Below are 72,089 nucleotides of genomic sequence, written 5' to 3'. Positions count from 1 at the left end.
GGACGGCAAAGAATCTTTGCCATGAGGGGGCAGACAGCAAAGTAAATGGGACGGCATATATTGCAACGTCCCCGTTAAGTGTTAACGGCAGGCCTCCTCTCTTTGCCGTCTGCCTTCCCCCCTTTGCCATGTGTTGGCAGACGGCAAAGAGGGGAGAGAGAGGGGGCAGATACCCTCTTTGCCGTCTGCCTTCACCCCTTTGCCATGTGTTGGCCGACGGCAAAGAGGGGAGAGAGAGGGGCAGATTCTCCCTTTGCCATGTGCCTTCCCCCCTTTGCCATGTGTTGGCAGACGGCAAAGAGGGGAGAGAGAGGGGGCAGATTCCCCCTTTGCCATGTGCCTTCCCCCCTTTGCCATGTGTTGGCAGACGGCAAAGAGGGGAGAGAGAGGGGGCAGATTCCCTCTTTGCCATGTGTCTTCCCCCCTTTGCCATGTGTTGGCAGACGGCAAAGAGGGGAGAGAGAGGGGGCAGATTCCCTCTTTGCCATGTGCCTTCCCCCCTTTGCCATGTGTTGGCAGACGGCAAAGAGGGGAGCCAGCCCCTTTTTTATTTATTTTTTGTTATATCCAGCATTTTTAACAATAATCAGGATATATATATATATATATATATATATATATATATATATATTTGACATAAATAAATTTCTTTCCGTACTCATAACCATATTAAAATAACTCTCATCCATAGTGCATACATATTATGCAAGTTACATCCGTACCAAACCATATATTACACCAGTTTCATCCACGTGCATACAAAGTTTCATATATTCATATACTACAATAGTTTCAATACAACCCATGGTACAAGAAATCATCTTCAAGCATTCCATCAACCAAGCTTCCCGTGAAGTGAAGGTAATCTGCAAAATGACAAATAAGAAAGTTAGAAAAATAATACTAGATGAAGTAGTGTATATATAGGTTATTTCGGAAAGAAATTAGCTAAGTATAGACCATTTAGGAGCTAACTAAGCTAATTATGTCATTTAGGTGGAACCCTAGCTAACTATAGGAGAAGAGAAAGAGAAGAAGAAGTAAAAGGAGGAGGAGGAGGACGAGGAGGAGGAGGAGGAGGAGAAGGAGAAGGAGAACCCGAGCCTCGTGCCGAAAGTTTTGAAGTAGGCGGCGACATTCGGTTTCGATAACCTTTGCCGCGTCGTCCTCGTATCCCTCCTCACACCTGTAGAAGGTCTGCAAACGAGACAACACCGATTAGTACAATAAATAGCTATGGTTAATTTATAATTGTGTGAAAGAGAAATTACCCAGAACTTTCGGATCACCATGTCCGCCCTCGTGTCACACAAAACACCGTCGATCTCCACCTCCGGCGGGGCCGGGGTACCCAAGTAGTGCTCCCAGGTCATTCCTACCTCTTGCTCCCGACCGGGCAACGTAACAAACCCTGGGAAGTTTTGACGGCAAAGAACACCAAGGACGCTGTTGGGCTTGCGGACACCCTTGGCAACAATCCAACCCCTACAGTATGACAAATTAAAGCCAAAACATTAGATCTTTGAGAAAACGCGAAGGCAAAAGGTTAAATAAGAGTAAATTAACTTACTTGTCCCCATTTGGCCTAATCGACCACCTCTGCTCGGGGGTCGCTGGCACGAGCGGGAGCCCCGAACTACCACGCTGGTAGACGGTATCCCCCTCACCCAGCTCCTCGTCGCTACCAGCATGGCCAGTTGGCTCAGGCCAGGTATCCCACTGGGTCTCTTGGGACGTACCCTCATCTCTGCTGTGCTCCGCAGTCGTCTGGAAGGAAGCCTCTGGGACACGAGTCTCGTGGGTCGAAGGCTCGTCGACCTGAGGCTCGTCGACCCGAGCCTCGTGAACCGGAGACCGTGTAGCCTCCACCTCTGACGAATCCACCCTAGAAATCCTCCTGTGCTCAGGTGAATCAGCTTGGGGTGCTGGCGGAGACCGTGTAGCCCTACCTCTCCCGCGGCCACGTGTACCTTTAGTACAACATAAATACCAACATGAGTAATAAAATGTATATAAATACCAATATGCATACAACATGAGTACAACATAAATACCAACATGAATACAACGTGTACCTTTAGTGCCTCTCGGCTTCGCGGGTGGTCGACCTCCTCTCACGGGGGGCACTCCTTGCATAGTAGAGAGCAACACTCTCCGAAGAGGCGAGGAAGGAATGGAAGTACCCATCCCATCACCCGCCGACGAAGAAGCAGCCGCGGCGTGCTTTCGACCCTTTCCCACCATCTTTCAACACCTGTCATGACAAAGAGTAAATGAAATTAGTACAACATAAATACCAACATGACTAATAAAAATTGAATGCCTAACATGAACTCAAAATTTATATATAGTATAATAGTTGAATACCTGACATGAACTAATAACAATCGTCCTCGTCTATATATGCTTCGGGGTCAATAAATGCATCATGATCATCACTATCATCAATAAATGCATCATCATCATCACTATCTAGAAGAACATGTGGAAGGCCACCATTATGTAATCGGTCAAGAAGTGACAGGTCATCCGCAGCAGTAACCTCTTCTTCTTCCAGCTCTTCCTGTTCGGGCTCAGGGGTTAAGACGGATTCACTGTCGCTGTCTACTCCAATGTTCCGGGGTGAAGTAGAGCGGTTCTTGAAACGTTTCTTGGACATACGTGTTTCTTGGAAGAATTCTCCTTCATATGTGTCTGGGTTAATGTGAGGTTCGTAATCCTCTTCATTGAGGGTAGGTGGTCTAAAATGTGGTGGCACTTCATAAACGACATCCCAACCTTTGAGATTTGGATTAGTTTGGCAGGCCCATGGTAGATAGAAAACTTGTGTCGCCTGTTGAGCCGTAATATAGACATCGGGAACATCTAAGTGGGTGTTCTGGTTGATTTCGACTAGTCCTATATGTTCATGAGTCCTTCTAGTCTCCCTCGGCTCAAACCAATAACATTTGAAGACTACGACGGTCGGTGGGTTTTCACCATAGAATAGAAGTTCATAAATTGCTTCAACTCTTCCATAATACTCGGTGTCTCCTTCGCCGATAGCAGAGACAGAACAATTTGTAGTCTTTAGGTCGGGCATAGATAGCTCTTTGCCAAAGGTACGAAAGTGGTACCCGTTGATGTTGTATTTGTCAAATGAACGGACCTTATAGTCAAAACCATTAGCGACTTGTCTCAACTCGGCGTCCATAGACTCTGCATCAGCCTACAAGTTTAATACGAAAGAATGGATGCATTAGCCGCAAATTAGACCAATAAATCAAATGGGCCCTTAATGGTAATTAATTACCCTTTGTTTGAACCAAGAGATGAAACTGGGATAGTCGCCTCCATGCTTTGCGATAAGCTCATACTCTTCGACGGAATCCTTTTTGATGACCACTCCAACCGAGAATTCGGCGACGTATCGACTATATCAAATATCCGGGAATAAGAGTAGTTCAAAGCAATTAGAAGTTGCGGAACAATAAATTACCGAGAACTTACTCGATGTACGGCCGCACTTCTGTTAGGTTGGTGAAGATATACAATGAAATGGTCCGCCATTCTTCGACATCCAACGATTTCCCTTTCGAAGCACCGGATGGTGCGAGCTTGCCTTTGAATAGGCTGAGGTTGGATCGAACTTTTTCTCGATCACCATCATTGTACCGAGGCTTCGGGTTATGCAAATGATGATTTTTGGCTTCGTAGTGTGCTGTCACGAAGTTTGCCGCCTCCTCAGTAATGAATGCCTCGGCCATCGATGCTTCAATTCTACGTTTATTTTTACACTTAGCTCGAAGCGTCTTCTGCATCCTCTCAGTTGAGAAGCACCATCGATTTTGAACGGGCCCCCCCATTCTTGCCTCGGTCGGGAGATGCAAAATCAAATGTTCCATTGGATTAAAGAAGCCCGGTGGAAAGATCTTTTCTAATTTGCAGATCAACTCCGGCGCCAACTCTTCCATTTCATCTAGCACGCCAGGCGATAGTTCTTTCGCACAAAGAGAACGGAAGAAATAGCTCAGCTCTGCCAGTACTAGCCATTCATCCTCAGGGATAAAGCCACGCAACATCACCGACATTACCCGCTCAATCCATATGTGCCAATCATGACTCTTTAGCCCAAATATTTTCAATTTCTCAAGACTCGCTCCCCTCTTTAGATTCGCAGCATACCCATCGGGGAACATCAACCGCATTTTCACCCACAATAGCATTTCCCTCATAGCTGGCCTTTCAAGATTGAACCATGCCTTTGGCTTCGCTATGCTTTGCTTTCCTTTCCGTTGTCGCAAGTTTTGCAACGGTCTATCACATAGAGCCTCCAGGTCGATTCTAGCCTTAGGATTATCTTTTGACTTCCCCTCTATGCCGAACAATGTACCAAAAACGGCCTTCGCAATATTCTTTTCAGTGTGCATCATGTCAATGTTGTGTGGGCAAAGGAGGTCTTTGAAGTAAGGGAGATCCCATAAGCATGACTTGTGAGTCCAGGCGTGTTCCGTATTATACCCTTTGAAGTATCCTGGACGCAAAGGATCAGGCTCGAGAGCATTTAACTGATCAAGGGTCTGTTGGCCTGTCAACGCAGCTGGTGCAGTGTTTTTGACAACTCTACCTTTGATGAAATTCTTCTTGTCTTTTCTGAACTTATGGTCAGGATCCAGGAATTGTCTATGCATGTCGAAGCAAGAATACTTGCGACCAGCCTGCAGCCAACGGAACTGAAGAGCTGCCTTGCATGTGGTGCACGGGAACCTTCCATGCACACACCAGCCAGCGAATAGTGCAAACGCCGGATAATCATGCGTCGAGTACATGTACCACACATGCATTTTGAAATTTGTTTTGGTAGCCGCGTCGTAGGTCTTGATCCCATTATCCCAGGCTTCTTGCAACTCATCCTTAAGCGGCTGCATGTACACATTCATATTCTTCCCCGGATAGTTGGGCCCTGGAATTATCAACGTCAGGAAAATGTTCTTTCTTTTCATAATCTCTCCGGCTGGCAAATTTAGTGGAATGACAAATACAGGCCAACAACTGTATTGTGCTGCCGTCATACCATACACATTGAACCCATCCGTGCTGATGGCAACTCTAGGTTGCCTTGGATCTTCCGATTTATCCTTATGTAATGCATCGAAGTGCCTCCACGCAAAACCATCTGAAGTGTGTACCAGCATCTTGTTCCCATCCGCATCTAGTTCGGTTCTTTTGCCCAATTTGTGCCATGTCATCTGTCTGGCCATCTCTTCGACCATGAAAAGACGTTGAAGTCTTGGTACGATTGGCAGATACCGAAGAACACTAATGGGGATTTTGGTCTGATTCTTCTCACCCATGCCGTTGTCTACCACAATATACCTGGAAGAATTGCAAATGGGGCAATAGTTCAAGGCCGCATATTCAAGCCTAAATAAGGCACATCCATTCTCACAGGCATGTATCTTCTCATAGGGCATCTTAAGTACACGGAGGATTTTCTCTGACTGGTACAGGTTTGCAGGCAGTACATGGCCTTTGGGTAGAAAGCGTCCAAATATCGTCATCATCACGTCGTAGCATTCTCTGCCTAGGTTGAATTGAGCCTTCAGAGCCATTACTTGCGCGATGGCATCCAGCTGACAAAGCTCAGTCTGCTCGTGGAGAGGACGTTTTGAAGACTCCAGCATTTCATAGAAGGCCTTTGCAGATTCCTCCATCTCATCGTCCAAATCACGAGCATCATCAAAGTCTTGCACCATGTCTTCAATCCCGGTACCATGCTCGTCGGTGCGATGACGAATCACCTCAGCTCTGGCACGTTGGTCAGACTCACCATGAAAAGTCCACACCGTATAATTAGGCGTAAAACCCCACTTCTGCAGGTGTTTACCCATTTCAAACTCTGTTTGCTTTTTCCAGTTGTCGCAGTTGGGACAGGGGCACCATGTTTTATGCTGGCCATTTGCAAATGCGGCTCTCACAAACTCCCTGGTTTTTGTTAACCATTTATGGGTCATGTCTTTCTGACTAGGGTGACCAGTGTACATCCAAGCACGATCACTCATGTTGCCTAGCTACCTATGGGGGCACAAGAAATAAATATATAATTCATCATCTATATTCATACGCTAATCAAGTTTGTCAGTTTTATTACGTCCATGCAACCTACACACTAATAGGTAAAGATAGGTCCTAATCCCACCCGAGTACGTGTAGACTGGGTCCGTTTTCCCATGCTCTGCTCCAGATGCGACGCAGAATTTCGACAGCACCTCCCCGCTGTTCTCCTGATACACGTCTCGGCAATAAGCATAGAGGATGTGTACCCGGAGAACAACAGGGGAGGCACTGACGAAATTCCGCATCGGATCCGGAGCACAGCATACGGGAAAACAAACCCAATCTACACATACTCGGGCTGTCCATGGATAATGTTGGACAATTCGAAAGGGTGGCGGTTATAAATATTTAAAGAAATGCATATTTATAGATGTCGCCCTTTCGAATGGGAGACGCATACTGGTCACGCATACTCATGATTGAAGAAACCTATAGCTAGCAAGTTTCACCGGCACGAAGACCGGGACAGAGCAAATTAAGGGGGTAGGAGGAGAAGTCATTTGTGCTCACCAACAAACGCAAGGGCGGAGCTCGTCCAACGCATGTGGAGGTCGTCGGACAACTGCACATTAAATTCACCCCGATCAACACAAATATGATGTTTTTATAATTAACATAACTATATGACCTAACTCATAACTATGTGGGTCAGTGTCATCGGGGGTCGAAGGTCACTGGCGTCGGGGATTGGGGTCTTTTCGGTCAACAAGAGGCCGAAGAGGTGTCGGGGCTCGGGGGTTGGGGGTCAGTGGCGTCGGGGGTCGGGGTAGGGGGTCGGGGGTCGAGGGTGAGTGTTGTCGGGGGTCGGGGGTCGGGGGTCGAGGGTCAGTGGCGTCGGGCGTCGGGGGTCGGGGGTCAGTGGCGTCGTGGGTCGGGGTAGGGGGTCGGGGGTCGAGGGTGAGTGTTGTCGGGGGTCGGGGTCGGGGGTCGAGGTTACCTATAAAACTTTCCAGGTTACCTATACTACTTTTCAGGTTACCTATAAAACTTTCCAGGTTACCTATAAAACTTTCCAGGTTACCTATAACTACTTTCCAGGTTACCTATAAAACTTTCCAGGATCTGATGCGGTCGAGGGTGAGTGTTGTCGGGGGTCGGGGGTCAGGGGTCGAGGGTCAGTGGCGTCGGGCGTCGGGGGTCGGGGGTCGGGTAGGGGGTCGGGGGTCGAGGGTGAGTGTTGTCAGGGGTCGGGGGTCGAGGGTCAGTGGCGTCGGGGGTCGGGGTAGGGGGTCGGGGGTCGGGGGCCGGCGCCGAGATCCCGCTCCATGGTGCAGTGATAAAAGGGTTAGATATGATGTCACCTAGCTTCTTACCTGCGATCATCCTCTAACTATATACATCATGTACTTGGACACAAGAACGAGAAAGAACACTTAAACCGACATATTATGTGGCCAGCCTATTGACGTGCATTTTTTCCTCCCATATTATTGTTATATCTTGATTTCCTTAAAAAAATTAGCCATTCCTTACTCAAATATTTATATTAGGTATGTTGGTATTCTATTATACCGTATCTATTTCAACTAATTTTGTGTTCTTTCATTTATATAGTAAGTGTCTACTGCTATTTAGTTCTCTCAAATAATATTATCGGTATATTAAATTTGTCTAACAAAATAAAACGCTTTTAAAATATTCCTAATGTATGATCAATTCAGAGGAATCAATTTTTCCAGCACTGATGAGCTTCACAATTTTTCCCAGTCCACAGGGCTGACCACACCGAAAGATGACCAACATCACACTATGCCCATGGTGGCATTTGCAAATAAAAATTGAACTTAAAGCATAAACAAAGTAATTGTCAAGTTGTACAATAAACGTCCAGATACCCAAATGAATACAAAATTTTAACGTTATTTTGTGGATGTTGAAGCCAGACATTAGCATGGATCAAATAGCAACCACAATTTGCTGAAAACAATCACTGCATGAACTAGCAGAGATAGGCACATCACGTAACAAATACCATGTTGAAATACTATTTCAGGAGACTGGAAGATTGTAAAGCAAACAGAAAGTTACTCCACTGCTAAGTGCGTCGAGGGAGACGGCGCCGCAGCGGGGTCCGGCCACCCTCGAAGCCGAACCGAGCGGTGTCGCGCGCCTTCTGGCCCTTGTGCCCGCGCCCCGCCATCTTGCCCTTCCCGGAGCCGATCCCGCGGCCCTTGCGCGTCTTCTGCTGCGTCGCGCCGGGGTTGTCGCGGAGGAGCACGGCGGGTGGGGCCGGATGCGGTTGCGGGATGCGGCGGGGGAGCACGGCGGCGGCGGGGGAGCACGGCGGCGGCGGGGATGCGGCGGGGGAGCACGGCGGCGGGGAGCGTGCGGGAGCGGGAGGAGGGCGAGGTTACAGTGGGGGAGGAGCACGAGGGCGGCGGGGATGCGGCGGGGGAGCACGGGGGCGGCGGGGGAGCACGAGGGCGGCGGGGATGCGGCGGGGGAGCACGGCGGCGAGGAGCGTGCGGGAGCGGGAGGAGGGCGAGAGGTTACAGTGGGGGAGGAGCGTGCGGGAGCGGGGGTGGGAAATTTCTTTTTTTTTTGAAACAACGAGCCAACAAGGTTACAGCGCGGGGGGGAGCGTTACAGTGGGGGAGCCGTTAGTGGCGCCTTTGCCGTCCGCTGTGCTCCCAGGCAGACGGCAAAGGAGCTTTTGGCGGACGGCAAAGAGCCGGCAGATGGCAAATTTTTCTTTCCGACTGCAATTTTTCTTTGCCGTCTGCTTGGTCCATCTTTGCCGTCCGCTAGCTGACGGCAAAGAAGCGACTCATGGCAAAGCACTTCTTTGCCATCTGTCAGATCTTTGCCATCTATTTTTTGGTAGCTGACGGCAAAGAGCTTCTTTGCCATCAGCCAGCAGACGGCAAAGACCCGGCAGATGGCAAATTCTCTGATTCCAGTAGTGTGATATGATATTGGTCTAAGCTATGAGTTTGTTTGTCAGGATGGTGTTCACCAGGTTGAACCGTGCCCCTGCTCATGAGCAAGGTGAGGGTAGTCAAGCGTCGCAGGAAGACCTGCCTCACCCACCTTCTCTGGTAGAAGTGATGCTTGAGGCAGAAAGAAACAAAAGGGAGACCAACCGACTGCTAGAGCGTATTGAGCAGAATACGGCTCGACAGCCTAGGAATGCTGCAGTGTCCCTCAATGATTTTGTGAAGCTGAATCCTCCAAAGTTTCATCATTCCGTCGATCCCCTCGACGCTGATGACTGGCTTTGCAGCATTTCACGCAAGATTCGCTCTGCGAATGTGTCTGAGGCCGACAAGGTGACCTTTGCGGCGTATTTCCTGGAGGGACCCGCCAATCTGTGGTGGGAGAATTTTGAAGCTATGCGTCCCGCTGAACCAGTGGCCACATGGGCAAACTTCAGCGCAGCTTTCCGTCTGCACCATATTCCAGAGGGCCTGATGGACAGAAAGAGAGAGGAGTTATGTGCCTTCACTCAGGGCAAGTTGTCTGTGGATGCCTATAGCCGCGAGTTCGGTAACCTCGCCCGCTATGCAACAGAGGAGGTGTCTATTGACGCCAAGAAGCAAGCAAGATTCCGTAAGGGTCTGAGCCCTGAGCTCCGTCGTGATCTGCGCCTCCATGAGTGTGCAAGTTTTCAAGCCCTGGTCAACAAAGCGATCAGTGCCGAGACTGGTCATACTGACTTCGAAGCCACAAGGAAGCACTCCCGTGACTTTGGCTTGTCTTCTGGTTCCGCGTTTCCAAAACGCAGGCTGTGGGTTCCAAACAGTTCTCTACCGCCAAGATACACTCCGAGGCCATCCTACGTGGCGCCTCAGACGAATCAGGCCAACCCTCCAGCAAAAGCTTATGGTGGTCCAGCTAGCAATGTTGCACCACGTGCCAACCAGGTGATATGCTACAAGTGTGGAGAACTAGGGCATTATTCCCGTGAGTGTCCTCAGAATGTGGGTGCCAAGCAACCCGGAAAGTCCGTCGGGCAGGCCAAGTCGGGCAAAGCTTTTTACGTGAAGCCAACTCCTGCACGTGGCCATGTGAACTATGTGTCAGCAGAAGAAGCTGCAGAGGATCCCGACGTCATGCTGGGTACGCTTCTTGTTAATCATCACCCATCGTCCGTTCTCTTTGACACTGGATCTTCTCATTCCTTCATTTCAGAAAGTTATGCACAGTTGCATAACATGTCATTTTGTGATATGCCAATTCCATTGGTTGTCCAAACCCCTGGTAGTAAATGGCAAACCTCTAGGATAACCTATGACAATGAGATTCTAGTAGATAGGCTAGTTTTTCTAGCCTCATTGATAGCATTGAAATCTTCGGATATTAATATCATCTTGGGCATGGACTGGATGTCAGCTCACTATGCCAAGATTGATACTCACTCTAGAAATGTCCAGCTTACCCATCCCTCGGGTGAGATAGTAAATGTCTCTACTCGAGTTGCCAAATGCCAGCTCTATTCCCTAAATGCCAACCCTCTTCCGGAACTTGAAGACATTCCGGTAGTCCGTGACTTCCCGGATGTTTTTCCAAAGGAACTGCCAGGAATTCCACCTGACAGAGATGTAGAGTTTGTGATAGATCTTGTTCCGGGAACTGTTCCAATAGCCAGAAGACCTTATAAGATGGCACCCCTAGAGCTAGCCGAACTTAAGAAGCAATTAGATGAGGCCTTGAGCAAGGGTTTCATTCGTCCTAGCTCTTCTCCTTGGGCTTGTCCCGTCCTCTTCGTCAAGAAGAAAGACGGAACGGATCGGATGGTTGTAGATTACCGACCAGTTAACCTGGTCACCATAAAGAACAAGTATCCGCTCCCCAGGATCAACGATCTGTACGATCAGCTCGCTGGATCCTCAGTCTTCTCCAAAATGGATTTGAGGTTGGGATACCATCAAATCAAGATTAAGAACAGGGACATTCCAAAAACGGCTTTTGTTACTCGTTATGCCCAATATGAGTACACCGTTATGTCTTTCGGTTTAACCAATGCCCCAGCCACCTTCTCTCGGCTGATGAATTCAATCTTTATGGAGTATTTGGATAAATTCGTCATAGTATACCTCGATGATATTCTCATCTACTCAAAGAATGAGCAGGAACATGCCGAGCATCTAAGGCTGGTATTGATGAAACTTCGAGAGCATCGCCTTTATGCCAAATTTTCAAAATGTGAATTCTGGTTACCAGAAGTGACCTATCTAGGCCACGTAATCTCTGGTAAGGGTATTGCTGTCAATCCCGAGAGAGTTCAAGCTGTCCTTGATTGGACTCAACCTGAATCGGTTAAGCAAGTTAGGAGTTTTCTTGGTCTAGCGAGCTATTGTCGCCGCTTCATCGAGAATTTCTCCAAGGTTGCAAAGCCTCTAACTGAACTCCTCAAGAAAGATAAAAAGTTCGAGTGGACACCACAATGTGAGCATAGTTTTCAGGAACTGAAAAGACGCCTGACTTCCGCACCTGTGTTGCTACCACCAGATTTTTCTAAGGACTTTGTTATCTATTGCGACGCCTCGCGACAAGGATTAGGTTGCATTCTCATGCAAGATCGTCATGTGATCGCATACGCATCTCGACAGTTGCGTCCACATGAGGATAATTATCCCACACATGACCTTGAGCTTGCAGCTGTGGTCCATTCACTAAAAACCTGGCGACATTACCTTTTGGGTAATCGTTGCGAAATATTCACTGATCACCAAAGTCTGAAATATATCTTCACCCAGCCGGATTTGAATCTCAGGCAAAGACGGTGGGTTGAGTTGATCTCGGATTACGACTTAGGGATAACTTACACCCCGGGGAAGGCCAATGTTATGGCCGATGCACTAAGTCGTAAATCTTATTGTAACAATTTGATGCTACAACAAGGTCAACCACTTCTCCATGAGGACTTTCCGAAGTTGAATCTTCATATTGTTCCTCAAGGATTCCTTTCTACCCTGGTGGCGAAGCCTACTCTTAAGGATCAAATTATAGCTGGCCAAAAGCGTGACAAGAATTTTCCATGAATGATCAAGGTGTGATGTTCTTCCAGAATCGTTAGTGGTTCCTAAGAACCCACATCTAAGGCAGTTAATCCTTAAGGAGGCTCATGATTCCCCTCTCACCATTCATCCCGGTAGTACTAAGATGTATCAGGACCTACGCCAGAGGTTCTGGTGGACTAGGATGAAGAGAGAAATTGCTGAGTTCGTTGCTAACTGCGATGTTTGTCGTCGAGTTAAGGCAGAACATCAAAGGCCTGCTGGCACCCTTCAACCTTTAGTTATTCCTGAATGGAAATGGGATAAAGTTAGCATGGATTTCATTACCGGTTTTCCCAAGTCCAAGAAAGGAAATAATGCTATCTTTGTGGTCATTGATCGTCTTTCCAAAGTGGCTCACTTTCTTCCTGTTCGTGAGAGTATAACAGCTAGCCAGCTAGCAGAGTTATATATCTCTCGAATAGTGTCTCTTCATGGTGTTCCCCTGGAAATTAACTCGGACCGTGGAAGTATCTTTACTTCTCGCTTCTCGGAAAGTTTTCAGAATGCCATGGGGACTCACTTATCTTTTAGCACTGCTTTCCATCCCCAATCAAGTGGTCAAGTAGAAAGAGTGAATCAAATTCTAGAAGATATGCTCCGAGCTTGTGTTATATCGTTCGGTATGAATTGGGAGAAGTGTGTTCCATTCGCCGAATTCGCTTATAACAACAGTTATCAATCAAGCTTGGGCAAAGCCCCTTTTGAAGTTCTCTATGGACGAAGATGTCGAACACCTCTTAATTGGTCAGAAACCGGAGAGAGGCAACTCTTTGGCCCGGATATGATCCAGGATGCAGAAGAGCAGGTTCGCATTATTCGTGAAAAGTTGAAAACAGCCCAGTCTCGTCAAAAGAGCCAATATGATCGTCATCATAAGGCTGTGACCTTTGAAGTTGACGAGAAGGCTTACCTTCGGGTTACACCTTTGAAGGGTACCCATCGATTCGGTATCAAGGGCAAATTGGCTCCTCGTTACATTGGACCTTTTCGCATTCTTGTCAAACGAGGAGAAGTTGCCTACCAGTTGGAACTTCCTCCGCATCTTTCCAAGGTTCATGATGTTTTCCACGTCTCGCAACTCAGGCGTTGCTTTTCGGATCCTATCCGTGAAGTGGACCACGAAACGCTTGATCTACAAGATAACCTTTCTTACCGAGAATACCCCGTGCGTATTCTTGATCAAGCTGAGCGTACCACTCGACGTCGAAACCTCAAGTTTCTTAAAGTTCAATGGTCTAATCATTCTGAAAAGGAGGCAACCTGGGAAAGAGAGGATCGTCTCCGACTCGAATATCCTGCATTCTTCCCGACGACTTCTAAATCTCGGGACGAGATTCTTTTGAGTGGGGGTGAGTTGTCACATCCCTAACCCTTAAGCAAGATAGCATTGTGCTCATGTCTTCTTTGCATTTGCATCTAAGAAGTTTCAACAAAAACAACAAAGTGGCAAAGGAAAAACTCAAAACTCTAGACACCATTTCAATTAAAGGAAATTTCAAACTAGTTCAAATCAATGAACCCAAAATGGCCTCAAGAAATGTTCAAACTTTCTGATAAATCATGAAAGTAAATGAGCATTGGAGAAAACTATTTTCTTGACACTTTAAGCATTTTAAATAAATGCAAAAGCCATTGGTTTCAAATATAAAAATTGAAATCACAAACTATAATTTTCCAAAAAATGTTGAAAACCTTGGAAATGAGTGGGGATATTATAACAAATATTTCAGGAGGTCTAAAATAGTTTTTACTTTTTGTTTTGGAGCTGAAATAATTAGCAAAGCAATAAATAGCAAAACAGAAAAACAAAAACAGAAGAAAAAGGAAAAGAGTTACCTGTCGCCCAAGCCAGGCCCGACCCATCTCCCCGCTCGTCCCCTCCCTCGCGCCAGTAGGCAGCAGGAGGTGGCCGCCGCCTCCTCCGGCGCGGACACGCACCTGCGTGGCTGCCTAGCCGCCGGTTCGCGCTGGCGACGAGGGGGATAAGCTCCCCAGAGCTTCCCCTATCCATTCCCCGCCTCGGTTCTTCCCCTCCCCCAGGATCCCCTCCTTTTCCCTGCTGCCGCCATTAGAGCCGAGCTCGAGCTCGAGCTGGCCGTGCCCCTGACCATAGGATCCCCTCCTAGAGCATGCCATTAGCTCCGCCTCGTCGCCCTGGTCGTCTCTGCAGAAGCCGATGCCTCCTCGAGCCCTGCAACGCCCGCAACGCCGTCGTCTTCCTCCTCTGGCCGCCGGACCTCTCCCGTCGATTCGTCGCCCCGAGGCCTTCCCCGAGCCGTCTGAGCTCTGCTCTGCACTCCCTGTGAGCATGCGGTCATTTCCCCTAAGTTTTCCCCGTCGATCCCCTCCTCTAGCCCTAGTTTCACCGGAGCCCGACGAGGACCACCGCTGCCGCTCGTCGCCGGTAGCCCTCCGATGTCCAGCTCGTCCTTCCGAGGGCACCAACAGCTCCAGGACGACGCGTAGATGCCGTAGCAGCTAAGAACCGAGCGTAGATCCCTCTGATTCAAAGACCCCGATGACGCCCGAGCCTTGGCCGCCGCCAAGCTCGTCGCCGGCGTCATCTCCGGCCAGATCAGCCCCGGCTAGGCGCAGAAACGAAGCTGCGGGAGACGTGTCGTTCCTCTGGTGCTCTCCGCGCAACATTTGGCCCCCTGTGCGCCGTTTCCGAGCCTCTCCGCCGTGGTGGTGGTCGCCGGAGGCTCCCCGCCGGCGAGGACGACCTCGCCGCCGGTGGAGGTCGACGTGGCAAGCTAACCCAGGCGATTAGTGACTTAATCACTCGCTGACAAGTGGGCCCAAGGCCAAGTCAAACCTCAGTTAGGGCTGGTCAGCGCGGGATTAGTCCCAGAGAGGCTGACCAGTGGGGCCCCCCTGTCAGGTTTGACCTGAACAGGTCGGCTGACCTGCTGACGTCAGCCTGATGCAATAAATGGAATTTCCAGTTTAAAACTAATTCAGGAAATTGCTAAAAATTGCAAAAATCATGGAAATTAATCTGTAACTCCAATGAAAATAATTTATATATGAAAAATTATCAGAAAAATTCAAGGATTCTGATTATGATATTTTCAACTATGTTTGAAAAGGTTACAGGACCCTAAATTGTGAAATAAGGAATAATTCACAATTCCACCGAATATCCGTCTCACGGATATCGTCCCTCCTCTGAGCAACAAGGCAAGCAACCCTTTTGATCATCCCGATAACTCCTATGTTCTTGCTCCTGCACCTATTTATTGCATTAGGATCAAATGCTTCAACTGCTTTCGCCACGATAGTTGAACCCACTTCCTTTGCATGACTTAACCTTGTCACAGTAAATAGCCGAACCTTGCAACCTAGCATACCTGGTAGTTGCTTGAGCTATGAGGTGCCTTATCCTGCTATACATGCTATGCTTAGAGTTGTGTATGGTCTGTCATCTGGGAGATGAACAGAAATGTGGAATGTGTTCGGTGAGCAAAGGTCGTGTGTTGAACTTGATTTGGTAAAGGTACCGGTGAAAGGCTGTGTAGGAGTACATGGCGGGTTGTTTCATTGGAACCGTCTTTAGGAACTGAGTTCCGTGTATGTAATCCAAGACTAGATACTACCACATGCTGGGCCCTGAAATATGACCCCGCTCGGCCTATTAATCGGTAGTACTCGGTCCAGGAGTTGCAAGTAGTTTCTGGTGTTTATAGTAATGCTGGAGGCCGTGCATGGTGTTGACCTGAGAGGTGGACCGTGATGCGGTAGGCAGTGGCACGGTGTACCAAGTGGCACCCGGATGGTGGGCTTGGGAACCCTGCGCACATCGTTTGAGGCCGTGGCGGAAACCTCGGCCGGACTTCCGTACGGGTTACTCTCAGATAGGCGATAAACCTGGACTAGGTACTAGTGTGGTTAACGGTCGTGGCCGACTCCCTCGCTGGGCTTCCGCTTGAAGGTTGCCGAGGTGCATGACGTGCACATGGCGATAAGTGGCGGGAGCATGTGTGACGAAGTACACCCCTGCAGGGTTATGATCTATTCGAATATGGACTACTTGGAGACACATGTTGTTCATAGATAACTTCAATGGCTACTCATAAAATTGTCAAGATAAGCGTGAGTGTCGTGGACGGCATTTCCGTATGGAGACGGAATGATTCCACGATAGTGTATTGTTGTGGTGTTAGTGGACTCGTGTGCGAGAAATCAAGTTGTCAAAACTAATTTAAAAATGCAAGTTGTCTAGCCACGAGTCAAATGCTGGCTTCCCGCATGAAACCCCACAATACCTTTTGATACCTTGCATGAGTAGTTAGTTCTCCTAAAGTCTTGCTGAGTACCTTCGTACTCATGTTTGCTTAATAAATGTTGCAGAGGTTGCTAATGACCCTAATGGAGGGTTCTTCGTAGACATCGACGACGACGAGTAGCTGGTGTCCCAGCTACGATCTGGCCCTACGTCGGCTCTGTAGTATAGTCAGGCCACGTGCCTACTAGTTGCCCTGTCTGTACTCAGACAGTTTTTAACTCTTCCGCTGGCTTGTATTGTATGACTACTATCATGGGTCGTGAGACCCTTAATGTGTAATATTATGTGTGTGGCTCTTCCGAGCCTCTTAAATAAAGCTTGTATGTTTATGGTTATGTTGTGATGCCATCGATGTATCTATACATATCGGTATGCCATGCGTACGTGTGTCGTACTTGATATGTATGGGGTTCGATTACCTAGTCGTGAACTTTAGTAGCACTCCTTACAAGGAAATGCCCCTTTGTGGTCCAACGAGCCTTGGTAGTTCGCTACTGCTCCGGACACATTGGTTGACCGGCATGTGTCCTTCTTAGCTGCTGTGTCTGTCCCCTTTGGGGAAATGTCACGCGATGTAATGGAGTCCTTGTAGCTTGCTACGACTCGTCTACATTCGCCGATGACCGACACCTGCTTTGTTGGGTCATGTATGCCTGTCCTTGTGCGGTACTGCCACTTTGGTTTATGACTAGACATGTCGATCCGGGTTCTTTGACATTGGATTGCTAGCGATACTATCACATACGTGAGTCCAAAGACGCAAACGGTACCGGCTAAGGTAAGCCTGCAGCCGTGGAGTTAACCGTGCGTGAGACCACAAAGGGATGCGATGGGTTACAGGCTAGATTCCTATGGCTTAGGATCGGGGTCCCGACATTTGGTGGCTAACATACGAGTCCAAGAATAAGAAAGGGATGATCTGCGCATAACGGACGTGAACTACTGTTGAACAAATGAATGGTCCTGAACACCTACTTACGTCAAACATAAGCCCACCATGTCCTCGATCGGAGAAGGAACTCACGAAAGAGACTGTCACGGTTACGCACTCAGTTGGCAAGTTTTAATTAAGTTAACTTCAAGTTGTCTAGAACCAGTGTTAAACAAAGTTTCCACGTTGCCACATAACCACGGGCACGGCTTTCCGTAAAGATTTAACCCTGCAGGGGTGCTCCAACTAATCCATCACAAATTACCACAAGCCATATAGAAATCCTTGATCACGAAACTCGCGATGTCGACGGACTTCTTAGTGGAAAATCTCAACTCTGAGATTACCCAAAGCATCATCGGAATACCGATGCACAAGACATTCGTCAAAGGTAAACTAATCTAGCAAGGCCGCCCGACGTGTCGACGAACCCGATAGGAGCGGCGTATCTCGTTCTCAGGACATGACCAGTTGGAACTAGCTACAAGTGCCAAACCTTGAGTTTCCTCGCGGTGGCCCCGCAGGCAGACCGTTTGGGACCAACACCATCAGCACTAGCCCCCTGTTTATGTAAAATTACTCCTCGGGTTCATGACGCCCTATGCATTCAGTATTAAGAAAGTTATTACGTTGGGCAAATGTAGTACCAATGTTGGGCCTTGCCAGACCAGCTTTAATCTAAAACGAATTATCAAGGGGGTCCCCATAGCAATCCCGATCGTGTTAGGAGCGCTCAATTATGGAACATAACACCGGTAGCCGAAACTAAGGGGGCAAAGGTGGAATAGAACACCAGGCTAGAAAGGCCAAGCCTTCCACCTTTTACCAAGTATATAGGTGCATTAATTTAAATAGCATTTAATAGGATGATATAACAAGGAACCCATGTTATCACATGGAAGCAACTGCATGTGCAACTAGCAACGCTAACAACATGGTTAAGCAAGCGGTAACATAGCCAATCAGTGGTTTGCTAGGTTGTGAACACGTAGAAGGTTTTCATTCCAATGTTGGGAGGCTGATATTTAACATGTGGTAGGCAACGAGGCATAATCGATAGAAACGGTAAAATAGCATGGCAATGATAGTAATGGTATCTGGAGAAATGGTCATCTTGCCTGAGATCCCGCTTGGAAGAAGAATGACTCCGTGAAGCAGACGAACTGATGTAGTCGAACGAGTCCTCACTTTCCGACACGCTTGCGGAACTCTATTGAGACGAAGGAAACCGGAAACAAGAATCAACACATGATATTCACCTTGCATATGCTCGACAAGATGCAATCCACATATGATGCATGATCAGATGAATTTATGCAAGACACGACATGTCAATTCACAACAATCAAATGCTACACATTAAGTGAAGTTCAATATGCAACGAGTTGCATATTGACGAAACTCCACAGTTAATTATTTAGTTCTATCCCGATTAGGTAGTCCGCAATATTAAATGTCGTTAAACATGGTAAGAGGTGAAGCGTAATTAAACTACCTATCTAGGCATTTTAAATGAGGTCGGAAATGACATATAGCACCTCCGAAACAACCTCACATGTTTATTTACAATTCTGTCCAGATCTGAACTAACACTTTTAAATGTTTGTTAAACAGGAAAACAAATAGGTTCACGTGATTCTACACGTTGTTACAAGCAACTTACACATAGAGCACATCTCCAACGGAGCTACGGATCAAAAGATACAAGGACCGCAAGAAATGATGGCATGTATGCAATATGTGTGCAACGACGGTCACAAGCATTTCAAAACACACAACCAGCAAGAAAATATGAAACTACACGAGATTCTAAGCAAGTTCCACATAGGACACGATCAAAATGGAGCAACGGTTCAACAACTACGAGCTAAATAAGAAATCACTACGATCTGCCAAAATCAGCCACATAGAATTTTCTACACCCCACAACTACGAGCTACACAAAACCAATATGCTCAACCAAGGCATGAGGCGGTAGAGGGAAAGATGGACTACCACATGCAACTTATAACACCTAGCTTGGAAACATGGATAACTAGGAAAAGAAGTCACAAAATGGCAACTCACACACTATTTCAGACTTAGTGAAAACCATAGTTTATGAAAGTGCAGTTTTCGATCTGAAGGCATATTGACAGCAGAAAAATCATAAGCTACAGGACTCCAAATGGCATGAAAATTCACAGCATTCTATAGAATCCTAAAGTCTACAACTAACTCCATTGTACAAACCTCAAAAGAGCTACAGATCACCAGATAAACTCAAGACAAGACAACAACAAAACATAATAGATTTCAGACTTAGAAATATTTTAGCATCTCCAAATCAGCACTATTTCCTAGCAAGTAAAGAACAAGAAAACCACACCTAAACATGGATTTCTATTGCAACCAAAATTACCAGGGTCTAGACTAAACATCCAAGAGCAACTCTCTAGTTGAGAACTTAATCATATCAAGCACGGAATAAAGCCCACAAAATAAACAAAAGGGCAACATGGCAAAATATCACGGTAACTAACTTGCTCAAAAGCTAAAACTAAATGCACAGTTAAATCCTATGGATTTTTCTACTCTGAAAACATATATAACATGGGGGCTCGTCACCGGGACCTGGGAGGAGGCCGGGACGGCACAAGCGGAGGCGGGGAACGCGGATCTGGGGCTCCCGAAGGCGGATCCGGCCTCGGTTCTGTCAGATCTAAAGCAGGACGACCGTCACGGTGCTTGGGGTTGGGGGTGGAGGTTCCCTGGCGAGCGGCGGAGCAGCTCCCGGGCACGACTGTTGCGGTTCCGGTGAGGAGCTGGGGACGGGCCGGTGCAGCCGGTGCTGGGGCGCCGGCGACTGGCGCGGCACACTACGGCGAGCTGCTGTTGCTCCTGGTGACCGGATGCCGAAGAGCACGGGAGGAAGAAAAGAACACGCATGTGAGCTTCGGTGAACAGTGGCTCGGGCCAAGATGGGCTCGGGCAGGCCTCCTATTTATAGAAAAACAAGCTAGGTTTAGCGGTTTCGGGCGTTTTCGGACCTTCCGATTGAGATCGGACGCTTCGGAACCGACCTAGGGTTAGGTGGTTTAGGTTTAGGCCGTGTAGAGGGGTGTTGGCTAAGATGAGAGGGAAGTGGGCACCCGGCAACATAATTTTTAAACCACTGATAAACGTCCGACGGTAGACCGAATACAGTGCCGCTACGGTCGACCGTTCGGGTACCAGACAGACTCCGATTGCGACGAAACTTGACACGCGGCCTAGCTACTACTTATTTCGACCGCACGCCAAGTTCCAACCCAATAAGAGAAAGTTTTATACGCACTTTTAAAACAAGGTTTTGACGATGCCGTGGGCGCGTGCGAGTGCGGTCGGGCTCAAAACGGACAACGACGAGAACCGACAACTAACAACGGATGCAAGTTTGGAAACTGGCGGCAATGGGATGCCGATACAATGCAGAGGATGCGCATGATGCGATGATGATGCGACAAATAAATATAACGACACGACGAAAATGGAAATAAAGGGGAATCTTCTGGAACGTCGGTCTCGGGCTGTCACAAGATCATCCGTTGAATCAAATCTACGGTGACATAAAAACCAGGAGAATCACTCGCTCTAAGTCTCGCTTAGATAACTTTTGTGAGCATTATTCTTTCATCTCTAGCACTGAGCCTTTTAAGGTTGAAGAATCCCTTCAAGACTCAAATTGGGTGAATGCCATGCAAGAAGAGCTACACAATTTCGAGAGGAACGAAGTGTGGACACCTGGTAAAAGATGGGTGTTTTGGAACAAGCAAGTTGAATATGGACAAGTCATACGCAACAAGGTGCGTCTCGTAGCCCAAGGATATACACAAGTTGAAGGTATGGACTACGGTGAGACCAATGCACCAGTTGCTAGAATTGAATCCATTCACATTCTTCTCGCTTATGCCAATCACAATGATATTACTCTTTACCAAATGGATATAAAATGTGCTTTTCTTAATGGTGAAATTGAGGAGGAAGTTTATGTTAAACAACCTCCTGGATTAGTGAACCCTAAGAAACCTAATCATGTTTACAAACTTCGTAAATCTTTATATGGTCTACAACAAGCCCCTAGAGCTTCGTACAAACGCCAAATGAAGTTTCTCATTAAAAAGGGTTTTGAGATGGGTAAAATAGACACAACCTTATTCACTAAAAGAGTTAATGTGAACTATTTGTGTGTCAAATATATGTGGATGATATTATTTTTGGTTCTACTAACCCACATTTTAGTGAGAAATTTGGAAGGTTGATGTCAGTGAAGTATGAGATGTCTATCATGTGTGAGCTGAAATGTGATAGCCTGGCTTATTAGGGATGATAGACTACTCATATCAATAAGGAATTCCTTCTTCTTTTCCGGGAGCCCATTCGAACAGAACTCTCTGGTTAAGCGTGCTTGGCTTGGAGTAGTTCTAGGATGGGTGACCGACCGGGAAGTTGGTCCCGGGTGCACATGAGTGAGGACAAAGTGCACAGAAAAGAGTAGTATTGATATGTGGGGCCAGTCTAGATCCCGCCAGGAGTAACGACTGCCGGCGGGTGTGTTCGGGGCGTTACAAGTTTGGTATCAGAGCCGACCCTCGCGGTTACACGGATGTTTGCGGACAGGTGTGCGGTCATGTTGTTCATGACATTTGTGACCCGTCATGGCACATGGCATGGTACATGTACTCGACTCGATGCACAGACGTTTGTACCAAGAGGGAACGCTCCTGTGGCCCGACGAGGACGTCGGTTCCTCTAAGTGGTGGTGTATGTGATAGCGTGGCTTATTAGGGATGATAGACTACTCATATCAATAAGGAATTCCTTCTTTTCCGGGAGCCCATTCGAACAGAACTCTGAGGTTAAGTGTGCTTGACTTGAAGTAGTTCTAGGATGGGTGACCGACCGGGAAGTTAGTCCCGGGTGCGCATGAGTGAGGACAAAGTGCGCAGAAAAGACTAGTATTGATATCTGGGGCCAGTCTAGATCCCGCCAGGAGTAACGACCGCCGGCGGGTGTGTCCGGGGCGTTACATGAAATTCTTCCTTGGTTTGCAAATCAAACAATCAAGAGAGAGTACATTTATCTCTCAAACCAAGTACACCAAGGACTTAATCAAGAAGTTCAACATGCAAGAATGCAAAGGTATGAAAACCCCCATGCCTACTAGTGGACATGTTGACCTCACTAGGGAGGACAAACCAGGTGATCAAAATTTTATCGATCAATGATTGGTTCATTGCTATATCTATGTACCTCCCGTCCTGACATCATGTTGAGTGTTTGGAGTGTGTCCGATATCAAGCAAGACCTAAAGAGTGCCATTTATTGGGTGTGAAAAGAATACTGAGATACCTGATACATACAACAAACTTTGGCATATGGTATCCCAAGGGATCCTCTTTTAATCTTGTTGGGTATTCCAACTCGTACTATGCAAGATACAAGGTTGATAGAAAATACACCTTGGGTACATGTCAATTTATTGGGAGATCTATTGTGTCTTGGTCATCCAAGAAACAAAAGTCGGTATCTTTATCTAATGCCAAAGCGGAATACATTGCCGCTGGATCATGTTGTGTGCAATTACTATGGATGACTCAAACTCTTAAGGATTATGGAACTCATGTTAGAAAAGTTCCATCGCTATGTGACAATGAAAGTGCTATTAAAATTGCCTATGATCCCGTGCAACATTCTTGAACAAAACATATTCAAGTGTGACATGATTTCATTTGTGATCATGTTAGTAAAGGAGATATATATCTCAATCATGTTCGTACCGACAAATAATTAGCTGATATCTTTACCAAACCACTTGATGAGAAAGTGTTTTTTCATTTGAGGAGTGAGTTGAACATCATTGATGCTTCAAAATTGACCTAGACTCGCTCGGATGCATGCAGGGGCATGAGCTTGATTGACCATTCCTTGATGTCATTGATATGACCATCTTATATCTTGGAAAACTATGCTCCCTTGTATTGGATATAACCTTTTGTAGGTACTTGGAAGAACTACACACCACATGATTGCAATTCAACCCTCATCAAAAGCAATGTTGACATGGCCAAGTATCAACAACCCCTTCTTCAAAGATGAAGGAAGAAGAAGAATAATCATATCCTTGACGATCATATGATATTGAAATTCACTCATGTCATTTGGATATATTATGGTCTTCCTTGCATGAGTAATCAAATGTAGGTGAAAAGTGAACCAAAATGACAAGGATAGCATCCAACTCAAGATGATCTTCATCAACATTGAGCATCCACAACAAGTTCACCTACATGCCATGTCATCAACATCATTCAAAGGTATGTGCTCATATTCTTGATAAACCTTTACACCAACTCATGAGGTAAAGCAACTCAAGTGATATGAATACATAAAAAAACTGAAGTGCAAAATGGGTCGCTTAACGATGAGTATGACCTATGATCAAGCATTCTTTCTTGACTCCTGAAGTCAAATACTGTAATATAGGTGACCTAGTCACCGCCCAACATCTAGATGGATTTTCCTGTATGGTTCACGTTTTTTATGCTTGACTTCTTGGAACCATACAACACTCATCTACATGCGTTTATAAATATATACATACATACATACAAACATACATACATACATACACACACACACACACACACACACACACACACACACACACACACACATATATATATATATATATATATACTGTGTTATACTGAATTTTCTTGTTTGCTATTTTTCACTTTGTATTTATCATTCAGTTGGTATCCTATACAACTCTATCTCAATTGGATTTTTCACAATTGGTATGTTTTACAATTGGTAACCCTTCACTTGGAATTTTATCTTTTGTATCTATTCAAGGAGTTTATCTACAATGCAACTCGGTTTCACCAAATTGGAAAAATCGGTACCACCGATTTCTTCCACACGTCTATCACATATACTCAGTTCTGCCAACTCACAATGCCTCCGTGACTCCCAAAGTTATCTCTGCCTATCATTCTCTCTGAATTTTTCTGAATATTTGTCAAAGGGATAGAAATATTTTCTCTGATCCCAAGTTTATAACCTCCTGAATTTTTATTGAACTTTTCACAGATTCAAAGGAGGATATAATATTTTCCCCATAATTTCCAAAAGAGGGAGAATACTTGAGCAACCCCACAATATACGAGGGAGAAACATCTAGGATCCCTAAAATAGGGCAAGATCTTTCTAGGAACTCTTATCCATATTAAAGGGGGAGAACATTCAATGAATTCTTAGCTATACCTAAGGAGGAGATGAATCCATGAAATCATATCCATATCTAAGCGAGAGAAACATATCAAGGAACCCCTATCAGGAAGAGATGAATCTAGGACCACTTATTCTCAATGAGCCCTTCCCTCTGACCTTTTTGGCAATTAATGCCAAAGGGGGAGAAAGATCAAAGCTTCCAATAAGCTTACACAAAGGGGGAGAAATACTTACATAAAGGGCGAAATATCAAAATCTTACATACTTAGGGGGAGCAACACCATTAAGGAGGGAGTTACAATTCATACAATTGGTATTGCTGCTTACTATCGATATTTTCTTGATTTAACTTCTCTCACCCACCTAGTCCAATATCTAAATGCTATGATTCAGGGGGAGAGGTAATCATATATTCATTCTTAAGGGGAGAAAGTTCTAAATACTCTTGGAGACATATCTATTATCAAATCATATTTTCTCATATGTTCTTCATATCTTGGTACTTTTGAAGCTCTTTGCATCTTTACAATAGTATACTCTTGTGTTATCTAACAATTGTTTTCTCAAGTGTACTCCTACTACTAAGATGCTCGAGAATTTCAAGGTAAGTATATGCATCATATCCTTGTTCATGATGATCTCTCGTTCTTGCACATATTGTTTGCAAGAGTGAGTCTTAAACATGGAAATAATTCATTCATATTAATTTGATGCATTTAGCCAATAATTATATGACTTGTCTTATCCTATCTACCTTGTGTGTGCCCATACAGTCCAAAGCAACTATCCTTTAAAAACGGGATTGCACACGTTTAGGGGGAACTTATGCTAGTCATATATCTTTCAAAGTTGTCATATTATAATGCCTATATTTGTTTGAAGCTTTCATTGTATGTTGTCATCAATTACCAAAAAGGGGGACATTGAAAGCACATATGCTCCCTTGGTGGTTTTGATAATTCATGAAAACATACATTGTCTCTTGGACCAACACTTTTACCTAGTATATTTCATGTTTAGTCCATTGAGAGCATTGGCTAAAGGATTACGTGGAAATGCCCCTTGATGCAAGAAAGGAATAAGATTGGCCCAAGCTTCAAGCTAGAAGACTCTTCATTTTATAATTGTGAGAAATCACTTTTGAGTCGATAGGAAAGTCACTACTATTAAAGGGGTTAGGTACTAAAATGAACTGGTTGGTCAAGTGCTCATAGATAGCCACCAAAAATACCGAGTCATTTTTACACATAACTAGTCTGTCCAAAGCCACATACACAAAATCGGTGCCACCAACATTCTCATTTCGGCCCTACGATTTTCAACCCAGACAGAACCCTAGCCAAACCCACCATTTCGGTGCAACCGATTCTGAATCGGTGCTACCGAGTTCAGATGACCAACCTTCTGTTGCCTCGGTATACAAAATCAGAATTTCTGAGTTTGGGTATTAGTGTCACCGAGTTGGGTCATCTGACCATTAGCCACCTTTTCGGTTCCACCGAGTTGTGTATATTAGTCTTACCGAGATTCAAAAGTTGCTGCCTTGTGCAAGTCGGTACCATCGAGTTTATGACTTCGGAGTCACCGAGTTAGTCACTTTAGGTGGAACGGTTGGATTTTGGGTGCTGCCTATATATACCCCTCCACCTACCTCTCATTCATAGAGGAAGCAATCAGAACATACATATCATTGCCAGATCCATTTTTCTAAGAGAGAGCCACCTACTCAAGTGTTGAGATCAAGATATTCCAGTCCAATCATTTGAAACTTGACCGCTAGCCTCCCCAAGTTTCTTTCCACCAAATCAATCTCTCCTACCCATGCCTATTCTGTGAGAGAGTGACTGAGTGTTGAGGATACTATCTTTATAAGCACAAGAGCAAGCAGTTTATCATTCTACCACATCTATTACCTTTTGGAGGATGGTGCCTCCTAGATTGGTTAGGTGTCGCTTGGGAGCCTCCTACTTCGTGTTGTGGAATTTAACCAAGATGTTTGTAAGGTCAAGGAGATCGCCTACTTCATGAAGATCTACCGTGAGTGAGGCTAGTCCTTCGTGGGAGGAAGCCGTGGTGGAACAGACAAGGCCGCTTCTTCGTGGACCCCTTGTGGGTGGAGCCCTCCATGGTCTCTCATAGCCGTTACCCTCCATGGGTTGAAGTCTCCACTAACATGGACGTATGATAGCACCACCTATCGGAACCGTGCCAAAAATCGTCGTGTTAACCTCTTTGCGTTTGATCTCCTAAAATCTACTGCTTACTACATGTACAAAGTCTTTACTTTTCCGCTGCCATATATGTTGACTAGCATGTGTAGGGTGCACTAGACTTGTTAGAATTGCTAAAATCCGCCAACCATAAAATTTGGAAAAGGCTAGGATTTTAATCTTGCAAGTAGTCTATTCACCCCCCTCTAGACACACCTCGTATCGGTCCTACAATATTGAAGGTTTTGTAAATATGTTTTGAATAGACCCGGGGCCATAGTTTTCCCTAATGGCATCTCTCATGAAAAGTAGCATACGGTGGGTAAACAAATTACTGTTGGGCAATCGACAGAAAAGCGGATAGTTATGCGATATTCATGGCAATGATCATATATACACATCATGCCATAAACAAGTAGGCTGACTCTTGGCTGCACCTATTACTATTACTCCACTCATCGATCGCTATCCAGCATGCATCTGTAGTATTAAGTAAAATAGAGTAATGCATGGAAAACAATGACATGATGTAGACAAAGTAAACTCAAGCAATATGAATAAATCCCATCGTTTTATCCTTAGTAGCAGCAACACAAAGACACATCTTCTCCCCTTGTCTCACTGGGCTATAGAAATTCGCCAGGTTGATTCACTACAACACACCTCTCTCACAGATTAAATATCAAACTAGTTGGCCAAACTATTTCAATAGATTGGAGAGGATTATGAAGCTATGATAATCATGCACATAAGAATCATATAAGTATCCATAGAAGATTAAAATATTTATCATGAATAATCTGAACATAAACCCACAAATCATCGGATCCCAAAAAACGCGGCGCACAAAAGGAATTACATCATGTGGATCAAAGTGAAGATGCGATGATCATTGTATTGAAGATCAAGAGAGAGATTTCCATCTAGGTACTAGCTATGGACCCATAGGTCTGTGGTGTACTACTCATACATCATCGTGCAGAAGCAAGGTTGATGAAGAGGCCCTCCGTGATCCGTCCCCCTCGAACAATGTGCCGGAATAGGGATCCATATGGCCTCCCATCGGAACAGAGACTTCCGGCGGCATAAAAAGTGTTTCAGGACTCCCTAGGTTTTTTTCCGGGTATGTGAGAATTTATAAGCGAGAGAACACAGTCAGGAGGGCCCCGAGGGACCCACAAGACAACACGGTGTTCCCCCAGGTCGTGACAGGTTGGCTTGTGGGGCCCTCGTGTGGCCTCCATCCTTCATGTGATGCTTGTTGGTCTTGTTTTAGCCTAGAAAACAATTCCAAAAAGTTTCAGGTCAGTTGTACTTCGTTTGGTATGGAAAACGTGAAAAGTGAAAAACCTATAGAAAACAACAACTAACACTAGGCACTGGGTCAATTGGTTATTCCTAAACAGTAATATAAATTGGTAAATAAATAGCCCAAAAGTATTCTAGAATGATAATATAGCAACATGGAACAATAAAAAATTATAGATACGTTGGAGACATATTAAGCATCCCCAAGCTTAATTCCTCCTCGTCCTCGAGTAGGTAAATGATAAAAACTAAATTTTTGATGTGGCATGCTATTCATAATATAACCTTATGCATGTATGCTCATCGAGAAACGATGAATTAACAAACATTAACACAACAATACTTACAGGTATAAGCAGCAAAATCATTAATCTTTCAAAGTATACGATCCTCAAAGATTATTTTACCCCATTCATCTTATTATATTAGCAAGCGATGACTCCATATTCACCACATTAATACAAATGTGAAGCACCACGGTGTCCAAGTCACGCATTTGGATTTTACTTTTTAAATATGCATCACCTTTTATTCTTCTAGCAATACATGAGCTTGAACCATTGGACATAGCATATAGGAGGAATAGAATATGGTGGTAGGTTTCAAAGGGGTAAAAAGTGGAGAAGATAGACTCACATCAACTAGGCGTACCAACGGGCTATGGAGATGCCTGTCGATAATATCGATGCGATGAGTAGAAATTGCCATGCAAATGATGCACTAGAGCTATAAGTTTGTGAAAGCTCCACAGAAGCTAAATGGGGTGTGCATCCAACTTGCTTGCTCATGAAGACCTCGGGCATTTGAGGAAGCCCGTCATTAGAATATACAAGCCAAGTTTATGAAAAAGTGATTCCCACTAGCATATGAATGATATAACATGAGACTCTCTATATGAAGAACAAGGTGCAACTTCGAGGCACAAGTGTAGTAAAGGATAGTAGCAAAGTCCCTTCTATCTTTTTCTGTCATTCATTTTTTCATTTTTTTACTGTGGCGGGATCATTTTGCCTCCCCCATTTTTATTTCCTCATTGGGACAATGCTCTAATAATTATGATCATCACACTTTTATTTACGTACAATTCAATATGGAAACTGGTAGGACGATATGACTCTGTATGAATGCCTTTGGTAGTGTACCATGATGTGCATAGATCTAGTATGGCATGTATCAAAAAATGATGAATGGTAGATTTTCCACAAATACTATGTCAGCTCTATATGGCCATGCAAATCACTACGATGGTGAACGAACTAGTCATGTGAAGTGACGATGGAATTTGCATGGCAATATATCTCGGAATGGGTATGGAAATGCCATGATATGTAGGTATGATGGATGTATTGAGGATTATGTAAGAAGGCTTATGTGAAACAGAGCGTGTCATGTCACGGGGTTTGGATGCATCGGCGAAAGTTGCATTCATCCTCGAGGTGAGAACAGGAATGCACGATACCGAAGAGGCTAGGAATTACGAGGAGGTGAGATTGCGTATGTCCATGGTGTCACATTAGTCATGAAGAACTCATGTACTAATTGCAAAGTTTTATTAGTTTTATCACAAATCAAAGTAATACTCACATGTCTCGAGCGAGAGGGTTGGTAGGAATTAACCATCGTGTGATTCCGACTGAAAACAACACTAGGATTTCAATGATGAATATAAATGCTCACACACCATCACCATGCCCTTTTAATTTTTAGAAAAACAAGATGTTTAACATCTCTTAATTAACACCTCTCTAAATTAATAATAATGCACTCACATCTTTTTCATATCACCACATCAATATCATTAACCCATAATTTCTCTATATGTGCTACATGATGGTTTTAATTAGCACTCATTGAACACCTATTATTTTTTATCAAGTCTTATGACTCATGAAAATTACCATCACTATTTATTTAACTCTCAAAAAATACAAATGAAGGATGAGAGCATAATATTTCTATAAAATCTACACTCCATCGTGCTCAAAATATATAAATGAAGTACTAGAGCAACTGCTAAGATCAATAGATGTAAGTGAAGCACATAGAGTATTCTATCAAATTATGATCATGTGGTATCTCTTTCAAATAGGTGTGTCCATCAAACAATGATTGTGCCAATTTGAAAGTAAAAGCAAACATTGCTCCAAGAAACACTCATATCATGTGATGAATAAAAACGTAGATCCAAGTGACATACCGATGGATTGAGACGAAAAGAGGGGATGCCTTCTGGGGCATACCCAAGCTTAGAAGCTTCAGTCTTCCTATAATATTGCCTTAGGGTGCCTTGGGAATTTATGATCCACGAGTATAGGGGATCAATTGCAGCCCTTCCAATAAGTAAGAGTGTCAAACCCAACGAGGAGTGGAAGGAAATTACAAGCGGTTTTCACCGAGGTAATTCCGCAAGCACTGAAATAGTGGTAACGAGTTGTTTGATAGCAAGATAACTGTAACAAGTGACAAGTAGCAATAGTAACAATAGGTGCAGCAAGACAGCCCAATTCTTTTTTGGAAAAGGACAGGTCGGAACGGTTTCTTATAATAGGCAAAGCGTTCTTGAGGGCACATGAGAATTTCATCTAGCCACTTTCGTCATGTCGGGTTCATTCGCGCTAGGTACTTTGATAATTTGATATGTGGGTAGACCGGTGCTTGGGTGTTGTTCTTAATTGAACAAACCTACCACTTAGGATTAAACCTCCCGCAAGCATCCGCAACTACGAGAAAACCACTAAGAATAAATTCTAACCATAGCATTAAACATAGGGATCAAAATCAGCCCCTTACGGAATAGTGCATAAACTGGAGCTTAAGTTTATGTCACTCTCGCAACCCACTATCTAATTACTACTATACAATGCATTCACTTAGGGCCAAGGATGGTGAAGTGTTATGTAGTCGACGTTCACATAACACCACTAAGGGAATGACAACATTCACATCATCAAAATATCAAACGAATATCAACTTCACATGACTACTTGCAACATGACTTCTCCCGTGGCATCAAGAACAAAAGTAACTACTCACAAGTGATAAACATGCACATGATCAGAGATGTATTAAATAGCATATTGGATCTAAACATATGATCTTCCACCAAATAAACCATAAAGCATCAACTACAAGATGTAATCAACACTACTAGTCACACCCCACGTACCAATCTAAGGTTCCGGTATAATATTGAGCACAAGAGATGAACTAGGGTTTTGAGAGGAGATGGTGCTGATGAAGATGTTCATGAATATTGACCTCCCCAAGACAAGAGGGTTGTTGGTCATAACGATGGCCTCTATTTCCACCTCGGGGAGGGAAATTCCTCCGGCGGAATCGCTCCGCCGGAGGGCAAAATTGCTCCTACCTATGTTCCGCCTCGAGAAGGCGACACTTCATCCCGAAAGTCCTCTCCTGATTTTTTTCATGTTAAAATAGAATTTATACCAGAAGATGGTCACCAGAGGTGGGCCAGGGGGACCACTAACCACAAGGTCGCGCCAGGGGGGCTGGCACGCCCTAGTTCCTAGTGGGCACCTGATAGCCCCCTCCAGTACTTCTTTTCTCTATTATTTTACATTTATTCTAAAATAAATCTTTGTGAAGTTTTAGCCCATTTGGAGATGTGCAGAATAACTATCTTTGACGAAGCTTTTTCAGGTCCACAATTCCATCCCGCGGCACTCTCCCTCTTCATGTAAACCTTGCATATTATGAGAGAAAAGGCATTAGAATTACTCCACAAAGTGGTATAATGCATAAAGATACTAAAAATAACAGTAACAAAACATGATGCAAAATTGATGTATCAACTCCCCAAGCTTAGACCTCGCTTGTCCTCAAGCGAAAGCCGATAACGAAAATTATGACTACATGCTTTGAGAGACACGTGTTGTTAAAAACAAAATAAGGATAGAGTAGCATCATGATCATTATTATAAAAGCAAATAAACTTTATAAAATACTTCATCACAACATTTTCATCATATAACTTTCATCATAATAACTTCTCGTAAACAAGTAACGATTCATCGCATTGTCGAAGTATGAAGCATAAACTCTGTTGAAAACTAAGAAACCATGTTTTCAGTCGACTTTGCAACACAATTCATCATATTTTTAGGAAGGGTCGCATATTGGAGCTTTTAAGCAAGTCTACATACTCAACCATCATTTAGACTTCTATGATTGCTAACACTGATCGCATGCATATGAACAAACGGTTTCAACCGGACACATAGAAAGGTAGGGGCTTAAAGTGTCACCTTCCAATGTGTTGACCCCAAGGGTGATGTCAACAATAATATTCATGTCCATTCACATTCAAGTGGATATAAATGCTTAGATCTTTCCCCAACACATGATGCTTGCAAAGGAGAAAATAAAAAGGAGTAGAGAAGGATACTTTGAGTCTTGCATAAAAGTAAAAGATAGGTGATATGTCACCAACGTATCCATAATTTTTGATGGTTCCATACTATTATCTTGTCAACTTTGGATGTTTTGTATGCATTTTATATCTTTTTTGGGACTAACCTATTAACTCAGTGCCAAGTGCCAGTTCCTGTTTTTTCTGTGTTTTTGACCCTTTTCAGAGGAGAATATTAAACGGAGTCCAAACGGAATAAAATCTCCTAAATGATTTTTTCCATAACACAAGATACACAAGGAACTTGAGAACCTAGGCAAAGGACCTCCGGGGAGGTCACAAGCCCCCTAGGCACGACCTGGGGGGGGCGCCTAGCAGGCTTGTGGGCCCCCTGAGGCTCCTTTGCCTTACTTCTTCCGCCTATAAATTCCCTAAAAATCTGAAACCACGAGAGAGAGCCATGAAAATACTTTTCCGCCGCCGCAAGCTTCTTTCTCTGCAAGATCCCATCTGGGGACCATTCTGGTGCCCTGTCGGAGGGGGGATTTAGACACGAAGGGCTTCTTCATCAACACCATTGCCTCTCCGATGATGCATGAGTAGTTCACCACAGACTTTCGGGTCCATAGCTAGTAACTGCATGGCTTCTTCTCTCTCTTGGATCTTCAACACAAAGTTCTCCATGATCTTCATGGAGATCTATCCGATGTAATCTACTTTTGCGATGTGTTTATCGAGATCTGATGAATTGTGGATTTATGATCAGATTATCTATGAATATTATTTTAGTTTCCTCTGATCTCTTATATGCATGATTTCGTATCCTTGTAATTCTCTTTGAGTTGTGGGTTTTGTTTGGTCAACTTGATCTATAATTCTTGCAATGGGAGAAGTGCTTGGTTTTGGGTTCATACCGTGCGGTGTCCTCACCCAGTGACAGAAGGGGTAGCGAGGAACGCATCATGTTGTTGCCATCAAGGGTAAAAAGATGGGGTTTATATCTATTGCATGAATTTATCCCTCTACATCATGTCATCTTGCTTAAGGCGTTACTCTGTTTGTTATGAACTCAATACACTAGATGCATGCTGGACATCAGTCAATGTTTGGAGTAATAGTAGTAGATGCAGACAGCATCAATCTACTTGTCTCGGACGTGATGCCAATATGTATGATCATTTCCTGAGATATCATCATGACTTTGAGCGATTCTATCAATTGATCGACAGTAATTCGTTCACCCACCGTAATACTTGCTATCATGAGAGAAGCCTCTAGTGAACACTATGGCCCCTGGGTCTACTTCACTTCATATTTCATATATACACTTTCACTTTGTTGCACTTTCCGCCTTTAGATCTCACCTTGCAATCAATCGTGAAGGGATTGACAACCCCTTTATAGCGTTGGGTGCAAGTTTGTTTGTTTTTGCGCAGGTACTTTGGAGACTTGCCTTGATACTCCTACTGGATTGATACCTTGGTTCTCAAACTGAGGGAAATACTTACTGCTACTGTGTTTCATCACCCTTTCCTGTTCAAGGGAAAAACCAATGCAAGCTCAAGAGGTAGGAATAGGCCCTTCGCGGAGGGAAGCAAAGGTTGTCATGCGCTTTTTGGTTGTATGCCAAATCACTTAGTGCAAAGGAATGCTACATTATATTGCCTCTTGTGATGGCAACCTTTATTATGCGGTTCGTCGCTTTTATTATCGCCATCAAAAGCTTGTACAATACTTAATTTCTCTTACACTAAATGGTAAAACATGTTTAGAAGCAAATTTTATTGCTTTGTGCACCGATGACAACTTACGTGAAGGATCTTACTAAATCCAGAGGTAGGTATGGTAGACTCTTAAAACGTGGATTTGGGTTTAAGGTTTTGGATGCAGAAGTAGTATCTCTACTTAGTGCGGAGTTTTGGCTAGAAAAGATATTATGCAAGCACCACATGTTAGAGGATCTATAACAATATAACTTCTATGTGAATATAAACAAACATAAATCATTACATTGTCTTCCTTGTCCAATGTCAACATTTTTGGCATATAATAATTAATGGGTCTCACAATCATGAAATAGGTCAAGGATGGTGTATTTGCATGTAAATCTTCTCTTCCCTTATTAATTCTTTCATGTGTTGCATCACCAACCAATGCTATGTTTGTCAACCTTCAACAAATTTTACTACTTATACTTTTCCTTATGTGGTGTCACTACTTACTATAAGATTAGCATATGATATTTTTCATTATTTTCCGTTATTTTGATTGCAACAAGAAAGTAAAGGAGAAAAACTCAAACTAAAATTTATTATATAGCTCCCACTCGATTACATAGATAGATAGATAGATCACGCAACTAGCACTCGAAAGGATGGATTGGACTAAACTTTTCTTTGACTAAATCATGAAATAGCTAAAGATCAAACTAATATGGATAAAGAAAATAATAGTGATGGTGATATGATAATCGGGCACCTCCCCAAGCTTGGCACAAGCCAAGGGGAGTGCCATACCCGTGTACTCAAGTCTCCTTTTTTGGTGATGAAGATGGAGGTGGTGGTGGTGCAGCATTTTTCTTCTCTAACTTGCGTCTAAGGCTAAAATTATCCTCCTCAGATCCACATCCTCCAAATCCATCTTTGATATCTTTTCATATCAGGCCGCTTTGCTCTCCTACCAAAAACAGGAGGGGGTAAATTGGATCTTAGGTTTGTACTTGTTAGGGAGGCTTGACTTCTTGAATTCCACATGCATATCTCTGGGCTGAGGTAGTGGATCTTCCTCTTCCTTGGAGCTATGCTCCTTTGATTCCGTCATATCTTCGTCTTCCTCTTCCTCCGTAGTCTAACTGTAGCGATCCACCTATCCGTAGGCCTTAAGGTTTGCGATGTATTCAGGGTCATATCTTTATCCCTCCGAATCTTGAGACGACACATTTCCAGATCTGCGAGGAAAATAACACGAAACAAGGACGAAGGATTTATGTGTGGTACTAGGGTCAAATCCTCGGGAGATATATATAGAGAAGGTGCTCGAGGGGCTGACTAGCCACCAGGCCGCGCGGGGTGGGGCTGGCGCGCCCTGGTGCCTAGTGGGCACCTGGGTTGCCTTCCCGTGTGTTTATAATTTTCCTAAGTTTTCTAAAATTCCAAAACTGGTACAAAATATTTTTGCGTATTTTTAGGAGTTTGTTTACTTACTGTATCACATACCTATCTCTTTTAAGGGTTCTGGAGTGTTCTGGAAGGTCTCCATTATGTGTTGCTCTGGTGACATGGTTTGAATAATATTTGTTTCAATATTAATAGGTGTACCTGAAATATAGTGCTTTATTCTTTGTGTGTTGACCACCTTTGGGTTAGTGCCTTTAGGATTGCTGATCTTAATGGCTCCAGACCAAAAAACTTCTTCGAAGATACATCGTCCTTCCGATTTGGAGAGAAGTTTTCCTGCAAAAAATATAAGACGAGAATTGTATAATAGAAAATATTCGGCAAATTATAATTCTCGCTTTTGGATTCTCTTGTCATGCCATCTTTTAACATTTTCTTTGAATAATTTGGCATTTCCTTAAGCTTGGGTTCTCCATTCAACTAATGAGTTAATGTCAAATAGCCTCTTCTCACGAGCAAGTTTGAAATTATAGTTGAGTTCTTTAATTGCCCAATAAGCTTTATGTTCTCATTCAAGATGTAAATGACATGCTTTTCCATAAACCATTTTATAAGGAGACATTGCCATAGGAATTTTGTACGCTATTCTGTAGGCCCACAATGTATCATCTAACTTCTTAAACCAATTACTCGGGGACCTATTGATAGTCGTTTGCAATATTAATTTTATTTCTTTATTGGTTAATTCTACTTTACCACTAGATTGAGGATGATAAGGATATGCAATTCTATGGTTAACATCATATCTAGCAAGCAACTTATGAAAAGAACCATGAATAAAGTGTGACCATCCTCAGTCATTAAGTATTTAGGGACTCCAAAACATGGGAAAATAACTTCTTTAAGCATTTTAATAGAGGTGCTATATTAGCAGTATTGGTTGGAATAACTTCTACCCATTTAGTGACATAATCAAGAGCAACCAAAATATGTGTATACCCATTAGAGGAAGGAAAAGGTCCCATATAATCAAATCGCCATATATCAAATGGTTCATTAACAAGTGAATAATTCATAGGCATTTCCCGACGTCTACTAATATTACCAATTCTTTGGCATTCATGACAAGAGAGAACAAACCTACAAGCATCTTTGAAAAGAGTAGGCCAAAAAAATGCAGACTGTAATACCTTGTGTCTAGTTCTAGCTCCCGTATGATATCCTCCATATGCCTCGGAGTGACACTTCTGAAGGATTTGTTCCTGTTCATGCTCTGGCATACAACGTCTAATAATACCATCTACTCCCTCTTTATAAAGATGTGGGTCATCCAAAAAGTAATGTCTTAAATCAAAGAAGAATTTTTTCTTTTGCTGATAGGTGAAACTAGGTGGTATGTATTTAGCAACAATGTAATTAGGATAGTAATCAAACCAAGGTGTGTTATGAGAAACATTGACCACAACTAGTTGTTCATGAGGGAAGCTATCATCATGAGGGAAGTTATCAGCTATGGGGTTCTCAACTCCTTTCCTGTCTGATATGGAAATCAAATTCTTGTAGCAAAAGAACTCACCTAATAAGTATAGGCCTAGCATCTTTACTTTTAATAAGATATTCAATAGCAACATGATCAATGTGAACAATTACTTTAGAATCAACAATGTAAGATCTGAATTTATCGCAAGAAAATACAACTGCTAAGAATTCCTTTTGAGTGGTACCAGAATTTCTCTGGGCAGTGTCTAGAGTTTTACTAGCATAATGGATAACAATTAATTTCTTATGAACTCTTTGTCCTAGAAAAGCACCAACAACATAGTCACTAGCATCACACATAATTTCAAAAGGCAAGTTCCAATCAGGTGGTTGAACAATAGGTGCAGAAGTTAAGGATTTCTTAAGTGTTTCCAAGGCTTCTACACAATCATCATAAAAAACGAAAGGAACATCCTTTTGTAATAAATTAGTAAAAGTCCTAGAAATTTTAGAGAAGTCTTTAATAAACCTCCTATAGGAACCGACATGACTAAGGAAACTACGAATACCTCTAATACCTTTTGGACATGCCATCTTCTCAATTGCATCAACTTTAGCCTTATCCACCTAAATACCTCGTTCGGAAATTTTATGACCCAAGACAATACCTTCATTTACCATAAAGTGGCACTTCTTCCAATTAAAGACAAGGTTAGTTTCTCACATCTCTACAAAACTCGATCAAGGTTGCTTAAGAAATCATCAAAAGAAGTTCCATAAATGAAGAAATCATCCATGAAAACTTCAACAATCTTTTCACAAAAATTAGAGAATATAGCAGACATACACTTTGAATGGTAGCAGGTGCATTGCATAATACATAAGGCATACGTCTATAAGTGTAGGTTCCAAAAGCACAAGTAAAGATCCTTTTCTCTTGATTAGGTTGTGATATCAAACGTCGTAGGTCGACAAGGGAAAGTACTGCTACTAAGTGGTACGGTAACCCTATCTTATCAATCATGTTGTCAGACAACAATGAACCTACAAGCTATGAAGAAGCAATGGTGGGCCCAGATTCCAGCAAATGGTTAGAGGCCATGAAATCTGAGATAGGATCCATGTATCAAAACAAATTATGGACTTTGGAAGTATTACCTGAAGGGCGAAAGGCCCATTCACAACAAATGGATCTTTAGGAAGAAGATGGACGCGGACGGTAATGTCACCGTCTATAAAGCTCGACTTGGGCCAAAGGGTTTTTCACAAGTTCAAGGAATTGACTACGATGAGACTTTCTCACCCATGGTGATGCTTAAGTCCGTTAGAATCATGTTAGGAATAGGTGCATTTTTCAATTATGAAATTTGCCAGATGGATGTCAAAACAGTGTTCCTTAACGGTTTCCTTAAGGAAGAGTTGTATATGATGCAACCATAAGGTTTTGTCGATCCAGAGAATGCTGACAAAGTGTGCAGACTCCAGCGGTCCATTTATGGACTGGTGCCAGCATCTCAGAGTTTGAATCAATGCTTTGATGAGTTGATCAAGGCGTTTGGGTTTATACAAGGTTCTGGAGAAGCTTGTATTTACAAAAAAGTGAGTGGGACCTCTATGGCATTTCTAATATTATATGTGGATCACATATTGCTGATTCGAAACAATATAGAACTTTTGGGAAGCGTAAAGGATTATTTGAATAAAAGTTTTTCAATGAAGGACGTAGGAGAAGGTGCTTACATATTAGGCATCAAGATCTATAGAGATAGATCAAGACGCTTAATAGGACTTTCACAAAGCACATACCTTGACAAAGTTTTGAAGATGTTCAAACTGGAACAATCCAAGAAAGGGTTCTTGCTTGTATTGCAAGGTGTGAAGTTGAGTAAGACTCAATGCCGAGTGACTGCAGAAGATAGAGAAAAGATGAGTGTCGTCCCCTATGCTTCAGCCATAGGGTCTATCATATATGCAATGCTATGCACAAGACCTGATGTCATCCTTGCCATAAGTATGGTGGGAAGGTTTCAAAGTGATCCAGTAATGGGACAATGGACAACGGCCAATAATATTATGAAGTACCTGAAAAGGACTAAGGAAATGTTTCTCGTGTATGGAGATGATAAAGAGCTCGTCGTAAAGGGTTACGTCGATGCAAGCTTTGACATTAATCTGGATGACTCTTAGTCCCAAACCGGATACATATTTATTCTCAATGGGGGTGCGGTAAGCTGGTGCACTTCCAAGGGAACCGTGGTAGCTGATTCTACATGCGAAGCGGAGTACATAGCTTCCTCGGAGGCAGCTAAAGAAGGTGTCTTGATGAAGGAGTTCATGACAAGTCTTGGAGTTGTTCTCACTGCACTTGATCCAATGAATCTGTTCTATGACAACACTGGTTCCATTGCTCTAGCCAAGGAACTAAGGTTTCACAAGAGGACTAGACATATAAAGTGAAGCTTAAATTCCATCCCCGATTATATCAAGGAGGAGGACATAAATATTTGCATAGTGCACATGGATCTGAATGTTGCAGACCCGTTGACTATGCCTCTTCCACGAGCGAAACATGATCAACACCAAATATGTATGGGTGTTAGATTCATTACAATGTAAATCACATACTGATGTGAGCTTGATTATTGACTCTAGTGCAAGTGCGAGACTGTTGGAAATATGCCCTACAGGCAATAATAATTAGTTATTATTATATTTCCTTGTTCACGATAATCGTTTCTTATCCATGCTAGAATTGTATTATCCATGCTAGATTGTGATTGGATCGCGGGACGGATTGCGATTAGGATCGCGAAGACGTTCGACTACATCAACCGCATTTCTTAACGCCTCCCGCTTTGCCATCTACAAGGGTATGTCGATCCAATCTCTACTCTCGTATATGGTTATCACCATGGATAGATCTTACGTGTGCGTAGCAATTTTTTTGTTTCCAATGCAGCATTCCCCAACATCGAGAAGGACCTTGACCTAATGAACCAGAAGTTCGAGCATTCTCAAGGTAAATGAGTCACTTCATGTTGTTTAATATACTTTAAATCACGAGAAGTGTGCTTCGTTTGTTGTTGAATTAGTGGTTGATGCCGAACTGCTTGAATGACAACAGCCTCGCGTGAGCTTGAGAAGCTCAAGGTCGAGCTATAACAAGCTCGGTAGGAGGCAGAGTAGCAAAAGGCTACGGATGCGAAGGCGGAGGAGGCCCGAGCTGCCAAGAAGGTGGCCAGAAGGACCAAGCATGAGTCCGGGAGGTCGAGGAGACCCTGAAGGATGTGTATGAAGCATGCAAGAAACTTCAGGTCGAGGGGCCGTAGGTGAAGGAGGAGCTCAAGAAGCTTCAACTTGCACACTTGAAGCTCCAGACCGCGGATCGATGCGACGACCAGGAGCTCAAGGAAGTGGAGCAAGTAGCCGGGGGTAAGCCATATTTACTGCAGAGCATATTTGGGAGCAAGGGGTGGATCGAGCTTACCCAGCTTTGGCATTCCGAAGAGGTCTTTGTGGATCTTCCAAATAATATGGCAGGCGCTATCCAACACTTCGGTCAGCTAGAGGGCCATGATGAAGAGAAGGCGTTCTCGTGGAAGTTCTTGGATACCCTATCATCACCGTTACTAAATCATCAAATGAAGCAGTTGGCGGATCTACTCTGCGTGGCAAGGTCATCACAGAAGGACCTCTGCATCAAACTATCGCGCATCGAAGCTCTCCCCGATAGTCTCTTTGGCTTCCTGGCCCGGCTGAACGTTGCTGACCCACAAGTGGATCGTTGGAAGAGATATACGTGCTTCGAAGGAGAACGTCGGGCGTACGCCTGCGTGAACATACACTTTTGGAAGGTTGAGGCACTTTGTATGAGTTGTAGTACTTTAGAGAGCCTAAATACATGGTTGTAAAAAACAATCCTTTGTTTTAATAAGCAAATCATTTAGATTTCCTCATATATGTGTGTTATTTTCGATTGATTATCCTCCTGTTTGAATGTTTTTGACTGAAAGTCACGAGCCATCGGCTTCTGTCCCAATATTAAGTATATATAGGGTGTTCCTTAAGGCAGGTATGAACCTTAGACGATGTCTTCATACTCGGAGGAAGTTTGTGCTTTGTAGGAACTAGGCGATCGGACTATTATGACTTTGTTACTTTCACTTAGTCATAGGAGTTTAATTGTGGGGGCTGATGACGAGCCCCATGTATGTGAAGTGGTTGGTGTTAGGCAGCCGAGGTCTACGCCATTACTCAATTCGCCTTATGCTATAAATAATCCCTTCATTTAACATGGATGATGTCTAATGACTCATTTCTTAACACGATCTTCGGATCACGGACCAGTTTTCTCTTAGCCACATAGTTGGTTTTCAACTTTCTTCATTGAGGCGCTCTGCCAATTAACAAGCGGCACAATCACGGTGGTTCTCTCGTTAAACCCATAGCCGAATTTACTCGGGAACATAAGGGGTACACAAAGGAGCCAGGCAACCCAACTATTGACCAAAATCTAGGTTTGAAACTGATGCATATAGTCCAACATCCGACACGACAAGTACTTCAAACTTGAACTTCTTGACACGGAAACGAAGCCCTTTGTCATTTGTCTCTTGAAGACGTTCTCGTAGGTCACATGCAATGCTTGCAGGAATACATTGAGAACCTTGAGGGGCATGATTTGTTTATTTAATAATTTCAAGCTTTACATGCCAAGCTATAAGGAGAGAAACAAAGAAATAATGTGGGAAGGAAAATAGGGGAGTAAGTAAAAAATAAAGACAACATGGCAGATATTAACATTGCGTTTAAGAGCTCGGGTCGCTTCCTACCGCAAGTCTACATCTCCATGATGTCGACTAGCTTATCTTTGTTGATAGCGAAGACTGGCGTGGACTGTCCGTGACCTCAGCATCGCATGTGCTAAAAGTCCTTGCTGGCCGAGTCCTTTAAGAGGTGTGAGGACGTCCGTAGTGTGGTTAATGCCATGTGGGCATACTTTTCTTTCTATCTCTTTGACGGGGACTTGACAATAAGACAACTTGAAGCTTTAGTCATTCCTAGGTCTAGCTGATCTAGCGTTTCCATAAGATTTGGTCCTTAGTTGCCAAGGAATATTTAGTGTAAAATTGTGCTGGCTCCTTAGTGGCCAAGGAATATTTAGTGTAAAATTGTGCACCCTGGGGACGTAGTACCCCTTCCAAGGGGAGCACCTAAGGAGCCAGCACACCTACTTTGGGTGTGGGGGTATGTGTCTGAGGTCGATTCGTGCGGCCCACGACTGCTTTGAGGATCTAGGGGCGCGTTTACCAACATGATCCGCATCCTTGGATGCTTGCACCTTGGCTGTAATGGTCGCGGTTTGCTCCTCCGTGTGAAGGGATTGTTCAGTGTTACCATTGATCGTGATAACACTGCTAGGTCTTGGCATTTTAAGCTTGAGGTTAGGATAATGCGGGACTGATACGTCCCAAACGTATCTATAATTTCTACTTGTTCCATGATCTTTTGGGTGACATTGTTATATGTTTTGCTACACTTATATATCATTTTACACATATTTGGACTAACCTACTAACTCAGTGCACCTAGTGCCATTTTATGTTTGCTGATGTCTATTTTGCACGGGCTTTTACCCAATTTTCCGAAGCCCAGAAATTCCAAGAAAAATATATAAAAAATCAGCGTAACAGAAGCTTCCAGATCACCGAAGATGGGCCAGAGGGGGGCCAGGGGCCATCCAGGCGACCTGCTCGCGTGGAGTACCCCCTCGCCGCGCGAGGAGGCCGCCTGGGTGGAACCCACCTCCTCCGGTGCCCTCCTTCGGCCTATATTTAGTCCTCCGAGCGGAAACCCTTCGACACCTTCCAGAATTGCGAATTTCTCCATCGTTTCGCCGCCGCAGCGCTTCCGAGATTGGGAGCGTCAGGAGACCTCTTCTCGGCACCGTGCCGGAGGGAGGATTGACCTCGGGAGCTTCTCCACCGCCATGGACGTTTCCCAAACGTGTCATGAGTGCCCCCCTTGGATCATGGGTCCATGACCAGTAGCTATGTGATGTCTTCTCTCCAATCTTGTGCTTCAATGGTTAGTCCTTGTAAGCCGCCCTACATGATCGAGGCATCTATGTAATTCTATTGCTATTTCTATGCAGAGTTTATTGGGATCCGATGGATTATGAGATTATGTTCAGATTGTTGTGAGTTATATATTTCATTATCCTTTTATATTATGTTCCTTAGTGATTCATGCATGTTTTCCGTTGCTATTTATTGCTTTGGCTGAGTAGTAGATTGTAACTCCAAGAGGGAGCGTTATGCATGATTGTGGGCTCATGCCTCTCGATGTCTAGCTTGACTGACAGAAACATGAGACTAGGGGATGTGCTATTGTCACCAGTTGGAAAACAACGGTGCTTGTGACCACGGTTGCAAGTATTATTTACCTTACGCATAGTTTGTTAATGTAGTTGTCCGTTGCTTTGAGTTTACACTTTGGGTGGGCTCGCAAGTTAATACAGGCGAGATGTTCTGGATAGATATCTCAAGGTGGATGATTAGTAAGTAGATGCTTATGAATAAACGATCTACTTATCTTGGTGTACTACCCATTACTAATGAACCTCTAATTATCAAGTAGCATAATTAGCATTGCGGTGCGTTCATAATTCTGTCAATTGCCCACCTGTGATTTGTTTACCCAAGCATAGTTGTTTATTGTCTTTTGGGATTGAGACATCACTAGTGAACATCAAGTGACTCCGGTCCATATCACCATCATTGTTTACACCTCCACCATTTACCGTTTTCATTTATTTATTTGTTGCAATCACTATTACTTTCCCGCTTGTGTTTTGATCCTTTGCAAACTACAAAGCCGGAGAGATTGACCTCTCTGTACTCGTTGGGAGCAAAGTTATTTGTTGTCTGTGCAGGCCCACATCTTTTGCTAGACAGGGGTGGAAGACACCTACTTGTTGATCCTAGGAGTCCTCCTGGTTTGATAAACCTCATAGTTACCGTGTGAGGAAAAACTTGCTACTGACTACATCTGAACCTTCCACTTGGGGTAACCAACGAGGTGCGATAAGCATATACATCATCTCGTCATCAAGCAAAGTTTTCTGGCGCCGTTGTTGGGGACTCCAGTCTTCAAGATATGGGAGTTGAACGCTATCTTTTACCTTTTCTTTTTAGTCTTGTTAGTTTGCTTTCTAGTTTTTTGCTTTAGAGTCTTATACGAAAAACCACAAACAAAATTAGTTGCTTTGTTCTTGCTTGTTGCTGCTGCTATGGGTTCCACTGAGAACACCAAGTTGTGTGACTTCACTAGTTAGGCTTATGGAAAACTGCACACTTAGTTCGCTGCTTGGGGAAGGCCGCTTTACCACACCCGTGGTATAGAAGTCTCCTCCACCTACTGAATGTATCCCATTCAAAATACCACTTGGGATAATTAAAATAATTAGGAATGATTGTTATGCAGGAGATGCAATAGTCAATCCTAGTACTCATTTGTTGAAACTTACAAAACTTTGTGAGTTGTTTAAGATTTTAGGTTTGACAAGAGATGGAGTCATGATGAAATTATTTGCCTTGTCACTGAAAGGAAAAGCATTGGAATGGTATAGGCTACTAGATGATTGTCACCTACGGGATTGGGAAGAGATTCAGTCTCTCTTTTACTCCAAGTTTTATCCTCTTCATGAAGTCCATGAGAATAGGAATTATTTTTATAATTTCTATCCTCATGACGGAGAGATCAGAGGTCAAGCTTGGGGGAGACTAAGAACTTTAATGCTAAAATGTCCTAGCCATGGGATCCCCAAAGATATTTTGCATGTGGATCATGGTAACAATACTTTATGTGATACTTATATTGTTGAGTTTATTCATGATCTCACTAAAAATTATTATGAGAAGGGAACAAATGCTTATAGATATTTATATAATATCAAGTTCCCTCTCTTTATGTTGAAGGTTTTGAAGTTGTACTTGTTTTACCTTCCTATGCTCATTGCTTTGTGCTTCAATGAATTATTCTATTGCAATATTCCTATGCATAGGAAGCATGTTTGACTTAAATGTCTTTGTTATTTGCTTCTTGATACTCTCTTTTGTTCTATAACTCTTATTCCTACGAGAGCATCATTAAAATCTTAAGCCTATCTTTATGGCTATAAAGAAGGAGCTCTAGAGAGACAACCCTTGTTATCTTTACTTTGAGTTTTTTACTTTAAGTTTTAGTGGTCTTGATGCTTGTTAATACTGTAGCAACATCATTGTATCTTTAATTTCAAGCTTAGTGCCAAGTTTTAGCCTCCGATTGCAAGAAAGTCCAAAAGTTGTGACATGCTGTCCAGAAACAGATTCTGTCTGCTTGACGGAAAAAACCGCCAAAAATCACGAGATCATCTTTTTGATCTGAATAGTTTTGACATCATTATCTATATAATTGTATTTCTGGCATATTTTCTGTGTTTTTTTATTTGAGTTGCAGAAGTACCCCGAAAGAATTATATACTACCTAATGTTCTGTTTTTCACAGATTCTGCCACGTTTTGCGTTTTCATCATTTTACAAATCTTAAGCTTGCTTTTCCTTTGAAAAAACCTTTTCCCAATCATGAGAAACAGTATCTATTCATGCAAATATTTATTTCCAGCAGGTAATGAATTATTTTATTAAGGGTACTAACCACTCTAACCAGCTTTGATGAGTTTCGTATGAAGGGAGTTTTCAAGTATGCGATGTGAGATGATGAAAGAAGATACAGGAGTGTCAAGCGCTCAAGCTTTGGGATTCCCCCATGCACCCCAAGAAATATCCAAGGATACTCAAGCGTCTAAGCTTGGGGATGCCCCCGTGCATCCCCTTCTCTATCAACGATCATCAGTTCATCCATCTCCATACTATATTTTTATCACTTCATATGTTATGTGCTATGCTTGGAGCGTCCCTCTATTTACTTTTTTTAGTTTGTTTTAGTTTTGCTTGCTGTTCATAACAAGTCGGAACCTAGCCTACCTTGTTTGGGAGAGAGACACGCTCCATTCCACTCTAGAACACAACATATGTTTTCATACTTATCCTTGTTGTGTGTTCTCTATCTTTCCATAGCTACTGTCATGCTTAGCTCTTAGTTTTCATGCTTATCTTTTTAAGAGATTTTATTTAGGTTGCTTTTGGAACTCTCTTGAGTTATCATGCTTATCTTGTTTAGAGAGGTGGCTCGTTGCACTGAGTTGTGTGTCTTGCATGAGTAGGTAATAGAGGTTGCTATTTAAGTATAGTAGTAACTTGCAATAGTTTTGAGGTATTGATTTCAGTAATGTTTGGACTATTGGTGCCAAGAGCTTGCGCCTATTAGTGATAGGTGTCGTATTTTGGGAAATCCGTGTGTTTTTCAAAAACTAAAAATTAGTTGAGAACTCTAGCTACTAAATTGATCGCTAACCTTTGAAGGGATTGGAATATATAGAGTACCCTCACGTTACCATGAGTCGAGGATGCGCAATGATAACCAAATCCCCAAACACACCTCCTCCGGGTACTTGTCTCTTTGTGAATTTCCTAACTAGATAGAGAGTTGCCGATAATAAGTGTATGAGTTCTTCGGACTAATGTGAGTATTCGATTGTTGGCACTTCCACCATCCATATTTTGCTAGCCTCTTCGGTACCGTGCATTGCCCTTTCTCACATTGAGAGTTGGTGCAAACTCTGCCGGTGCATCCAAACCCATGACATGATACGCTCTATCATACATAAGCCTCATTATGTCTTTCCTCAAAACAGCCACCATACCTACCTATTAAGGCATTTCCATAGCCTTTCCGAGATACATTGCCATGCAACATCCACCATCTCATGACTTGATCATCATGTCATACATTCTTTTTCTTGATCGTAGACCCGCATTACTACATGACGCGCTAGTATCATTGTATATCCTGCTACACTGGCAGAGGCATACATTTGCATACATCATGCTAGTTTTCACTTGTCTTTATGTTGAGTACTTCTTATAAAGTGTGATAATCTTCTTTTTATTCATGTAAAACATAGAGTGTTGCCCTTAAGTGGGGAAAAGATCGCAAAGAGGACAAACAAAAGATCCCAAATAGGACAATTGAGAGATAAATAGAAAGAGCCAAAGAGGCCATAAAAAAAGAAAAAAAGAGAGAAGGGGCAACACTACTATTCCTTTTGAAAGATCCATAGTCGTACTCCATTGCTATATTTGTACTACGTAGAGATTATCATTCATGAATAACTCTGTGGGGAACCTTACACTATAGAAGTTGGATTGCATATTCCAATGATAAGCCTCCTCAAATGAGCTCTAGGTATTCATGAGCAAACAAGTTGGATGCACCCCCACTAGCTCCATTGGAGAGCTTACCTTAGCTCATATGTGCATCTGTTACATGGCAATACCTACTCCTCACATCATATCTATCATTTGGCTTTATCTCGCTTATGGTTGTCCTCATTGATGTGAGCGTTTCACACCTTTTTGTCTTCCTTCCCCATCATTATTCTATTTTCCATCCTAAGTGCGAACATATCTTGCGTACGCTCATCCATTGCATAAGTGCTCAAAGTCTAAAGGGCGAGGATCATTTTGACTTGAGCCTCACTAGTGGCGTGGGGATGAGTCAAAATAAGATTCTGAAGGAGACCAAGTGTGAAATTTTAATCGATTGATTTCTCAATTAAAAAATATTTTATGATCTCAGCCCATCTCCCACTTCTTGCATGCAAACACCATTTGGAGACAGTCGAGTCACGGACAACGAGAGATCTTGCACCTTTATGATCTTACTTTGCTAACTCAATACAAGATATAAACTCTTGCTTTTTATTGTCTTGACTTGAATTGCTTATCTCACTTGCTTTACTTTGACGTTCTTATATGTGTGTTAGCATGTCACCACAAAATTATTGTCTTATCAATTATCTACTCGAGGATGAGCAGAAATTAAGCCCGGGGATGTTGATACGTCCAAAACATATCTATAATTTCTGCTTGTTCCATGATCTTTTGGGTGACATTGTTATATGTTTTGCTACACTTTTATATCATTTTACACATATTTGGACTAGCCTACTAACTCAGTCCACCCAGTGCCAGTTTCTGTATGCTGATGTCTATTTTGAAGGGGCTTTTAGCCAATTTTCCAAAGCCCTAAAATTTCGAGGAAAAATATATGCCGGAGGGAGGATTGACCTCCGGGAGCTTCTCCACCAACATGGACGCTTCCCGGACATGCCGTTTGTAGTCCCCCTTGGACCATGGGTCCATGACCGGTAGCTATGTGATTTCTTCTCTCCAATCTTGTGCTTCAATGGTTAGTTCCTGTGAGCTGCCCTACATGACCAAGGCATCTATTAATTCGCTTGCTATTGCTGTGCTCGGTTTATTGGGATCCGATGGATTATGAGATTATGTTCAGATTGTTATGAGTTATATATTTTATTATCCTTTTATATTATGTTCCTTAGTGATTCATGCATGTTCTCCGTTGGTATTTATTGCTTTGGCCGAGTAGTAGATTGTAACTCCAAGAGGGAGCGCTATGCATGATTGTGGGTTCATGCCCCTCGATGTCTAGCTTGAGTGACAGAAACATGATACTAGTAGATGTGTTGTTTCCACGAGGCAGAAAACAATGGTGCTTGTGACCACGGTTGCAAGGATTGTTTACCTTACACATAGTTCATTAGTGCAGTTGTCCGTTGCTTTGAGTTTACACTTTGGGTGGGGCTCACAACTTAATACCGGTGAGATGTTCTGGATAGATATCTCAAGGTGGATGATTTGTAAGTAGATGTTGATGAATAAACGGTCTACTTGTCTTGGCGTACTGCCCATTACTATTGAACATCTAACAATCAAGTAGCATAATTAGCATTGCGGTGCGTTCATAATTCTGTCAATTGCCCAACTGTGATTTGTTTACCCATGCATAGTTGTTTATCGTCTTTTGGGAGAGAGACATCACTAGTGAACATAATGTGACTCCGGTCCATATCACCATCATTGTTGACACCTCCACCATTTACCGTTTTCATTTACTTTTCTCTTGCAATCACTATTACTTTCCTGCTTGTGTTTGGATCCTTTGCAAACTACAAGGCCGGAGAGATTGACAACCTCTCTGTACTTGTTGGGAACAAAGTTATTTGTTGTGTGTGCAGGTCCACGTATTCTGCTAGACAGGGGTGGAAGACAACTACTTGTTGATCCTAGGAGTCCTCCTGGTTCGATAAACCTCACAGTTCCCGTGTGAGGGAAAACTTGATGCTGACTACATCTCAACCTTCTAGTTGGGGTAACCAACGAGGTGGGAGAAGTATATACATCATCTCGTCATCAGGGACCATGTTTAAGCAAGCAAATGCTATGCTCCCTAGGAGCGCATGGTATACACTTCGAAAGGGCAGAAGGTCGAAGATGAGCTGCTCTCTTCTTATGTTTCCGGGTGATCCGAAGACAAACTCATGTGATACGGTTCGTGTGCAGCGAGCCTCAACCCCTACAATGACACCCTTAAAGGTTGTGTTGCTTGTCTTGATCCAAGATAAGTCGATGCCCATCTTTGTGACTGTGTTCTTGTAGATCAAGTTGAGGTTGCTTCCTCCATCCATAAGGACACACGCCAGATGGAAAGCATCGACAATTGTGTCCAGGACGAGTGCAGCCGATCTGCGATGCCTGATGGTCATGTATGTCAAATGTGACCGGGCAAGACGAGCACAGATTGAACAACAGGGTGAATGGCTCTAAGGCGTAGATGTCCGGAAGTACGTGCTTCCTCTCCCTCTTGGGGATGACGGTAACATAGATCAGGTTCACCTTTCTTACCTCTTTTGAAAACTTCTTTTGGCCTCCATTATTGATCTAGTGAGGTTCATCCTCATCCTCACTACAATTTCAATTTTTATTTGGACCCTCCGTCGGGACCTTGCTAGCTTGTTTGAAGACCAAGCAATTCTTGTTAGTGTGAGTTGATGGTTTGTTCTAAGAGCCATGTATTTGGCACGATCGATCCAGGATCTTGACAAGCATGCTAGGTACATCGTTATTCCCTTTAAAGGGTTTTCTTTTTGGTCCAGATCTAGGTCTGGTGAACCCTACATTGACTGCACCATCTTCAGTGTCACTTCCGCCATTTTTATGCCTGCGCTTGTTTATATTGTGTTGAGGCTTTCCATTGGCGTCATGTGTCTCCAAGGTTCCTACCTTACCATTGTGAGTGCTTCATGTGAGCCAACTGTCCGATCCCATGCAAAAGCGGGTCATCAGTGAAGTGAGCGCTGACATACTTGTTGGCGTGTCTTGGTCGATCTAGCGGGCAAGCCATTCATCTTGGATACTATTTTTAAATGAGGTGATGTCTTCGGCATTAGAGAAATCTATGATCTAGTTCATTTTGGTAAAGAACTTGTTCCAGAACTTCCGAGTAGATTCGGCTAGCCGCTGGACGACACGACTGAGGTCGCCAGCTTCCGGAGGTCGAACGTAAGTGTTAGAAATATGCCCTAGAGGCAATAATAAATTAGTTATTATTATATTTCCTTGTTCATAATAATCGTTTATTATCCATGCTAGAATTGTATTGATTCAAAACTCAAATACATGTGTGGATACATAGACAACATAGTGTCCCTAGTGAGCCTCTAGTTGACTAGTTTGTTGATCAAATATGGTCAAGTTTTCTGGCCATAGGCAAGTGTTGTCACTTGATAATGGGATCACATCATTAGGAGAATCATGTGATGGACAAGACCCAAACTATGAACGTAGCATGTGATCGTGTCATTTTATTGCTATTGTTTTTTGTGTGTCAAATATTTATTCCTATGACCATGAGATCATATAACTCACTAACACCGGAGGAATACCTTGTGTGTATCAAACGTCACAACGTAATTGGGTGACTATAAAGGTGCTCTACAGGTATCTCCGAAGGTGTCAGTTGAGTTAGTATGGATCAAGACTGGGATTTGTCACTCCGTGTGACGGAGAGGTATCTCGGGGCCCACTCGGTAATACAACATCACATATAAGCCTTGCAAGCAATGTGACTCAACTGTAAGTCACGGGATCTTGTATTACGGAATGAGTAAAGATGCTTGCCGGTAACGAGGTTAAAATAGGCATACACATACCGATGATCAAATCTCGGGCAAGTAACAAACCGAAGGACAAAGGGAATGATATACGGGATTATATGAATCCTTGGCAAAGAGGTTCAACCAATAAGATCTTTGTAGAATATGTCGGATCCAATATGGGCATCTAGGTCCCGCTATTGGATACTGACCGAGGAGTGTCTTGGGTCATGTCTACATAGTTCTCGAACCCGCAGGGTCTCCACACTTAAGGTTCGATGATGTTTTAACATAGTTGTGTTATATGTGTTGGTGACCGAAAGTTGTTCGGAGTCCCGGATGAGATCACGGACGTCACGAGGATTTCCGGAATGGTCCGTAAACGAAGATTGATATATAGGAAGTTGGTGTTTGGATTCCGGAAAGTTTTCGGGCATTGCCGGAAGTGTAGTTGGAGTGACGAATGGGTTCTGGGGGCCCACTGGGTGGGCCCACCACGCCCAAGGGGTCCACGTGGGTTTATTGGATGCAAAATAAGGTATGATGGGCTGACAAAGTCATCCAAGGAAAGCCCATGAGGAAAAAGTGGAAAATCCAAAAGAGGTGGGAAAATTAGGAAGGAGTCCTAATCCAAGTGGGATTGGAGAAGGACTCCTCCCTCCCTCCCAGTTCGGCCGACCCAAGGAGGGTTTCCTTGGTGCGCCAAGGCTGCCCAAGGCTGCCTCTCCCCTCCTCCTATATATACTAGAGGTTTAGGGATTTTGAGACACAACTTTGCCACGTGCAAGTCAAACCTACACCTCATAGTTCTTCCTCTAGATTAGATTTCTGCGGAGCTCGGGCGGAGCCCTGCAGAAATAGATCGTCACCAACACCGGCGCGTCGTCACGCTGCCGGAGAACTCATCTATTTCTCCGTCTCTCTTGCTGGATCAAGAAGGCCAAGATCGTCATCGAGCTGTACGTGTGCTGAACGCGGAGGTGTCGTCCGTTCGGTGCTAGATCAGAACGGATCGTGGGACGACGGTGATTTGAATCACGGAGCTGTACCACTACATCAACCGCGTTTCTTAACGATTCCCGATGAGCGCTCTACAAGGGTATGTGGATCAAATCTCCCTCTCATAGATGAACATCACCATGTTAGATCTTCGTGTGCGTAGGAAATTTTTTGTTTCCCATGCAACGTTCCCCAATAGTGGCATCATGAGCTAGATTCATGCATAGATGTTATCTCGAGTAGAACACAAACGGTTTTGTGGGCATTGATGTTCGATTTGTTGCCCTCCTTAGTCTTTTCTCGATTTGGCAGTATTGTTGGATTGAAGCGGCCCGGACCGACATTACTCGTACGCTTACAAGAGACTGGTTTCATCGACTAACATCCAACTCGTTGCATAAAGATGACTCGCGGGTGTCCGTTTCTTCAACTTTAGTTGAATTGGTTTTGACCGAGGCGGTCCTTGGAGACAGGTTAAATAGCAATTTGCACATCTCTGTTGTGGTTTTTGCATAAGTAAGATGCGATCATACTAGATACCCATAGCAGCCACGTAAAACATGCAACAATAAATTAGAGGACGTCTAACTTGTTTTTGCAGGGTATGCTTGTGATATGATATGGCTAATGACGTGATGTGATATATTGGATGTATGAGATGATCATGTTGTAATAGTTAATATCGACTTGCACGTCGATGCTACGGCAACCGACAGGAGCCATAGGGTTGTCTTTAAACTAACGTTTGTGTTTGCAGATACGTTTACTATATTGCTAGGTCGTAGCTTTAGTCGTAATAGCATAGATAGCACGACAACCTCGATGGTGGCATGATGATGGAGATCGTGGTGTGGCACCGATGACGATGAAGATCATGCCGGTGCTTTGATGATGGAGATCAAGAAGCACAAGATCATGGCCATATCATGTCACTTATGAATTGCATGTGATGTTAATCCTTTTATGCACCTTATTTTGCTTAGAACGACGGTAGCATTATAAGGTGATCTCTCACTAAAATTTCAAGAAGAAATTGTGTTCTCCTCGACTATGCACCATTGCGACAGTTCATCATTTCGAGACACCACGTGATGATCGGGTGTGATAGACTCAACGTTCACATACAACGGGTGCAAAACAGTTGCACACGCGGAACACTCGGGTTAAACTTGACGAGCCTAGCATGTGCAGACATGGCCTCCGAACACAAGAGACCGAAAGGTCGAGCATGAATCGTATAGTTGATATGATTAGCATAGAGATGCTTACCACTGAAGCTATACTCAACTCACGTGATGATCAGACTTGAGTTAGTGGATTTGGATCATGTACCACTCAAATGACTAGAGATATGTACTTTTTGAGTGGGAGTTTATTAAGTAATTTGATTAGTTAAACTCTAATTATCATGAACATAGTCAAAAGGTCTTTGCGAATTATGATGTAGCTTGCGCTATAGCTCTACTATTTTTATATGTTCCTAGAGAAAATTTAGTTGAAAGATCATAGTAGCAACTTTACGGACTCAGTCCGTAAAACTTAGGATTGTCCTCATTGCTGCGTAGAAGGCTTATGTCCTTAATGCACCACTCGGTGTGCTGCACCCCGAGCGTCATTTGTGGATGTTGTGAACATCTGACATACATGTTTTTGATGACTACGTGATAGTTCAGTGCGTAATACTTAATGGCTTAGAAACAAGGCGCCGAAGACGTTTTGAAACGTCACAGAACATAAGAGATGTTCTAAGAGATGAAATTGAGATTTCATGCTCGTGCCCTTGTTCAGAGGTATGAGACCTCCGACAAGATTCTTTGTCCACAAAGTAAAGGAGAAAATCTCAATCGTTGAGCATGTTCTCAATCGTTGAGTACAACAATCGTTTGAATCAAGTGGGAGTTAATCTTCCACATGAGATAGTGATGGTTCTCCAAAGTCACTGCACTAAGCTGCTAGAGCTTCGTGATGAACTATAACATATCAAGGATAGATTTGATGATCCTTGAGCGATTAGCAATATTTGACACTGCGAAAGTAGAAATCAAGAAGGAGAATCAATTGTTGATGGTTAGTAAAACCACTAGTTTCAAGAAAGGCAAGGGCTAGAAGGGATAATTCATGAAACGACAAACCAGTTGCTGCTCTAACTAAGAAACCCAAGATTGAACTCAAACCCGAGACTAAGTGCTGCTGTTATGAGGGGAACGGTCACTGAGGCAGAACTTCCCTAGATACTTGGTAGAGGAGAAGGCTGGCGAAGTCAACAGAAGTATATTTGATATACATGATATTGATGTGTACTTTACTAGTACTCCTAGTAGCACGAGGGTATTAGATACCGGTTCGATTGCTAAGTGCTACAACAACAAAAGTCCTTCCCCGGCAATGGTGCCAGAGATCCTTCTGTCGTCTCTTGAGCTTGCGTTGGTTTTTCCCTTCAAGAGGAAAGGGCGATGCAGCACATGAGCAGTAAGTATTTCCCTCAGTTTGAGAACCAAGGTATCAATCCAGTAGGAGAATCTCGTCAAGTCTAGAGTACCTGCGCAAACACAAAAGAGCTTGCACCCAACGCTATAAAGGGGTTGCCAATCCCTTCAAGATTGATTGCAAAGTGAGATCTGAGGACGGAAAATGCAACGAAGTAAAAGTGTCAGGCTGAAAATATGGTGTGGAGTAGACCCCGGGGCCATAGTGTTCACTAGAGGCTTCTCTCAAAATAGCAAGTATCACCGTGGGTGAACAAATTACTGTCGAGCAATTTATAGAACCACGCAAAGTCATGACGATATCTAAGGCAATGATCATACATATAGGCATCACGTCTGAGACAAGTAGACCGATACTTTCTGCATCTACTACTATTACTCCACACATCGACCGCTATCCAGCATGCATCTAGTGCATTGGGTTCATGACGAATAGAGTAACGCCTTAAGCAAGATGACATGATGTAGAGGGATAATCTCAAACCAATGATTAAAACCCCATCTTTTTACCCTTGATGGCAACAACACGATGCGTGCCTCGCTACCCCTTCTGTCACTTGGTGAGGTCACCGCACGGTATGAACCCAAAACCAAGCACTTCTCCCATTGCAAGAATCATAGATCTAGTTGGCCAAACAAAACCCACAACTCGAAGAGAATTACAAGGATATGAAATCATGCATAAGAAAGATCATAAGAAACTCAAATAAGATTCATAGATAATCTGATCATAAATCCACAATTCATCGGATCTCGACAAACACACCGCAAAAGAAGATTACATCGGATAGACCTCCATGAAGATCATGGAGAACTTTGTATTGAAGATCCAAGAGAGAGAAGAATCCATCTAGCTACTAGCTATGGACCCGTAGGTCTATGGTGAAAAACTCACGCATCATCGGAGAGGTCATGGTGTTGATGAAGTAGCCCTCCGTATCCGAATCCCCCCTTCGGCAGGGCACCAGAACGTGCCCGAGATGGGATCTTGCGGAGACAGAAGCTTGCGGCGGTGGAAAAGTACTTTCGATGATCTCCTGATTTTTTCGGGATTCTGGGGAATATATAGGCGCAAAACCTAGGGCAGAGGAGGTCTAGGGGGCCCACAATCCTGTGAGCCCCGGCCTCCCCCCTGGCCGGGGCTAGAGCGCTTGTGGGGTCCCTGGGACCCCCTGCCTTGGTTCTCACGTCTCCCGATCTTCTTTTGTTTCAGACAAAATCTCTTCGGGGATTTTATTCTGTTTGGACTCCATTTCAAATCTTCCTCTGAAAAGGGTCAAAAACACGGAAAAAACAGGAACTGGCACTTGGCACCGAGTTAATAAGTTAGTCCCAAAAAAGATATAAAAGGCATACAAAGCATCCAAAGTTTGACAAGATAATAGCATGAAACCATCAAAAATTATAGATACGTTGGAGACGTATCAAGCATCCCCAAGCTTAACTCCTGCTCGTCCTCGAGTTGGGAAGTGATAAAGACTGAATTTTTTATGTGGAATGCTACCTAGCATAGTTGTCGTTTGCAACTTCTTTCATGTGACATGAATGTTCAGATCCGTAAGATTCAAAACAATAGTTTGCTATTGACATGAAAAAAAATACTTCAAGCAAACTAGCAAGGTAATCATGAACTTTCAATATAACAAGGCCAAAGAAAGTTATACCTACAGAATCATATAGTCTGGCTATGCTCCATCATCCTCACACAACTAATGTAAATCATGCACAACCCCGGTATTGGCCAAGTTATTGTTTTCGCACTCTTAGTTTCTCAATCTTTTTATAACTATCACGCAATACATAAGCGCGAGCCATGGATATAACACTATAGGTGGAATAGAGTGTGGTGGTGGTTGTGAGGCAAAAAGGAGGAGATGGTCACATTGACTCGGCGTATCAAAGGGCTATGGAGATGCCCATTAATAGATATCAAATGTGAATGAGTAGGGATTTCCATACAAGGGATGCACTAGAGCTATAAGTATGTGAAAGCTCAAAAGGAGAACTAGTGGGTGTGCATCCAACTTGCTTGCTCACGAAGACCTAGGGCAATTTGAGGAAGCCCATCATTGGAATATACAAGCCAAGTTATATAATGAAGATTCCCACTAGCATATGGTGGTGAGGAAACGAGAGTCTCTCAATCATGAAGAACATGGTGCTATTGTGAAGCACAAGTGTGGAAAAAGATGGTAGCATTGTGATAACCCACAAGTGTAGGGGATCGCAACAGTTTTCGAGGGTAGAGTATTCGACCCAAATGTGTTGATCCTCTCACAAGGAGAAGCTAAAGAATATTATCGAGTATTAGCAGCTGAGTTTATGAGATTCAACCACACCTGAAAGATTAGTGTCTGCAAGCAAAGTATCAGTAGCAAAGAAGTATGATAGCAAGGGTGTCAGAAACAGAACTGTTGACGGTAGACTATTCCTAACTGTTGTATCAATGGCGTCAGTAAGTTGCACGTGGACGGGGAACTAATCTTCCCCGCCAACGGAGACGAAAAAGGATCTTGCGACAAGTAACAGCGAAGTATCAAGGAACAGCAGTAGCAGCAGAGTAAAAGCAGTAGCAACAGTAGTAGCATAGTGGCCCAATCCCTTCGTAGCAAGGCACAAGCCTGGACAAAGTAACATAGCAAGGACCAGTAGTAAAAGACTCGTAGGCAGTGGATCGGTGATGGATGAGTATGACGGATGTGATTCATTATGTAACAGCTATAACACGGAGAGATATGTAACTAGCTCCCGTTCATCAATCTAATGTAGGCATGTATTCCGTATGTAGTCATACGTGCTTAGGGAAAAGAACTTGCATGACATCTATTGTCCATCCCTCCCGTGGCAGCGGGGTCCTAATGGAAACTATGGGATATTAAGGTTCTCCTTTTAATAAAGAACTGGACCAATGCATTAACACGTGGTGAATACATGAACTCCTCATACTATGGTCATCTCCGGGAGTGGTTCCGGCTATTGTGACTCCGGGGTTGCCGGGTCATAACACATAGTAGGTGACTACAACTTACAAGATAGGATCTAAAACACACATATATTGGCGACAACATAATAGGTTCAGATCTGAAATCATGGCACTCGGGCCCTAGTGACAACCATTAAGCATAACCAAGTAGTAGCAACATCAATCTAGAACATAGTGGATACTAGGGATCAATCCCCGTCAAATCTAACTCGATTACATGATAGATCTCATCCAACTCATCACCATCCAGCAAGCCTACGATGAGATTACTCACGAACGGAGAAGAGCGTCATGGAATTGTCCATGGAGGAACGGACTCCAGATCTGCCCTCGAGATGAAGAACAGGAGGTGGCGGCGCCTTCGTATCGTAAAACGCGATGAATCCTTCTCTCTGATTTTTTTCCGGGCGAGACGGAAGATATAGAGCCGAGTTTGGGGGCGGTGGTGCCACGTGGGCCCCACAAGCCCTCACGTTGTGACCTAGGGGGGTGGCCGCGGCCTGCGGGCTTGTGGCCCACTGGCACGCCTCCTCTGGTGGATCTTTGCGTAGGTATTTTTCTTTTATTCCAGAAAAATTCTCCGTAAATTTTCAGGACATTCCGAGAAGTTCTATTTCAGCACAAAAACAACACCATGGCAATTCTTCTGAAAACTGCGTTAGTCCAGGTTAGTTCCATTCAAATCATGCAAGCTAGAGTCCAAAACAAGGCCAAAAGAGTTCGGAAAAGTAGATACGACGGAGACGTATCAACTCCCCCAAGCTTAAAGCCTTGCTTGTCCTCAAGCATCTTAGTTGACAAACTGAGAGAGACAAAAGAAAAACTTTGACGAACTCTATTTGATCTTGTTGTTGCAACTATGTCTAACTCACAACCAGAATTTCAACAAGATCATAAGTAAACCACATAAGCAAATGACATCTAGGTCTCACGGTAAACTCATTTCAATGGCATCATCAACTAGCGAGCAAATAATAATAAGCCTCAAACGTCAACAGTTCAATCAAGACAACATGAAGCAGTACGAACAAGTGGTATCTCGCTAGCTCTTTCTGAGACCCCAAACATAAATGCTGAGCACCTTCAAAGACCAAGGGCTCACTAAACATTGTAACTCATGGCAAAGAAGATCCAGTCACAGTCATACTCAACACAGTTAAAAGCAAAGCATAAAAACGACAGAGGTGATCTCTAATTTGTGCTTTTATAATAGGAGGATGACTCAACAGGAACATAAATTGATAGACCCTTGGCAGAGGGAAGTATTGATTTGTACAGGTGCCAGAGCTTAAGCTTTGAAAACAGAGATAATAATTTTGGGTGGCATGCTTTCATTGTCAACACAATGACTAAGAGTTCTCAACATCTTCCACACTACACATGCTATAGGCGGTTCCCAAACAGAAAAGTAAAGTTTTGACTCCCCCACCACCAATCAATCCCACTCCACGGCTAGCCGAATCCTCGGGTACCGTCCATACCAACAACAATCCTGGGGGAGTTTTGTTTGCAATTATCTTTTCGATTTGAGCATAGAACCGGGAATTCCAATTACCGGCCCCTTTCTCGTGAATGATAGTGAATAAACACATATCGAGGATAACACGCCTAGCATGGAAGATACCAATAGCCCCCTGTAATCACTTGAGCGGTTCGGGCATGCAAAACAGATTATTTCTTGAAGGTTTAGAGAGTGGCACATGCAAATTTACTTGGAACGACAGGTAGATACCGCATATAGGTAGGTATGGTGGAGTCATATGGAACAACTTTTGGGTTTATGGAGGTGGATGCACAAGCAGTATTCCCGCTTAGTACAAGTGAAGGCTAGCAAAAGACTGGGAAGCGACCAACTAGAGAGCGACAACGGTCATCAAAATGCATTGAGATTAACTAACATTGAGTGCAAGCATGAGTAGGACATAAATCACCATGAACATGAACATCATAGAGGCTATGTTGATTTTGTTTCAACTACATGTGTGCACATGCGCCAAGTCAAGCCACTTGAAACATTCAAAGGAGGATACCATCCTATCATACTACACCATAGTCATCTCAACATTCATGTGGGCATCCAAGACAAGCCATTATAAGCTCCTAGCTAAGTAAGCATGACATAAGCAACTATGATTTCTAAGTTGTCATTGCAAACATGTTTCTCTCACAGCAAAGCTAAATCAGGCATGATGAGCTAATCATATTTACAAAAAAAAAAATAGATCGAGTTCATACCAGCTTTTCCAGGCTCAATCACTTCATCATATATAGTCATTATTGCCTTTCACTTGCACGACCGAAAGATGTGAACAATAATAAGCGTGCTCGTGCATTGGACTACGCTGGAATCAACAGGCAAACACAAAGGAGAAGACAAAGTAATATGGCTCTTTGAAACCTAAAAAGGTATGCATGCAAGTGCCACTAATCATTGTAACCAATATCTTCTACCTTGACCCAAAGAAAAAGAAAACTATTTACACGGGAAAGCTCCCAACAAGCAAAAGAAGAAAATAAAATCTTTTTTGGGTTTTCTCAAACTAGACAGACACACGAAAAGGAAACGAGAAAAAGAAATAAACTAACATGGATGATACACACGAAAAGTGTGAACACCGACTAACAAAGTGAAAGCATAAGCAAGAATGTAAAGTAGGTGAGAACACGTACTCCCCCAAGCTTAGGATTTTGGCCTAAGTTGGTCTACTCCCAAGGATGGTCCTGGCGAAATCCAAAATCATAATGGGGGTTATACGGGAGCGCTGCAGCCACTTCCTGAAGAGCTGCCTCACGGAGATGAGCAACCTTTGCCTCGCTCTCATACTCCTCTACCTCTCCTCTGGTTATGTAATATCTCCATTTTAAATGATAGTCAAAGAAGTCAGGAGTAGGAAGGGTAATATGGAAAACACGCTGCCGGTTAAATATCAAACGGTATAGGAGGGATTCGTCATCCCTCTCAAGGAACTGGTAGTGTGTCAAAGCGACGTGGTCGAGGAAAGCTGTATGGAGCGGGGGATCTCCTTCGCGAATGGGTACTCCAAGAAAATTTGCTATGCGAGTGGCATAGGTCCCACCAAAGAAACCCCCTTCAATAGCATTATTATTCAGCCTCCTTGCTATAATTGCTCCCATGTTGAAGCTTTTGTCACCCGTCACTGCGCTCTTAAGGATACTAAGGTCGGGTGCGCAGAGGTGACAATGCTCAATATTGCCATTAATGCATCTGCCTATGAAGAGGGCAAAGTAATGCAAGGCAGGAAAATGAATACTCCCCATGGTAGCTTGCGTAATGTCTCTAGTTTCTCCAACAGTAATACGAGAGAAAAAATATCTAACCGAAGATTTAGGTAGATCACTGAGGCTGCCCCAAATAGGTATTTTGCAAATTCTATTGAAATACTCTAAATCCATGGTATATGATTTATCATAGAGATCAAACAGTACCGATGTTTCACGGCCAACTGAATATTTGAATCTACGAACAAAAGAGGCAGTGCGAGCAACATACTGTTCACATTTATCGGATATGAATTCTTCGAGTCCGACGTTGAGAACAAGTACATCAAACTCATCTTTGAAACCTGCATCAATCATAAATTCATCATAAGGCCATTCACATGGTTGTACCTGCGCGTCCCTTGGTTGGTAAGGATCAGGCTCCTGAATCGCAAGACGGGGACCTCTCTTGCTTGAGGAACCACCATGATAGTTTCTCCTGAACATCTTCCTTTTTGAATTTTTTTAGTGATTCTAAGGAAAGGTGAACAAGGCTCAACCAAACTTGTAGCTACTACTCCAACAAGTGCCTAGAGACCATATTACACATCAAAACTACTTGGGACCAGCTAAAATCAGCATGCAAAGCTCAAGAACATGGTCACCAAGGCAGCAAAAATACGCGAAGTATAAGGCACTAGAGCAAAAACTAATTGGACCAATGGAGGAGTCACTTACCAAGGAGTAACTGCCCCAAAACAGTTCGGAGAATGGTGATTTGAGCAAAGAGATCGAAAATCCCAGCAAGAGGAGCAAGAACACGGGTTTGAGCTGCGAAACGATTTTTTCTAGAGGTAGGAGAAGGAGATAAGAGAAAGAATGAGTGGAGGGGGTGCCCGTAAGTGCATCTAGTGCCCCTTAGTGATTTTGGTGGTTTGCAGACTTATAGGTTAAATATCTAATGTGTTTATAAGTGTACACACGATCTATAAGTGATTGAGGAGTTTGAGATATTTGAAGAATATCGACCCCTAAAATGTATGTCTTCAGTTGAAGAAATTGGTCTGAAGCTGAAGAAATGAATCGCGAGGAATCTGCGATGAAATTGATATTCCTCATGAAGATACTGATATTGAGAAGTCCGGTGGTTCCTAAAGAAATTCATTCTGAAGAATTTGAAGCGTGAAGATTTACACTTTCTGTTTTACTTTCTTCGCATTTGAGTAATAGGAACACCATACTGTTAAAGGGGGTCGAAGTTACACTATGGAATGGATTTCCTCATGATGCTCAACCCAAGCCTAATCCTACCAAAAGCCTCAAGTGAGGAATATGAGTGACATGAGGACTCTCACAGTTCTGGGTTCCGACCGTTTCGATAACCACGCCAAGTCACTGGTCTTATCCACTCCAACGGTCATATTATTTAAGGGCATTAGTGTCAATTCATGTCGGGATGCTCCCAGGCTATAAATAGCCACCCCCACAACCACTAGCTGGTTGGCTGCTCCGTTAGAAACTGACACTTGTCATAAGAGCAACCCAAATTCCTCAGAGTCTTCAAGAGTAATTCATCGGTGAAGAAATACACCACCCACCGAAACCACAAACCAAACCTAGTAATTGAGCATCACTGAAGAAGTTATTCCTGTGTGGGACTGAAGCCTATTACCTTTGAGGACTGTGCATCCACCAGACGGTTAGGCGTCATGGTCTAGAACGTTCCAGCAGTTAATTGTGGATCGTCGAGTGACCAAGTTTGTGAGGGTTTGGAAGTCTGCCCTGAAGACTTACCACGAGTGTTGGGCGAGGACTGTGTGTCCCAGGACTGGGTGTCCTTTGGTTTCAATACCAAGCCGCTCCAAACCAGATGTACAACTGTCATAGCAGTTGGAACTGGGTCATCAACGACTGTCTTCACTGAAAAACGGGTTCTAATTCCTCAACTCTTTACTTTCTCTGTATTATGTGTTGATGACTTTCACTGTGACTGTTTGAAGAATTTGCTGAAGACTTTCTCTCAATTTCCTTAACCCCAAATTCTTCACAATAGTTAATCATCATCTGTATTCTGCGTGCCTGCTTACTGTGCCATCTGTTTTCACATTCTTCACTCTGAAATACTGCTGGTGTGAACGTTTGCACGTCTGATCCTTTACTGTTTCCACTGTAAGTTAGTCATTAGTGAGGAATTTCCTCAAAAGGAATTTCCTCAGTGATGAAATTCTAAAAATCTCCTATTCACCCCCATCTAGTCGATATAACGCACTTTCAATTGGTATCAGAGCAAGGTACTCCCTTGTTCTATGTGATTTTGGTTTAACCACCTGGAATTTTAGTTATGTCGACTGCAGGCATGTTTAAGGTGACTGCAGCATGTCCTACCTACGAAGGGAAGAACTTTCCCTTCTGGTAGAACAAAATGCAAATGCATCTACAAGCTACTGATAATGATCTCTGGTATATTGTGGAAAATGGCGTCCCCATCATTTCTACCAGTGTCACTGCGGCTGATGTGAATAAACTCAAGCAACTTGATTCTCAAGCGAAGAACATCATCTGTGGCCATCTGAGCCCGAGCCAGTTTGGAAGAGTAAGTGCTTTGGGCTCTGCAACACTGATGTGGGAGAGACTTTGCAAGGTAAATGAAGGAGTATCAACCCAACGTGACTCTCGTGTTGATATTCTTCGCAATCTCTTCAATCGCTTCCAGAGACATGACAATGAAAGCTGCCAAGACACCTTTGATCGCCTCACTGACATATCAAATGAACTGCAAGCACTGGGAGCTCGAGACATCACTGATCACGAAGTTGTGAAGAAACTGCTGAGATCTTTGGATTCTTCATTTGATACTTTAGTTTTGATGATTCAAGAAAGACCAGACTACAAGATGCTGGATCCAGCTGATATACTTGAAAGGCTAAATATTCATGAATTCCAGCTAGAAGAAAAGAGAGATCTAAATGGACAAAGCTATTCCAGACCACGTGCACTGAAGGCTAGAGCAATTTCCTCATCTGAAGAAGAAGACACAGATGACAACATTTGTGACCCTGAAGAATTTGGACAGGAGCTTGCAATCCAGAGATTTACACGACGTGGCCAGTTCGGTAAATCTTCAAGAAGAGACATGAGGAAATCAGAATCTGCATCTGAGGACTACAAGAAACGAACCTGTCACAAGTGCAAGAAATCAGGTCATTACATTGTTGATTGTCCCCGTTGGGGAAAGGAATCAAAGAAGAAGAAATACAAGGATGACAGTTCTGATGACTCGAAGAAGAAGAAGAAATCTTCAAAATCCTCATTTTCAAAGCCCTCATCACACAAGAAGACTAGTTTCAGAAAGGCTCGGGCACTTATTGGCAAGGAAATGGACTCCGAGGCAGAATTAGAGGAATGTGATGAAGAAGAGGGTTCTGGAGAAGGCTCAGAATCTGGACAGGCTAGTCTTGCACTAGCATCCACTTTCGTCAGCAAGTCAATCTTCAATCTTGAAGAAAATGATTGCACCATCCAGACTGATGACTATGCTGATGACTTCGCTCCAACCTATTGTTTCATGGCAAAAGGTTCAAAGGTATCAAATAATGCCTCCTCCTCTGATTCAAGTGACTGTGAATCTAATGATTATAAGAAACCCAGTTACAGTAAACTTGCCATCATTGCTACTAAACAACAAACTGCTCTGGAAAAGCTTTAGAAACTGCTAGACAAAAGTGATGATCTGTTGAATGATGAAATGGACCTTACCCAAATCCTCACTGATGACATGAAAAGTCTTCAGTCTAGATTTGATAATCTTCAGGATCGTTATGATACACTCCTCACTGATCATGAGAAGCTTTCCTATGAATTTATTCAAAGGAAGCTTGATCTTGAGAAGCTGAGGATGTCTCATGATGATCTTCGTATGGAAAATGATTCATTACTAGCTCAACAGATCAGCGCTAGTCAAGTTGAATTTATTCCTCCATGTCTTAAATGCATTGAACGCGAAACTGCTAATTCCTCACCAGAATCATCAAATGCCACCATTGCTACAAATTCTTCAACTGCACCTGTTGTGTCTATTTCCTCACTTGAGGAAAACACAAATGTTACTGATGAAAATGCAGGGTTGAAGGAATTGTACGTGACAGGCATGTACAAAAGCCTCAAAGACATCAAACCCTTTGTGATGTGCTCAAAAAGCAGATCTTGAAAAGGAACCCGAGGAAACAAGGAATTGCCTTTGAGAGGAAATTAAATGCTGATGGGTCTTATTGGAAACCCGAGCAGTATCCCAAAACCTCATGGGTTGCTGCTACTGGGCCTCCTTTTGATCCATCTAATCTAACTGGTTTTTCATGTGAATTATCCTATTCCTCGAATGAGTCATTTGATTCCAACTATAAACTTTTCAAAAATCAATCTGGTGAAGTATTTGCTCGATATGTTGGAACTAAGTGCAGGAATGGCCCTCCTCTGAGGAAAATCTGGGTTCCCAAAAGTTTTCTTGAAAATCTTCAGGTGAATGTCCTCATGACACCACCACTGAAGAATCTGAACCCCAGATTAAATTCCTCAGGAGGACCAAAGTCTTCAAGAGGATCAAAATCCTCAACTGATCAAAACTATGCGCGTACCCGTGCTTATGCGTCTAACATGCAGGGAAACTACAAGGAATATGAATATGAGTGTTACTCCTCAAATCATTATGTTCATAAATCCTCAAACCAGTTCTCTGCATATTCATATGAGTACTTTAATCCCCCTACTGTTAATAGAAGTGCATTAGCTTCAATGCCACCTTTCTCATATGGTGCTCGCAGGATGATGAACGCTTTGCCAACCCTTCATATGTGGGTGGTGAAGAAATCGAACTAATCACTTCTGCAGGTCAGGTCTCGAGATGAAAATCATCATCTGAAGAATTTGCTGGAGACCTGAGGAAATGCTTGATAGGACGCAAGCTAATTATTGTTGAAATAGAAATATTTCACACGTCCTTACATTTCTGTTATGATGAAATTACTGGACTGATGAAATTAGTATCATATTCTTCAAATCTGAAGCATATGAGATGGTAAGCTGTACTAATTCATCTGCAGGATGACAAACCCAAAAATACTGAGTGGGTTCTCGATAGTGGCTGCACACATCACATGACTGGTGATAAAAGCTTACTGATGAATATGCCACTAACTTCATCACCTCTAAAGAAAATCACATATGCTGACAAAGGTAAAAGCAAGGTATTGGGACTTGGCAAAGTAGCTATTTCCAAGGATAGGCATATGGACAAAGTGATGCTTTTTGAATCCTTTGGTTTTAACCTTATGTCAGTCTCGATGCTTTGTGATCTTGATATGATTGTTACCTTTGGTAGATATAGATGTGTAGTCATCATGGAATCTGACAGATCCAAAGTCTTCGAAGGTGTAAGAAGAGGGGATTCGTACATTGTTGATTTCTCTACAGGTCCTCAACCAGCCACTTGCTTACTAGCAAAAACCTCAGAAGGATGGCTTGTTGGGTAACGTAGCATAAATTCAAAATTTTCCTACGCATATTCAGATCTTCCTATGGAGAGACCAGCAACGAGAGAGGGGTAAGAGCATCTTCATACCTTTGAAGATCGCTAAGCGGAAGCGTTGCTAGAACGCGGTTGATGGAGTCATACTCGCAGCGATTCCGATCTAGTGTCGAACTACGGCACCTCCGTGTTCAGCACACGTGCAGCCCGGTGACGTCTCCCGCACCTTGATCCAACAAGGAGGAGGGAGAGGTTGGGGAAGAACTCCAGCAGCACGACGACGTTGTGTCGATGGAGAGACGAGGTCTCCCGGCACGGCTTCGCCTAGCACCAACTGTTGTTCCAGTTGTTCCTGTCTGATCCTGACGAAAGCTGGTGAAAACCTTTGTTCCTTGTTCCTCGGCCTTAGTTAGCATTTTCGAACAGTGAAATACACCTTTGTCCTGTGTTGCATGGTGAGAAATCATTCGGGTCACCTCTTTTTTAAGCACTTGACCAAGCCTATTTCTATAGAAAAGGACAAGAATCTATTGACTTTGAGTCTGTCTCCTACTACGAAATTGGAACTGAACAGAGGATGGCAATAGTGAGAAAAAAAATCCCCTCGTACTACGTCATTATTTATTCTATTTTCCCTGGTAAGTGCTCCAGATGCAGTTGCTTTAGTTGACGTAGTGAGTGGAACCTATGCGAGCTCCTTTTACGAGTGATACCTTTGTCTTTGGTGCTTGAGTTGTCCTCCGAGCGGTGTGGTCCTCGATTTCGGAAATGACATATTGAACCGGTATCTTTAGCATATAAAAAATCCGGCATACCCCTTTGACGGCATCCCTCCACTAAAGCAGCTGAACCACCAGATCATAAGGAAAGATGCCTCTCGGGGCATCTGAGAATGATTCGAGCCGTATGAAGGGAAACTCCCACGTACTGTTTGTTTTGGGGGGAAGGAGCCCGACAGGGTCCCCTCACTGACTTGGCCCGGGCCTAAGTGAAAGTGCAAAAGTGAAGTGGTGGGCCTACCCATCCCAACATGGGGTATGCTGGGATTCGCGAAGAGCAGCACCTTACGATGTTCATGACTAATCGGATCTTGATGTACCAGTAGGTACCAGAGGAGATCGCTATGATCGTTACTGTATCCGTTCCTGTGCGAAAGCAAGGCCTCTTTCTCGAAGGGTAAGAAGAAAATAAGAAGTCTCTTGAGCAGTGAGGAGCACAACGATTTGTGCTCTGAGCGATAGAGGTCAAAGGTGCTACTAAAAGGGGGCAATGCGATAACAGCTTGAAACAATAGGAGAGAAGTGGTAGCTTCATGTCGGGGCGAACTGAAACATCTTAGCTGTAAAAAACCTTCCCTTTTCTAGTCCTTGCTATCCTTCTCGCTCTACCCATCCAGAGGGCAGACCTCTCTCACAAGGATAAAGAGGTGGGCATCAATAATATATAAACCAAAATCTCTTCACCTCAAAGCATAACGATAGTGCATTTCATCTCAACTCTCTCCGGGAGTTTCACAATCTCACGGTCCAAGGAAAAGATACTTGACATTAGAAAAGCTTTAGCATACGAACAATACGATCTAGTGCTACGCTTAGGATTGGGTCTTGTCCATCACATCATTCTCCCAATGATGTGATCCCGTTATCAATGACATCTAATGCCCATGATCAGGAAACCATGATCATCTATTGACTAACGAGCTAGCCAACTAGAGGCTTGCTAGGGACACATTGTGATCTATTTATTCACACATGTATCACTGTTTCCTGTTAATACAATTATAGCATGAACAATAGACGATTATCATGAACAAGGAAATATGATAATAACCATTTTATTATTGTCTCTAGGGCATATTTCCAACATGGCTGTGGCACCGAAGACTAGGTCATGCAGGGATGAGGAATTTGCACACGCTTGCAAAGAAGAAGCATGTCATCGGCATCGAATCAGTCAAATTCCTCAAGGATCATCTCTGCGGTGCTTGTGAATCTGGGAAAATGACCAGATCCAAGCATCCGTCTAAAACTATCATGACCACTATCCGTCCGTTCGAATTGCTTCATATGGATTTATTTGGACCTACTCACTATGCCACACTAAACAATGCAACATCTTTATATGGCTTCTTCATAGTTGATGATTATTGCAGATATACTTGGGTGCATATCATAGTGTATAAAACTGAAGTGCAGGAAATCTTCAAACGATTTTCTTCAAGGGCCTCGACGAACTTTGGCATCAAGATCAAACACATCAGGAGTGATAATGGAACCGAATTCAAAGACACTAGTCTTGATGATTATCTTGATGAACTTGGTATTACTCACGAATTGTCTGCTCCTTATACTCCTCAGCAGAATGGTGTCGTCGAAAGGAAGAACAGGACTCTCGTAGAAATGGCTAGAACTATGCTTGAAGAATATCAGACTCCTCGTCGCTTTTGGCCTGAAGCAATCAACACTGCATGTCATATCATCAACAAGGTATATCTTCACAAATTCCTCAAGAAAACCTCATATGAACTCCTCACTAACAAGAAACCCAATGTAAGTTATTTCAAAGTCTTCGGTGCAAAACGCTAGATTAGAGATCCTCACCATAGCTCAAAATTTCCATCTAAGGCACATGAAGGTTTTATGCTCGGTTATGGAAAGGACTCGCACACGTACAGAGTCTTCAACAACTATCACAACAAAGTTGTTGAGACTGTAGATGTGCGGTTCGATGAAACTAATGGCTCGCAAAGAGAGCAGTTGCCTTCTGATACAGATAAGTTGTCTCCTGAGGAAGCAATAAAGCTTAAACCTACTGAAGACATTGTTCCCACTGAGGAAATTGGTGAAGAAACGATCCCCATCGCTGATAAAAACCAAGAAGATGCTCCTGAGGAAATTGCAACAGCACCACTTCCTCAGCCGAGACAAAATCCTCAACCAGCTCATCCGAGGATTGCAAACGAAGTAGAACTTGACAAAATCCTCAACGACATCAACGCGTCAGGTCCTCTCACTCACTCAAAAGCTTCACATTTAGTTAACTTTTGTGGGCAATTTTCCTTTGTATCTATCACAGAACCCTCAAAAGTTGTTGAGGCTTTTCTGGAACCGGAGTGGATCCAAGCTATGCAAGACGAACTTCTTCAATTCAAGCTGAATGACGTATGGGAACTCGTCAAACGACCAGATCCTCGCAAGCACAACATCATCGGCAACAAGTGGATTTTCCGAAACAAGCAAGATGAGGACAGTCAAGTGGTGAGGAACAAGGCACGACTTGTAGCCCAAGGCTACACCCAGGTTGAAGGAATAGATTTTGATGAAACTTTTGCACCTCTTGCTAGACTTGAAGCTATTCGAATACTACTTGCTTATGCTAATCATCATAACATCACCTTATATCAAATGGATGTGAAAAGTGCATTCCTCAATGGTAAGCTTGAGGAACAAGTATATGTTGCTCAGCCCCCAGGTTTTGAGGATCCAAAGAATCCAGACAAAGTCTTCAGACTCAAAAAGGCTCTGTATGGCCTCAAGCAGGCCCCTCGGGCATGGTATGATACGTTGAAGGAATTCCTCATGAAGAAAGGCTTCAAACCTGGTTCACTCGATCCAACTCTTTTCACAAAATCCTATGATAATGAGCTGTTTGTATGTCAAATATATGTTGATGATATCATATTTGGTTGTACTGACAAAAGATACAGTGGTGAATTTGCCTACATGATGAGTGAAGAATATCAGATGTCCATGATGGGGGAGCTGAAATTCTTCTTAGGTCTTCAAATTCGTCAACAAAGCAATGGAATCTTCATATCACAGGAGAAATACCTGAAGGATGTTGTGAGGAAATTCGACATGCACGAATGCAAAGGTGCCAAGACTCCGATGCCTACCAACGGCCACCTCGGCACTGATGAAAATGGTAAAGATTTCGATCAGCAGGTATACCGTTCTATGATTGGCTCCTTATTGTATCTATGTGCATCTAGGCCAGATATAATGCTTAGTGTTTGCATGTGTGCATGTTTTCAAGCAAAACCGAAGGAATCACACCATAAGGCTGTGAAACATATTCTTAGATACTTAGCTCAGACACCAACACTAGGATTATGGTATCCCAAGGGCTCCAATCTTCATCTGGTAGGGTATTCTGATTCAGACTATGCTGGTGACCGTGTGGATCGCAAGTCAACTTCTTGCGCATGCCATTTCCTCGGAAGATCACTAGTTTGCTGGTCCTCAAAGAAGCAGAACTGCGTATCACTCTCCACTACCGAAGCTGAGTACATTGCTGCTGGTTCTTGCTGTGCTCAATTGCTATGGATGAAGCAAACCCTCAAGGACTACGGCATCAACATGAAGAATGTACCTCTCTACTGTGACAATGAGAGTGCTATCAAAATTGCATACAACCCAGTACAACACTCGAAGACCAATCACATCCAGATTCGTCATCATTTTCTTCGGGACCATGTCCTCAAGGGCAATATCCTCATCGACCATGTGAAGACTGATGATCAACTAGCAGATATCTTCACTAAGCCCTTGGATGAGAAAAGGTTTTGCAAGTTGCGGTGTGAGCTAAATATCTTAGAGTGTTCAAATGTTTTGTAAAAACATGCACACATCCTAACACTTATGCAAAGTTGATGACGTAGTTGTACAACACATGATGAAACGATTTTCTTCAATTGATGAAGAAAGTCACTCTGAATGTGAAAAACTTAACGAAGAAATTGATTCTCAGGGCCCTACGACAATTGTACGCGGCTTCTGTAATCAACATTCTTATATGGTGGGTAACGCCACCGCCCAATGTGAAATTACTCAAGTTGATTTTCTTCAAATAATCAATTTCCTCACAATGCATCTTTCTTCAAAACAGCTGTTCTTCATTGTGATGATTTATTACAAAATCTTCAAAAACACTTGATAACTTTCATTTGATTAAATAGACTGTGATTTCTAGTCCTCAACAACATTCACTTATTGCTATTCCTTCAAGTTGATGTTTCTGCTAAGTGAATGTGATCGGACCCTACTTTCCCTCTATGATATACTTATCCAGTCTATTCAATTCTTCATATGCGTTCTACTTGAAACTTTGTTCAAAATCCTCACTACATCCTTTTCAGCTGATGATTTTGTAACGAAAATCCTCAAATCTTCAAAAAATGTTTTCTTTAAAGGCACAGTAACTGAACCCCCACTTCCCACGATCGGATAACCACGATCTCCATTATCTCCACCACATCGTACGGGAGCTACACGTGTCCTGCGGAGACGTAGAGGCAGGGGCTATTTGGTCCGACATTTTCGCGCCAACAGTAACTTTTGGCTATAAATATGTCCTTATCCCCCTTGGTATCCTCTTCTTCGCCTCATCGCTCTCCTGCCACAGCACACTCCACCGAACCCTAGCGCCACCGCTGGTAGTCTTGTCGCCGGTGAGGAAGAGCTTCACTGCCTCGACTTCTCCGTCGCCAGAACCATGCCAGAGTCGGACCATCTTCGTCCGCCGCCGCCGTAGACGTCCTCTGTCGCCGAGTTAGGGTGCATTGGACACTCCAACAAAGATCCTCTCCAACACTACTTTCTGTGTTCTTCGTACGCACCTTCCAGGGTAAATATATCCCATTTTTACAGCAGATTAGATCTGAAATTTTACATCTTCTATGTGAAATCTGTTTTTCCTCAAGATACGATGCGC

The sequence above is a fragment of the Hordeum vulgare genome, chromosome 5H (assembly GCF_904849725.1).
Source record: "Hordeum vulgare subsp. vulgare chromosome 5H, MorexV3_pseudomolecules_assembly, whole genome shotgun sequence".
NCBI classification, from domain to species: Eukaryota; Viridiplantae; Streptophyta; class Magnoliopsida; order Poales; family Poaceae; genus Hordeum; species Hordeum vulgare.
This window is presented reverse-complemented; position numbering follows the sequence as displayed.